The sequence below is a fragment of the Capsicum annuum genome, chromosome 7, assembly GCF_002878395.1.
Source record: "Capsicum annuum cultivar UCD-10X-F1 chromosome 7, UCD10Xv1.1, whole genome shotgun sequence".
Classification (NCBI taxonomy): domain Eukaryota; kingdom Viridiplantae; phylum Streptophyta; class Magnoliopsida; order Solanales; family Solanaceae; genus Capsicum; species Capsicum annuum.
This window is the reverse complement of record NC_061117.1, coordinates 18,866,246-18,938,334: the sequence shown is the minus strand read 5'-3', so window position 1 is coordinate 18,938,334 and position 72,089 is coordinate 18,866,246.

Below are 72,089 nucleotides of genomic sequence, written 5' to 3'. Positions count from 1 at the left end.
GAATTATATTTGTGGTGCATTTTTTTTTCTTTTTTTTCGTTATTTAAAATCTTTCCTTGTTTTAAAGTCAAGTTTTTACAAAATCATTTGTTACATTCTTATTACGTAATTAAGACTTTTAAAATTTTGATACTTCTTAAATTTTTCTTATTATAACGCTTTTATATTTATTTCTAGACTTTTCAAGTCTTCTTAAAATATAGTTTAGTTGATTTAGAATTCTTAAACTAATGAAAAAAGTATTAGTTGACATTTATTCTGATGACTTCGAATAAGAAAAGGTTTTACCAAAAATATATTTAATTAATTTTTAAATCTTAAATATTAGGAAAAATTGTGAAAGGGTGATTTCATCTAAAGCAAAGACTCTTAATGAAGGAAAAAAATTCAAACAACATTTCTAAGGTCTTTTACGCTTCTAATATATTATAGGTATATAATTCAATAAGACTATAAGGACAAATCTTACTTGTTTTGATCCAATAAGAGACAATCTTAATAGTTTTAATCCAATAGAATTTAGACTTAGTTATTTCTTACCCTAATATGAAATAAACATGGAATAAATATGAAATAATTAATAATCTACAAAATTGTTTTTCTAGTCAAATATCTTTTATTATATACATATATAAAGTAAATAATGAATAAATATGAAACAATTAATAATCTACAAAATTGAGTTTTTTTCGTTGTCAAATCTCCTTTATATGAAATACTAGATATCGATTGCCCATGCCAGAAAGGGCCCAATATATATTATTTTTTTATCTCAATTTAAATTATTAAAATAATTTAGGTTTTTAATTATTTTGATTTATAATATATTTTTCGTAAGTTTCAACGTACATGATGCTGGTATAATTTTGAGAGTCAGTCAAATATTTTATATTTTTAAATTTCTTAAGTAGTTAATTATGCAATTTATAATGTCTTTTACATTATTTTTCTATAATATATGAATATTCTCCCTGTCTCAATTTATATGGCACGGTAAAAATTGTCTCAATTTATGTGGCACAGATAAAATTTCTACAGTCAATCAATTATTTTTTACATATATACTTTTATATTAAGTTCTTAATTATTGTGATTTATAATACTTTTTATTTTAATTTCAAATAATATACGTTATTTATGTGTTGCTCTGTCCCATGTCAATATATGTGCACTAGAACAATTTCGATAGTTAATCAAATTTTTTATGTTGACATATCATTTTATGTCTCTCTTACCTTTTTTTTTATGAAATATTATCAATTTTTCAATACTTAGATGATCATCATAATTAATTAAGGGTGATATGGTAAAATCACGCTGAAAGCAATGAAGCACACATGTCTTAAGTGACTTATAATAACTAATTAGAAGCGACATAGCAAAATTACTATAAAAAAAATACTTGTATAATAGTTAGTTAACAACGGCATAGTAAAATTACGATTGAAATAGTCATAAATATTTTTTCATCCGATCAAGCAACTAATGGTCAATCTGGTCAGCACCACCACCACATCCAGCTTTATCCAGAATTTCAAAAGGATAGACACTATTATGAAAATATGTACTTGAGCGCGTATTCGCACATATATATTTAAATATTTTTAGAAAAATATAATACTACTATATATGATCTAGGGAAGGGGAGCATGGGTTCACGTGAACCTGGTGATCCCACCTAGATTTTCTAAATACAGTTGCGAACCAAAATTGGTAAGCAACAAAACAACTCAAGAGAACCAGAGTTTGTTGCTAAATGAATGATAAATGCAAAGGCAATAATATACAACTAGAGTTTAGAACTTTAGATGTACTAAACCTTCTACGCTAATTCTTGAGAACTGATCTGAGGTGGATCTATGCACTCAACATTGTTATCCAAAAGGGTCCCTTATTTGAGGGACTATCTCTTTGAAAATTATCGGCCTGACCACAACCATAGCAACAAGAATCCATATAACCACTTCCCTAGGTGAAATTTCCTATAGGTGCTGCAATGAGGATGCGACCTAATTGGCTTGAGCTACACTACCCTGAGATTGAGGGCCTTGTATCCTTGGGCCATTAATAGACTGAAATCGCTGGTTGCTTAGGGGCTTAGGTGTTGATGCACTAGTTAATGACTGCATATTACCTAAAAATTTTTGCTTGGATAATTTCTTGCCCCATTTTCCACCTTGTTGCTGGCTGACATCCTGATCTGCCGACATAACCCTCTTAGTCTACCTCTCTTCTATCTCTACCTTCTTCTTATTCTCTGCCTCTACTTGCTGCATATATACTACCAACCTAGATATATCCATATCACTATTAAATATTATCCCCTTATATTCTAGCACCATATCATCAGAAAAATTGAACACAAACTTTCTTATACGAGATCCAATATTAGACATCAACTCTAGGTCATAACGAGACAATTAGGTGAACTTTTGTGCATACTCTTTATAATACCCTGTATTTCTCTAGCTCAGTTTAAATCTCAATACATGAGTATTTTGATATAAAAATTTCTAAATACTTAGAATTTTCTAGTTTAAGACCTGTCATTGCATAGGAAATTCAGTCAGCTTTCCAACGATATTAAATTCGCCAAAATCCAAACCCGGGTGAAGAGTTAGCAGTTTTTGTACAACAGTGTACCAACTGGCACATCACCGTGTCGCGCTAAGGGTCCAAATGACATTTGTCATTTTCTATTGGTCTATTGCGATAACAACGCGTTGGACCGAGGACCATTTTTAGAATTGTCATTTTCCAGTGATGCTCCACAATTTCATCGCATCGCGCCAAGGACCAAATTTGCATTCAGTGAGGAACCGTGATGGCACCGCGTTGCGCCATCAGTCCAGTTCCCAATTTTCCATTTTCCAGTAAGCCGGTGTGATTGTACCACGTCCCGCTGCAGTAAAAAGAATCGGGATTTTCAATTTTCGTGATTTTATTTCATGGACCACTTGGTCAATTTTCGAAACCTCTAATCAGTCTAAACACGAGATTTATTAAATAAACTAATTAGTCATTATTTTATTAAAGTTTCCACAAAATCAAGAGCTTTCTCTAAAAATACAAAACCCTAGCTTCAAGAAATCAAGAACAATTCTCAAGAACCCCTTCAAGGACCTTCAAGAATTAATCTTCTCAGGTATGTTAGATGTTCATTCATGGGTTCCTTTCACCCATGGAGTTCAAGAACCTCTTTTTAAATTACAAGTTTTAGATTCATGATTTCAATGCTTGAAATTTGATTATACACATGTTCATAATGTTATTTGGGTTTAAATCCATGATTTATTATAAGTTTCATGAAATTAAAATAGTATGTATGATGAGTTATATGATTTGCATGTTAAACCCTTGTATTTACAATTGATTATTGTATCCATGATGTTCATGTGTTTACTAATGTTATGTGAAATAATGTAGCTGCCCAAGTGTTTGATAAGATGCTTATGTGAATTGAATAGGGGAATCATGACATATCATTATGTGGTTATAGTCATGTACAAGTTCATGCATATCAAGTGTTTGACAAAATGCCTAGGTGAATGTATCGTTAACAAATATCTATTGTTATGCTTTTCGAGACCATGCCATGCTTTACTTTCCATGCTATCGAGTCCTGGGGGTATTCAATACCCAAAAATATAGCTGTTTAACTAGAGCCACAGTAGTTACAGGATAGTCTCAGTAATGTCATAATCAATTGTACTCAGTCTATTACAGAACAAAACTCAGTAAAACTCAGTATCAATCCTATTCAACTCAGTATAGTAATCAGTGTCTTCAGTTAGGAGTTGGATTCAACACCGAGTGAACCCAAAGATGGGGACTCACCTACCAGTAGAGGGTGTGATCCTTATAAGCAGTCCTTGTATTTCAAAACTACACAGCTAGCATAGGTTGAGATAACAACCTATAAGTTGAGGGTTGATAAGGTGTTTTACCTGCCAGTTGAAGGTACCACCATTCTTAATCATGGAACCTGCCAGATGAGGGTGACTCTTCCATTTGTCTTTACCTGTGGAATGGAACTGACACCTTTATAACTGGGGTTATAGGTTGGACCCCAGTTATCTTGTTTGGGGCATGTCGGTTAGATGATTACCTCCTAAAGTTTTAGTTTCAGTCTCCGAATAGAACTCAGTTAAGTTCTATAGAATCAGGACTGTCATACACAGTCACTCAGATCAGTAATTCAGTTAGTACTAATCTCTGGTATCAGTTACACAGTATCAGAAATCAATACTCAGCTTCAGTAAAAGCTTAGATATAGTATACATGTATATGCATAGTATTGCATACTTAATATTTTACAGTAGTTTCAGTTGTCCATGTATTCTTATTCAGTTACTCTATATCATTAAGTCAGTTACTGTTCATTCATATGAACACCTGCATTCAGCTTTACCTCACCTAGTATACCAGTACATTCCACGTACTGACGCATACTTTTTCTTTGTCCTATGATGTCTTATATCATAGTTTTGGATGCTCAGGTTCCTGACTGTGCATAGTAAGATTCAGTCAGAAGTTGCAAATTTAGTAGTGAGTCCTCATCTATCGAGGATATGCTTTTATTTTAGTATTTTAGTAGCTTCAGTATTTCAGTAGTCGGAGTTAGTTGGGGGTTTTTTCCATCAACTCCACATCCAGATAGTTTAGTTAGAGACTTTTCAGACTAGATTAGTTCAGACAGTATTCAATTTTTCAGATGTTATTATTCAGTTGTTATGTTCATCAGTATTTAGATTATGAACTTTATGGCATTTTAGCCTATTTTTTGCATTATTTTCGTATTATTATTCAGTGCTCACAGCAGGTACCGTTCATGGATTAGCTTGTGGTCCTTTGGGGTTGTAAGTACTGTGTGGCATCCAGGGTGCAGAATCAGGATGTTAAAACTAGTTATCATAGCCTAAGGTTCAATAGAGTCCTAGGGAGTCTAAAGGACGCATCAAGTAGAGTCTTGTGCATGGGGTGTAGCACGCTACACTTATGGATAAGCGGCTACGAGACATTTAGGAAAAGTTTCCTTTCTTTCAGTATTTATGTTGTACGAGTGAGCATGAGCTCAAGTTAAACTCTGAGTCTAATTCTTTTCTTCCTTCTGTTTATGGAACATGTCTCCCAAAAAGACCAACGAAAGAAGAACAGGAACCCTGCCAGTACCTTAGCCCGTTCAGGCAGATCCCCTGGATGAGTATGTCTCTCATGCAGAATTCTGAGCTACATTCACCACTCTAGCCAATTTCATAACAGCTCAGAATGAATGATCAACTGCTGTTCACGCCAATCCAGTGGCCAATATTGCTGCAGTCAGGATTCGAGACTTTACCTAAATGAATCCTCCCCTATTTTTGGGGTTTAAATCTGAAGAAGATCCATAGGAACTCCTCGATTAGGTCACTGATATCATAGGAGTGACATCCTGTGACAGTGCTGAGTTAGCTGTCTATTATCTACAAGATGTATCCCATACTTTTTTAAGAAGTGAAAGGTGGACAGGGGCACAGATGCAGAGCCCATAGAGTGGGAAGAGTTTTCTACTGCTTTCCTAGATAGATTCTAACCCTTAGAGCTGAGAGAAGCCAAGGTGTTAGAGTTCATCAATCTCAGGCCAGGTAACATGAGTGTGAAAGAGTATTCCCTCAAGTTTACTGTAACGACCCAAACTAGGGCCTGTTTGTGACGGACATCCCAAGCCATGAAGGCCCGAAACACCCTTCTCTATCTGGTTTTCATGCACAACATTCATATAATAAAAGAAGATGCGAAAACATAATCTTCTACGGAAATATGGTCAAATTCTAAATTCAACATAATTATGGAAACAGCTATTCAACAATATCTAAATAACATTTGACTCAGTCTGCAAAATATCTGCTACATGAAAATCTGACAACTATTTGAAAATGGGACAAGGCCCTGAGTAGACCAAATTTGAAATAAGTGACATAAGCTAAAAAGACAGGCCTTCTGGAATAGAGAAGGCTCACCACTGCACAATCTGATCAGCTGTTTAAATTATCTATTGCTTATCTAGACCGCTAGACTGTGCCTTAAAATCGGAGAGGTTGGAAGAGGAGTGGGTCAATACAAATATACTGGTACATAGAGCATATCCAAAATAATCAATTATTATCCAACATATATGAGAGCATTTTAAAATAGTTCATAAGTATATCATGTAGTAAGAATTCACATGGGCATTTTAAAGACTCTGTAAAAATCATTTCAGCTTTGAGAAATCTGTGTTACTTCTGCGCTAGGTGGTATACCCTACAACTCTGAAAAATGCCATGGGCTATATAGAAACTGCCATAAACTCAGCAGCGAAGCCCCCAACCCAAGTGTGCCGTAAGGATCAGAGTCTCTAAATCTACTATGCCACATGGCCATCGCCAGCATACAATAATAATTTACCTGTATCGAAAAATTTGGTTTCAGGCTAAGAGTTTCTTAAACTTGCTCCTTCATCAGGTAACCACCTAACCCTCTTTAAGCCCTTTCTTAAAACTCTATCAAAACATGCAGTCTCTGAAAACATACACTAAAAACATGCTCTGAAAACATAATCTATTATGGCATAAATACATATGGTATCGTCATACCACTGACTTGCAAGTCACATCTCTGAGCCATTATTAGTCTATCATAAATCTCTGTATTCAAAACACAAATTTTGAGACCAGCATTTCAATAATTCAATTCAATGAATCTTTTTTTTTTCAAACCTCATGTAAACACATGCAATTCTTTCTCATACACACAAGAACATATTGACATCAAGAAACACCCTCTCAACAATTTCAAATCATGTTCGAATGCCAGGATATTACAAAAACATCTTTCAAATCACAAAACCATAATCTTTAATTCAATACAAGAGAGTGATTTCATAATATATATATATATATGTGTGTGTGTGTGTGTGTGTGTGTGTGTGTGTGAATCAATTTAGGGGAAAAGACCACAAGGCCAAAGCAATAGTAGCATTGAAACTTTCGAAATGCATAATCAATAATATAGTTTTCAAAACACCCATAAAATACATGCATCAAAACCTTTAAATCATGCTTTAACAATTTAAGGCCTATGTAGGTTTTAGGATAAACCCTACATACCTGTATTTCAAAGAATAATGAATGATTCTTGAAGCTTATGGATTAGGGATTCAAAATCTTTAATTATCTTCAAAAACTCACGGTTGAATCTTGAGTTCCGAGGATTTTTAGTTTGAAACCCCAATAGAGTTTCTTGTGAGATTTTGATGAAAATAATCTTACTTTGGTGTTCTTGGGATTTAATCCCGTGTTAGAGATGATAAGGGGTTGGAGAAGTACCATTTTATCCTTAATAAGATGGAGTAGGTTTTAGGATAAAACCTACGTACCTCTATTTCGAAGAATAATGAATGATTCTTGAAGCTTACGGATTGGGGATTGCAAATCTCTAATTATCTTCAAAAACTCACGGCCGAATCTTGAGTTACGAGGATTTTTAGTTTGAAACCCTTATGGAGTTTCTTGAGAGATTTTGATGAAAATAATCTTACTTTGGTGGTCTTGGGATTAAATCCCGTGTTACAAATAATAAGGGGTTGGAGAAGTACCATTTTACCCTTAATGAGATGGAGTAAAAATATAACTGGTGCCCGATTTTATGGGCCACAGCGATGCGCCACTATAACGATGACTCATTGAAAATTGACGAATGCGAAATTAGGATCCTCCGCGATGCGCCACTATCGCGAGGTCGCACTGGAATTTGAAAATTGCTAATTAAACCATCTACGCGATGTGCTAAAAACCAACATGACGATGATTTACTCCTAGCACATAAAATAGCCATAACTTCTTCACCGAGTGTCCGTTTTGGACAAATCATATATCAACGGAAAGCTTATTTAGTCATATACGTAATGAAAAGTTGAAATCTATAGAATTCCACAGGGAAATAAGTTTAAATCATTATAGAAGCCAAATCTTGACACTTTAGGGACAAAATTTAGCTAGGAAAAGTTTGGGGACGTTACAATATCCCCCCCTTGGGAACATTTTGCTACGCCCCAGAAAATGGGTCCCATAGCGTCGCACGGTGCTTGAGGATACGAGTAGCCCCAAGCAAACTCTTAGAGCCATTTTCATTTAGTTCAACACAAATCAACGGGGTTTCTATAAATAACCCTTAAATATCAACAGAGTAATCATCATCCAAGAATAAAAGAATTTCAGAAAGATAACAAAATATGACTTATTAGTCAACTCCCAACATTTATACTTGTCTGACAAGCCTCTAAGAAAATCAATAAAACCATAAAGCCATTGAGACATGCCCCAACTAACTCATACTCAGTTATCAAATGTAAACAATTCCATAAACCAAACATCAAACATCACGTCCTCAGAACATGAGGACTCACCACAACAGAGGATGTAGAACAGCGTGCCCGAAGAATCACTATCGAATCTGGAACTGATCACCTGAACCTACATTCCGAGAAAATGTAGTCCATATTCGAAGATGTGGGTCAGTACCATGGAAAGGAACCGAGTAAATAGAGGTGTATGCAGTTGTATAAACATCATCATCATAAATATTTATAAGAAATATACAGGATGTATGAAAGACTCACATAGCCCGAAGAAAATCATCATAATCATGAGATGATGAAATATGTACAATAACATATGTGAGTCATCATATAATTTGTCAATCACTTTTAATTCATCAAGAATATCAATTCTCATAATGTAAATATCATTTAAATCTTTCGAATGAATAACTTACACAGTTCCACTTTCAAATCACTTCACCATTCACCATAGACACAAGGAAACACACACACACGGGGAGATCCTATAACCAACATAAACCATGTGAGCTACATTGATTCCAACATACAAACCACATTGGGGAGAGCCGTCCTATCCTTGCCATCGGAGTAGGACTATCGATATCAAATCCACACAAACTAGTGATCACTATATAATTCAGACTTAGGCTCACTCCTACGGGGGCACGTAGTTCTAGGGAAGTAAGGTCACTTTATACCTCCCACTCAGTGCTAAAGATTTCTCCCAGACTTATCTCAGATCATTTCAAAGATAATCCACAACAAAATAATTTTAATAATATATAAATATACATCGGTAGCCATCATGCTTCCCATCTATTAAAATCAAACACGTTGTGGATTTCTTTCACACTCGAGTTCAAATCAACTTCATTAAGACCAAAAGGTCAAATCATTCAAAATATCTCAAATATTCAACATCAATGTGCTTATAACACACTCTTTCTAAAAAAAATACAATTTTCAATGGAGATTCACGACCCAAATATCAAAATTATGATAAATATTGTTCAAGATTCATGCTTTATATCTCCACACATGTAAATTCATCTTTCAAAATCATAAACATCAAGATTTCATAATAATCATCATAAGATATGGGTTCATGCTTCAAATTCATAAAAATCATGCCTTTAAAAAGAAAATTACTTTTGGGCACGAGAACGAAAGAGAGTTCTTATTGAAAAACCCCACATACCTTGAATGATAAACTTTAGATCGATACTCATTTTTGAGATGTTAATCGTGCCATTGAATGATGGTTCTTGGAGTTCTTGAACTAGGAACTTGGAATCTTGAATAAATTTGCAGAATTAATGGTGAACTTTGGAGGTTCTTAAAGTTGGATGTAGGAGCTTAGGGTTTTCTTTTTGAGGGAATTTGATGAAACATAACATATAATGCTTCTACTAGGCTTTAATATAGGGTTTGGACGGATTTTGGGTGAGGGTGAATGACCAAAATGCCCCTAAAAATCAAAAAATTCTTGAATCTGTCCTTTGGTGGACTGTTTTGATAGTCTGAAGTAGATCAACCATAACGTTTTACTCCGATATCCAAATTGGATGAAACCAATTTCATTAGAAAGAGGACTCTCGTATCTTTTCATTGACTCACCCAGATCATTGAGTACGAGGAGTTATGATCATTTGAACTTGACTCAAAAATTCACTTTTGATAGGCTGAAACAGATCGACCATAACTTTTTGCTCCAATAGAAAAATTAGATGAAACCAATTTCATTAGAAAGAGGACTCTTAGAGATTTCCGTTTATATATAGTAGATCACCGAGATCATTATGTACAAGGAGTTATGATTGTTTAAATTTGGAGCAAAAATATGCCAGGTCTCAGTACTTTTTCTTGCATGTTTTACTGTTCACTACTATTCATGATTCGATCGGAATGTTCATAACTCGTCGCTCGGGTGACCGTTTTGGATGATCCACATATCGTTGGAAAGATTATTCGCCACTCTACGCAATGGTGGGTAATAATCTAAGATATTCCACACAAAAAATTTATAATTTATTCTGGAAGATAGAACCTAACACATTTACGCACAAAATTTCAACAAAACATTTCCTGGGGTATTACATCATCCCCCCTTGGAAATATTCATCTTCGAATGACGCTAGATATGTCAAGATTAGATAGGGAATAGAACATACAGCTGAAACCATTCGTTAGACTCATCACCACATCGTTTCTCACTCCAAATGCAACATAGAATGCATAAATTCAAGAAACTACAGCTGAACACATAATAAATGATAGTTGAACTGCTGCAACTTTTATCAAAAGTGCATGATTTAGGAAAGAATGGTACCTTTGGCTTGATCGGAGTTCGCAAAAAATAGGTACGGGTACTTGGATCGCATATCCGCCTCAGCTTCCCAAGTTGCACCCTCAACAGATTGGTTTCGCCACAACACCTTGACCAAGGAAACTTCTTTGTTCCTTAGTCTTCGGACACTGAAATCAAGAATCTCAACAGAAATCTCATCAAAAGAAAGATTTTCTTGATTGTCAGCACTTACAGAGGAATCCACTACCACAGCACCGCTAATTGCTTTCTAAGCATGGAGACATGGAATATTGGATGAATAGAGGACAACTCGGGAGGCAACTCGACCTCATAAGCTACCTTACCAACATGGCTAAGAATTTTGTAACGACCTACATAACGGGGACTAATCTTCCCCTTCTTTCCGAAACTCTTCACCCCCCTCATGGGTGAAATTTTCAGAAACACTAGGTCACTAACTTCAAATTCAAAGTCTCTCTTTCTAACATCCGCATATGACTTCTGACGACTCTGCGCAGTTTTCAATCTTTCCTTAATCAACTTAAACTTTTTCCATAGCCTCAAATACCGAATCAGGACCACTCACAGCCGCTTCACCCACCTCGAACCAACCTATGGGTGATCTGCACTTCCTCCCATATAAGGCTTCAAATGGACCTATGCCAATACTAAAGTGGAAACTGTCAAACTCTATCAACGGTAAGTGATCATCCCAACTTCCCTTAAAGTTAAGTGCACAAGCTCTCAACATATCCTCTAAGGTCTGGATGGTCCGCTCAGCCTTACCATCGGTCTGCGCATGAAAAGCAGAACTTAAAAGCACTTGGGTACCAAGACCCTTCTGAAAAGCTTTCCGAAATTGTGAAGTGAACTGAGTACCACTATCCAAAATGATAGACAAGGGAACTCCATGCAGTTTGACTAGCTCTCGGATATACAATCTAGCGTAATCCTCAGTAGTAAATGAAGTATGAACAGGCAAGAAATAAGCAGACTTAGTCAACCTATCAACCACAACCCAAATGGAATCATGATGCCATTGGGAAGGAGGTAAACTAATCACGAAGTCCATATTTATCTCTTCCCACTTCCACGTGGGAATACTAAACTCTTGCATCATACCACCAGGTCTTTGGTGTTCAACCTTAACCTGTTGGCATGTTGCACACTTAGCTATAAATGCTGCTGTATATTTCTTCATGCCACTCCACCAATAAATTTCCTGCAAGTCTCGGTACATCTTAGTGGCACCAGGATGAATAGAATATCGCACCCTATGCACTTCAGCCATAATCCTCTATCTCAGATCATCGGACATACAATCTACTCTGTAATCTCAACACACCATCTCCCCCTTGGGTGAAAACCTCTACTTTTTGGTCCTTGACTGACTCCTTCAGTCTGACCAAACTAGAATCTAAGTATTGCTATTCCTTCACTTTCGAAGCCAAGGAGGATTTGGAACTACTCTGAACCCCTATACTACCTTCAGCAGAGTCAAACAATCCAACACCCAATCTAGCCAAATAATGTACATCACGAGCCAACTCTTTCTTACCTTCTGCTACATGCGAAACACTACCCATGGACACTCTACTTAGGGAATCCGCCACAATATTGGCCTTACCCAGATGGTACAATACACTCCTATCATAGTCCTTTAACAATTCTAACCATCGTCTCTGCCTAAGATTCAATTCCCTCTGGGTAAACACATACTGTAGAATCTTATGATCAGTGAAAACATCAACATAGACACCATACAAATAGTGTCTCTAGATTTTCAAAGCAAACACAACAGCAGCCAACTCAAGGTCATGGGTGGGGTAATTTTTCTCATGGGGTTTCAACTATCTAGAAGCATAAGTTATCACCTTACCCTTCTGCATCAATACGCAACCCAACCTAACCCAACTCTCAAAGCATCACAGTACACCACAAAACCATCAACACCATTAGCCAAAGTCAAAACATAGGCTGAAGTGAGTCGAGTTTTCAACTCCTAAAAACTCTTCTCACGAGATTCGGACCATAAGAACTTCACTTTATTTTGGGTTAACCGATTCATAGGAGATGCTATAGAGGAGAAACCCTCAACAAAACAGCGGTAATAGATAGCTTAACCTAAGAAACTTTAGATATCAGTCGGAGAAATAGGTCTAGGCTAATTTCTAACAGCTTCGGTCTTTTAGGGATCAACTCTAATACCCTCAGAAGAAATGATATGACCCTAAAAAGCAACTAACCTTAGCAAAAACTCACACTTACTGAACTTGGCAAACAACTTGTGATCTCTAAGGGTTTGCAAGATAGTTCGGAGATGATTCGAATATTCATCCTTGCTATGGGAGTACACCAATATATCATCGATAAACACTATGACAAACATATCCAAATATGGTATGAATACTTGCAGTAACAGCTTGGGCAAGTGCCTAAGACGCCGCCCAAAATTCAATATGAGACACATTTTCATTCAATGGGTCAGCGGGTTAAGGTTGCTGACCATCATTATTTCTTCTCGCTCGACGTGGAGGCATATTTCTGAAAGAAGAGAGCACGAATCAATAGCAGAGAGAGACACTTTAAGCATGATAGACTTCTGAAAGAAAGAATCACACTTTTTCCTAAAAAGTCTTGTAGCCACTTGCTCATAGATGTGGTGCGCTAAACACCGATGATCAAGACTCTACTTAACGTGGCTTGTCAGACTCCCTATGACAGCTTAAAACCTTAGGCTCTGATAACAAGTTTGTAACACCCCGAAAAATGGGTCCCGGAGCATCACACGGTGCTTGAGGCTACGAGTAGCCCCAAGCTAACCCTTTGAGCCATTTTCATTCATTTCAACACAAATCAACGGGGTTTCCATAAATAACACTCAAATATCAACAGAGTAATCATCATCCAAGAATAAAAGAATTTCTGAAAGATAACAAAATACGACTTATTAGTCAACTCCCAACATCTATACTAGTCTGACAAGCCTTTAAGAAAATCAATAAAACCAGTGAGCCATTGATGCATTCCCCAACTAACTCATACTTAGTTATCAAATGTAAACAATACCGTGAAACCAACATCAGATATCACGTCCTCAAAACATGAGGACTCAACACAATAGAGGATTTAGAACAGCGTGCCCGAAGAAGTATTGTCGAACCTAGAACCGAGCACCTGAACCTACATTTCAAGAAAATACAGCCCACATCCGAAGATGTGGGTCAGTACCATGGAAAGGAACCGAGTATATAGGAGTGTATGCAGTTGTATAAATATTATCATCATAAATATTTATAAGAAATATGCAGGATGTATGAAAGACTCACATAGCCCGAAGAAAATCATCATAATCCTGAGAGGATGAAATAAGTACAATAATACATGTGAGTCATCATATAATTTGTCAATCACTTTCAGTTCATCAAGAATATCAATTCTCATAATGTAAATATCATTTAAATCTTTCGAAAGAATAACTTTCACAATTCCACTTTCAAATCACTTCACCATTCACCATAGATATAAGGAAACACACACACATCGAGATCCTGTAATCGACATTAACCATGTGAGCTACATGGAGTCCAACGTACAACCCACGTTGGGGAGAGCCGTCCTATCCTTGCCATCGAAGTAGGACTATCGATATCAAATCTACACAAACTAGTGATCACTATATAAATCAGCCTTAGGCTCACTCTTATAGGGGCACATAGTTTTAGGGAAGTAAGGTCTCTTTATACCTCTCACTTGGTGCTAAAGATTTCTCCCAGACGTAGCTCAGATCATTTCAAAGACAATCAACAACAAAATAATTTCAATAATATATAAATATACATTGAGAGCCATCATGCTTCCCATCTATCAAAATCAAACACGTTGTGAATTTTTTTCACACTCGAGTTCAAATTAACTCCATTAAGACCAAAAGGTCAAATCATTCAAAATATCTCAAATATTCAACATCAATGTGCTTATAACACATACTTTCTAAAAAATACAATTTTCAATGGAGATTCACGACCCAAATATCAAAATTATGATAAATATTGTTCAAGATTCATGCTTTATATCTCCACACATGTAAATTCATCTTTCAAAATCATAAACATTAAGATTTCATAATAATCATCATAAGATATGGGTTCATGCTTCAAATTCATAAAAATCAAATAAAAATCATGCCCTTAAAAAGAAAATTACTTTTGGGCACAAGAACGAAAGAGAGTTCTTGTTGAAAAACCCCACATACCTTGAATGATAAACTTTAGATCGATACTCATTTTTGAGATGTTAATCGTGCCATTAAATGATGGTTCTTGGATTTCTTGAACTAGGAACTTGGAATCTTGAATAAATTTGTAGAATTAATGGTGAACTTTGGAGGTTCTTAAAGTTGGATGTAGGAGCTTAGGGTTTTCTTTTTGAGGGAATTTGATGAAACATAACATATAATGCTTCTACTAGGCTTTAATATAGGGTTTGGATGGATATTGGGTGAGGGTGAATGACCAAAACGCCCTTACAAATCAAAAAAAATTCTTGAATCTGTCCTTTGGGGGACTGTTTTGATAGTCTGAAGTAGATCAACCATAACGTTTTACTCCGATATCAAAATTGGATGAAACCAATTTTATTAGAAAGAGGACTCTCGTATATTTTCGTTGATATATAGTATCTCACCCAGATCATTGTGTACAAGGAGTTATGATTGTTTGAAGTTGACCCAAAAATACGCTAGGCCTTAGTACTTTTTCCTGCATGTTTTAATATTCACTACTATTCACAGTTCGATCGGAATGTTCATAACTCGCCGCTCAGGTGTCCATTTTGGATGATCCACATATTGTTGGAAATCTTATTCGATACTCTACGCAATTATGGGTCATAATCTAAGACATTCCGCATGGAAAATTTATAATTCATTCTAGAAGATAAAACATAGCACGTTTACGCGCAAAATTTGAACAAAAAATTTCCCGGAGTATTATACATTCATCCTCAATTATTGATGTGGGACGTAGAAAAGCATAATTTCAAGCATAATAAGGCATAGAAATAATAAAGCAAAGGTTGTACCTTCTATTTTGTCATCTATTGGATTAAAAAGGTTTGGGTATTTAGCTCTCATGTCAACTTCTGATTCCCAAGTCGCTCCTTTAAATTTTTGGTTTCTCCACCATACTTTAACCGATGCTATCTCTTTGTTCCTCAATCTTCTAACTTGGCAATCTAAAATTTCTACTGGCTCTTCTTCATTGGATAAGGAGTCTATCACTTTGATTTCTTCGACAGGCAACACTAAAGAATGGTCTCCAATACACTTCTTCAACATAGATATATATAGCACCAGATGTACAAAACCCAAACTAGCTAGCAATACCAACTAAAATGCAGCTTCACCTATCCTTTTCACAATTTGATATGGTCCTATATTATGAGGACTCAGCTTACCTTTCTTTTAGAATCGCATGACTTCCTTTATGGGATAAACGCTGAGAAACACCCAGTCTCTAACCTCAAACTCTATATCTCTTCTCCTAATATCAGCGTAGGACTTCTGGCGACTCTGAGCTATCTTATGCCGTTCTCTAATAACTTTCAATCTTCTATTGCCTGATGAACACGATTAGGCCCAAACATCTGCATCTCGCCTACTTCATACCATCCTATTGGAGATCTATATCTTCTCCCATATAGGGCCTCAAACAAAGCCATCTTAATACTAGAATGATAGCTATTATTATATTCAAACTCTATTAATGGAAATTACTCTACCAAACTACCTTTAAAATCAATCACGCAGGCCCTCAACATATCCTCAAAGGTCTGGATAGTGTGCTCAGCTTGCTCATTTGTGTGAGGGTGGAAAGTCGTGCTCAAATTCACTTGGGTACCTAAACCCTTTTGAAACGATCTCTTAAACTATTAAGAAAACTGTGTACCTCGGTCAGATATGATGGACAAAGGTGGCCCATGCAAATGAACTAGTTTTGCAATGAACAGCTTGGCATAATACTCTCCTGAATAATTAGTCCTGACAGGTAGAAAGTGAGCTGACTTGGTCAACCAATCTACAATTACCCAAATGGAATCATACTAGTTTCGGGACCTTGGAAATCCTGTAATGAAGTCCATATTAATCATCTCCCACTTCCACAAGGGCAAAGCTATCTCTTGAGAAGAACCACCTGGCCTTAAATGTTCCATTTTAACTTGTTGACAATTCAAACACTTGGAAACATAATTAGCCACATCACACTTCATATTATTCCACCAATAAATATTTTTCACATCCTGATACATCTTATTAGAGCCAGGGTGAACAATATATGATACGAGAATTCCTAGCTCAAGACCTTTCACACGAAGCCAAGCGCGTGAGTTGCAATGACTCTAAGCCTTGTTCACATCCTTGGCCTTGTGTGAGGCCCTTGTGAGCCCATCCAAGGGCCTATACTTATTAAAATGTGAAGAGGCCAAACAAAACACCCTAAACCCACCCACTTAATGCCAAGGGTATTTTGGTCTTTTATCCCTCCTTTGTAATTAACTATATAAGTCATTTGTTAGGGATAGTCCTGTGGTAGTTCATTCATGATATTTTTAGAACACAAGACTTGTAATATTTTGAACTTTTCTCTTCCATTGGATAAGCTCAAAACCAAAATTCCCAATTGGAGTGACACTTGGGTTGAATCTTGGCTAGAAACTAGGATCTTGAGGTCATTGAGTTCCTCCTGGTCCAAGTATGAGCTTGGTGATAATATTCTTTAATCTTAGGGTCCTTTTATGTTGTTAGGGTTCTTAGATTCTTGAATATTGTATGTCAAGTTACCATCTTTAATTTTCTAATCTTGTTGTTTGTGTGGTAACATAGTAAAGCCGTGTGGGGCTATTTTCAATTCACTATAGTTGATGCCACTTTGTTGCTCTTGTTGTTGTTATTGTAATATTTATCATCTTGTCATTTTTGTAAACCTTGAAGTCTAGTGAAGCCGTGTGTGGCCAATTTCGATTCAGTAGCATTGTTGTTGTTCATCTTGTTATTCTTGTGTTCTTGTGTTGGCTTGACTCTCTTGATACACACTTTTATATCAATATACCTCGACGTGTGAGCTTCGTCAAGGATCCTCTTCCTCAGACCATCTATATCTAGCACACACAACTTACCCTGGTATCTCAAAATACCATCACCACCAATATCAAATGACATCACTTTCTGTTGACCCATATCTTTCTTGATTTGCATCAAGATAGGATCCTCAACCAGCTTTTCTTTAAATTTTGTACAAAGGGAAGATTTATTTATCCCATGAACAACCTCTCCTCCATCCTCAAAATTCAAAAGTTGCACTTCTAGAATTGCAACTCGGTGAACATCCTTCACCATCTCCCTCTTTTCTTTTCCCACATGAGAAAGAATGCCCATAGATAACCTACTGAGGGCGTCGCCTACCACATTCGCCTTGCCCGGATGATAGTGCAGGATCATGTCATAGTCTTTTAAAAGCTTCAACCACCGCCTCTGCCTTAGATTCAATTCTTTCTCTGAGAAAACATACTATAAACTCTTGTGGTCAGTAAATATATCAACGTGTACCACATACAAATAGTGCCGCCAAATCTTAAGTGCAAAAACCACAGCCTCTAACTCCAAGTCATAAGTAGGGTAGTTCCGCTCATGCACCTTCAACTTCCTAGATACATAAGCCATTACCTTACCATGATGCATAAGAACACACCTAAGTCCCACTTGCGACGCATCACAGTATACAACAAAACCGTTTGTGCCCTACGGAAGAGTCAGAACAGGAGCAGTAGTCAACTTGTCTTTCAACTTCTCAAAGCTATTCTCACAAGAGTCAGACCATAAAAACTTCACCTTTTTTTGAGTCAACTTAGTAAATGGTGCATCTATGGAAGAGAAACTCTCGATGAATCTTCTGTAATAACCCGCCAAACCCAAGAAGCTTCGAATGTCAATTGGAGTCGTGGGTCTGGGCCATTTTCTCACTGCCTCAATCTTTTGGGGATCAACCTTGATCCCCTCAATGGACACAATATGCCCCAAGAACGAAATAGCAGTCATCCAAAATTCACACTTGGATAATTTTGCATACAAGTTATGATCTTTAAGAGTCTGAAGGATGATTCAGAAGTGATTGGCATAGTCTTCCTCACTCTTATAATATACCAAAATGTCATCAATGAAGACAATGAAAAACATATCTAGAAACTGATGAAAAACTATATTCATTTAAATCTATGAAAGCTGTAGGGACGTTGTCAACCCGAAGGACATGACTAAGAATTCATAATGGCCGTATCTGCTTCGGAAAGCTATTTTGGGAATATCTGACTCTCTAACTTTCAACTGGTGATTTCCCAAATGAAGGTCTATCTTAGAAAAACATTTAACACCCTGAAGTTGGTCAAAAAGATCATCAATCCTACAAATGGGATATTTATTTTTAATCGTAACCTTATTCAACTGGCGGTAATCTATGCACAGACACAGGGAACCATCTTTATTTCACACAAAAGTACAGGTGCACCCTAGGGAGACACACTGGGATGGATAAAACCTTTATCTATAAGGTCTGCTAGCTGTTCTATAAACTCTTTTAGCTCTGCAGGAGACATCCTATATGACGAAATAGAAATTGGATGGGTGTCTGGCAATAAATCAATATCAAAATCTATCTCCCTATCAGGTGGTATTCCTGGGAGATCATCTGGAAAGACTTCTAGGAATTCATTCACTATGGGGACAGACAAAAGAAGAAGAATTTTGGCACTAGAATCTTTAACTCGAATAAAATGATACAAGCAACCTTTGGAAATAAGTTTACGGGCCCTGAGATAAGATATAAAATGCCCTCTAGGTGCTAGAGAATGTCCCTCCCATTCTATCACTAAATCATTTGTAAAAGAAAAGGTGACTCTTCAGATCCTACAATTAAGGGTGGCATAGCATGAATGGAGCCAGTCCATCCCTAAGATGGCATCAAAATCAACCATATCAAGTTCTGTGAGATCTGCCTTGGTATCCCAGCTGAAAATAGACACAACACAATTTCTATACACCTTTCTAGCCACTACAAAATCTCCCACTCGAGTGGAAACCAAAAAAGGTTCACCAATCACCTCAGGCTCAAACCCAAAACCAGCAGCCATATATGGGGTCACAAAAGACAAGGTAGACCCGGGATCAAGTAATACATACACATCATGAGAAAAGATTTGCAACGTACCGGTGACTACATCTGGTGAGGCATCTGCCTCCTGGAAGTTAGTCAAAGCATACAACCGATTCCGACTATTTCCGGAGGATGAAGTGGCACCCTTCTGATATGGTGGTGAAGATGAATTCGCTTGCGACTTGGCTCCTCTAATATTACTCTTTGCTGCCGGACATTCTCTCTGGATATGGTCTGGCTGGCTGCATGAATAACACACCAAAGCACCAAACTGACATCTCCCTGAATGATTTCTCCCGCATCTCCCATAGCGTGGATAGGACTGAGAGGTCTGGGATATACTTCTCTGTCACTGCGTACCCTAGATCCTCAACCCCTGACTAGACTAAAAATTTTGGGTACGCTACTCAGCTGTGGTTCTAGACACTAGAGCACTAGCTGCTGACTGAGCATTACCCCAATTCTTTTTCTTTTGCTACTTGCCACCCCAATTGCCACTCTGCTTCTGACTATGACTCTGGTCTGTCGCTTTGGCTCTCTTTTCCTGCTTGTAGTTTTCCCTAGATTCGGCTATCTTCTTCTTCTTCTCCATAACTTGCTACAGGTGGACTGTCAGTCTAGCAAAGTCCCTATCCCTATTTATCATAGCTCCCTGACACTCAAGCACCAGATAGCCTGAAAGGTTGGAAGAAAACTTTCTCATTCAGGCCCTCTTACTCTCGTCATCTCAGGGGCATAACGGGCCAGCTGATTAAACTTTAAAGTATACTCCTGAACACTTATCTTACCCTGCTTAAGGTTTATGAACTCCTCTACTTTAGTTTCCCTTATCTCCAGAGGAAAGAATCGGTCAAAAACGCTTCTATAAACTCATCCCAAATAGTGGGCTCAGCATTGTCACCCTTCGCTTCTTTCCACTCGTTGTACCATTGGTTCACTACATCCTTTAGCTAGTATGCTGCTAGATCAAAACTTTTCACCTGATCAATATGCATTACTTTGAAAATATTTTTCATTTCGTCTACGAAATACTGCGGGTCCTCTTCTACCTTAGCGCCAGAGAACTTGGGCAGGTTCATTCTCATGAACTGGCCCACTCTAGTAACTTCAGAAGTAATGACACCGACCCCATATTCTCTGACCTCTGAGTCTGTGCGGTTACCAGCTATGCAAGCATATGAATAGACTATCTAAATTAAGCATTAGACACCTCTCCTTCACGAGGCTAAGTGCGATTGGCCCCCGTTCGAGGAGCTCTGGGAGGACTAGTCGGTACAGGAGGTACTTTTGAATTATGAATAGGTTCTGGGTATGATCTCTGTTATGGGTCCGCTTTCCATGGGTAGGATGAACTTCATCATCTAGATCATTAATATTGGTGCGACAGGGAGGCATAGTTGACTTTCTGAAAAGCAAGAGATCATTGATTGGGGGACAGATTACACTCTGAAGCACAAACTAGATCACAAGGAAAGGAACATTTCGAAATGCCAGTAGCTTTCTACTTATAAGTGTGGCACGCTACACACCCATAAACAAGACTCCACCCGACGTAATTTCGCAGACACCCTGAGACCATGAACTATGCTCGGATACCAATTTTTTCACGACCCAAACTAGGGCCTGGCCATGAGGATATCCCAAACCATGAAGGCCGGAACATCCTTCTCTATCTGGTAATCATGCACAATATTCATATAATAAAAGAAGATGTGGAAACATAATATACTATGGAAATATGGTCAAATTCTAAATTTAACATAATTATGGAAACTGCATTTCAACAACATCTAAATAACATCTGACTCAGTCTGTAAAATCTCTACTACATGAAAATCGAACAACTGTCTGAAATTGGGACAAGGCCCCAAGTAGACCAAATCTGAAATAAGTGACATAATATAAAAAGACAAGCCTTCTAGAATAGAGAAGGCTCACCACTGCACAATCTGATCAGCTTTCTGAATTATCTACTGCTTATCTAAACCCCTAGACTGTGCCTCAAAACCTGAGATATTGGAGGGGGAGGAGGTCAATACAGATGTACTGGTACGCAGAGCATATCCAAAATAATCATTTATTATCCAACATATATGAGAACAATTTAAAATAGTTCATAAGCATATCATGTAGTAAGAATTCATATGGGCATTTTAAAGACTTTGTAAAAATCATCTCAGCTCTGATAAATCTGTGTTACTTCAGCGCTAGGTTGTATACTCTAAAACTCTAAAAAATTCCATAGCCTATATGGTAACTACCATTAAATCACCAGCGAAGCCCCCAACCCAAGTGTGTCGCAAGGGTCGGAGTCTCTGAATCTACTACGCCACACGGCCATCGCCAGCGTACAATAATAATATACCTGTATCGGCAAATACGATTTCAGGCTAAGAGTTTCTTGAACTCGTGCATTCTTTGGGTAACCACCTAACCCTCTTTAAGCCCCTTTTTAAAACTCTATCAAAACATACCATCTCTAAAAACATACTCTTAAAACATGCTCTAAAAACATAATGTGTTATGGAATAAATACATATGGTATCGTCATACCATTGACTTGCAAGTGACATCTCTGAGCCATTATTAATCCATCATAAATCTCTGTATTCAAAACACAAGTTTTGAGACCAGTATTTCAATAATTCAATTCAATGAATCTTTCTTTTTTTTCAAACCTCATGTAAACACATGCAATTCTTTATCATACACACAAGAACATATTAACATCAAAAAATACCCTTACAACAATTCCAAATCATGTTTAAATGCTAGGATATAGCAAAAACATCTTTTAAATCACAAAACCATAATCTTTAATTTAATACAAGAGAGGGAGTTCATAATTTATGCTCTCAACAATCTTAAATCTCAAATTCATACATATACATATATATGTAAATCAATTTAGGGGAAAAGACCACAAGGCCAAAGAAATAGTAGCATTCAAACTTTTGAAATGTACAATGAATAATATAGTTTTCAAAACTCCCATAAAATACATGCATCAAAACCTTTAAATCATGCTTTAACAATTTCAAGCCCATGTAGGTTTAAGGATAAACCCCACGTACCTATATTTTGAAGAATAATGAATGATTCTTGAAGCTTACAGATTGGAGATTTCAAATCTCTAATTATCTTCAAAAACTCACAGTTGAATCTTGAGTTATGAGAATTTTTAGTTTGAAACCCTAATGAAGTTTCTTGAGATATTTTCACAAAAATAATCTTACTTTGGTGTTCTTGGGATTAAATCCCGTGTTAGAGATGATAAAGGGTTGGAAAAGTACCATTTTACCCTTACTGAGATGGAGTAAAAATATAATGGGTGCCCAATTTTATGGGCCACCGCGATGTGCCACTATCGCGATGGCTCACTAAAAATTGACGAATGCAAAATTATGATCCTCCGCGATGCACCACTATCATGAGGTCCCATGGGAATTTGACAATTTCTAATTAAACCATCTCCGCGACACGCTAAACACCAAAATGATGATTTTTTACGCCTAGCACATAAAATAGCCATAACTTCTTCACCGACTATCCATTTTGGACGAATCTTATATCAATGGAAAGCTTATTCAGTCATCTACTTAATAAAAAGTTGAAATATATGGAATTCCATAGTAAAATAAGTGTAAATCATTCTAGAATCCTAATATTGACACTTTAAGGACTAAATTTAGCTAGGAAAAGTTAGGGGGAATTACATTTACTCAGTTAGCCAGGTATGCTCCCGATGTAGTAGTAGATAATAGGTTCAGAATTAGCAAGTTTATGTCTGGGGTGTCTGATAGTGTGGTTAAGGAGTGTAGAACTATGATGTTAATTAAGGAGATGGACATATTCAGGCTCATAGTCTATGTTCATTAGATAGATGAGGCTAAGAATAAGGAGAGAGAGAAATAAAACAAGAGGGCTAAAATTGGTAGCTTTAATTTCACCTAGCCTAAGTCAGAAGGTGGTAACCATTCCCAGTTTTGTCTAAAATATTCAGTTCTAACTTCGTCCTCAGCCAGTTCTCCAGTCCCTAAGTTTAAAAATGGTATAAAGATAGGGTGCCCGGCTCTAAATCACTGGGTAGTGTCAGCAGTGCACGAACAAATCCCCTTTGTTAATAATGTGGAAGAAACCATCAGGGTATCTGCAGGGCTAGTAGTGATGTTTGTTTTTGGTATGGCAAGCTAGGCCATAAGATCAGAGATTGTCCTCAGTCAGGTTTCCAGGGTCAGTACAGTCGCCCTTCAGCTCAGTCCGGTAGCCTTAATCATCAAGGTGCCGCTTCTAGTGCCACTAGTGGGAAACACCTAAACAAGATCTATGCACTTCAGTCTTGAAAATATTAGGAAAGTTCTCATGATGTGGCCACTAGTACGTTACAGATCTTCCATTTAAATGTTTATGCCTTATTAGATCCATGAGCTTCTCTGTCTTTTGTTACTCCTTATATAACAGTCAACTTTAAGGTCAAAATAGAAGTCTTAATAGAACCCTTCTCAGTCTCTACCCCAGTGGGTCAGTCTATTATAGCCCAGCGGGTATATATGAACTGTTTGGTTATGATATAGTAAGTCACTTCAGCAGACTTAGTAGAGTTAGAGATGATGGATTTTGACTTCATTCTCGACATAGATTTGACCTATTCATGCTATGCCTTAGTTGATTGTAGACATAGAATTGTTCATTTATAGTTTCCAAACTAACCAGACCTTGAATGGAGGGGTAGTACTACAACACTTAAGGGTAAGTTAATTTCATACCTTAGGGCGAGAAGAATGATATCTAAGGGATGTGTCTATCATCTCATGTTAGTCAAAGACTCTAGTTTATAAACTCCTAGTCTTGATTCAGTTCCATCAGTAAATTAATTTCAGATGTGTTTCCCGAATATCTTCTAGAGTTCCTCCCGAAAGGAAAATTGACGTCGAAAGAGACTTTCTTCGAGATACTCAGCCTATTTCTATTCTTCCATACAGAATGGCTCCAGTCAAACTCAGAGAGTTGAAAGAACAATTAAAGGACCTTTTATACAAGGGTTTCATCAAACCCATCATTTTCTCTTAGGGCACACCAGTTTTATTCATGCGGAAGAAAGACGGTTCTCTTAGAATGTGTATAAACTACCGTTAGTTGAACAAAGTCACAGTCAAGTATAAATACCCACTTTATAGAATTAATGACTCATTTTACCAACTTCAGGGAGCCATTTACTTTTCTAAGATAGACCTCAGATCAGGCTATCATCAGCTCATAGCTAAAGAATATGACATTCCGAAATAGCTTTTCGAACCTGATATGGTCACTTTGAGTTTTTAGTCATGTCCTATGGTCTCACTAATGCCCCAATATCCTCCATGGACTTAATGAATAGTGTGTTTAAGCAGTACTTGGACATGTTCGTTATAGTCTTCATCAGTTACATTTTTATCAACTCCCTAATAAGTATAATCATACAGATTACCTTAGAATCATACTTCAAACTCGCAGAGCCCATCAGTTGTTTCCCAAATTTAGTAAGTGCAAATTTTTGCTAAGGTTAGTAGCATTTCTTGGTCACATTATTTCCGGTGATAGCATTAGAGTTAATCCTCAAAAGACCGAAGCAATGAGAAACTGTCCTAGACCTAATTCTTCATTAAATATCAGGATTTTCTGGGGTTTAGTTGGTTATTACCATTGGTTTGTTGAAGGTTTTTTATCTATCGCATCCCCCAAGTCCAGATTGACTCAGAAGAATGTTAAGATTCAATGGTTAGATTCTTACGAGAAGAGTTTTTAGGAAATGAAAACTCGACTCACTATAACCTAAGTTTTGACTCTATGGTTTAGATGGGTTTGTTGTGTACTATGATGCATCCAGAGTAGGTTTGGGTTGTGTCCTCATGCTGAGAGGAAAGGTCGTAGCCTATGCCTCTAGACAGCTTAATCCCCATGAGAAGAATTATCCTACTCATAATCTTGAATTAGCAGTCGTAGTGTTTGGCTAAAAAATTTGGAGGCACTATTTGTATGGGGTGCATGTTGATGTGTTCACAGATCAAAAAAGCTTGCAGTATGTTTTCTCTCAAAAATATTAGGATTTTTATCAGAGAAGGTGGTTAGAATTGTTGAAAACTTATGATATGAGTGTCATGTATCATCCGGGCAAGGCCAATATAGTGGTTGATGCTCTCAATAGGTTGTCTCTGGGTAGTGTTGCTCATGTTGAGAATGGTAAGAAGAAGTTAGTTCAAGAAGTTCATCATCTTGGCCGACTAGGTGTCAACTTAGTCAATTCAGAAGGAGGTAGTGTGTGGGTGAAGAATAGTTTAGAATCATCTTTAGTTTCTGAAGTGAAGGAAAAGCAAGATAGAGATCCCTACCTTGTTAAGTTAAAAGAGTCAGTCAAAGATCGAAAAATAGAGGTTTTCTCCTAAGGGAGAAATGGTGTATTGCTTTGCCAGGGTCGGTTATGCATGCCAGGTATAGCTGACTTGAGGCAACAAATTCTTGCAAAAGCGCATGGTGCACATTAATCAATTCATCCAGGGGCCACTAAGATGTACCACGATTTATGGGAGATCTATTGGTGGAGTGGGATGAAGAGAGATATCGTAGAGTTTGTAGCTAAGTACTCTATCGTTCAGCAGATTAAGATTGAGGACTAAAAGCCTAGTGGGTCCATGCAGGAGTTTTATATTCCCACATGGAAATAGAAAGAAGTGAACATAGACTTTGTGACGGGTTTGCCTCGTATCCGTCATCAGCATAATTCTATTTGGGTCATTGTTAACAGGATGACCAAATCAGCCCATTTCTTTCCGGTCCATACTTCCTATTAGGCCAAGGACTATGCCAAATTCTATATCTGAGAGTTGGTCAAGTTATATGGACTCCCAGTATCCATCATTTCAGATAAAGGTACCCAGTTTACCCTTATTTTTTGAAAGCATTCCAGAAGGGTCTTGGTACTAAGTTCATCTCAGTACAGCTTTTCACCCTCAGACAGATAGTCAAGTAGAAAGGACCATTCAGACTCTAGAAGATATGCTAAGATCCTGTGTTGTTGATTTTAAAGGTAGTTGGGATGACCACTTGCCTTTGATTGAATTCGCATATAATAACAGCTATTATTCTAGTATTCAGATGGATCCATTTAAGGCTCTTTATGGTACGAGATATAGATCTCTAATTGGTTGGTTCGAGGTAGGTGAGGTCATGGTACTAGGGCCTGATTTAGTGTTTGATGCCTTAGAGAAGGTTTAGTTGATCAGATAAAGGCTTAGGGTAGCCCAAAGCCGACAAAAATTGTATGCAGATATAAGATAAAAGGACCTCGAGTTTGAGATTAGTGATTTTGTGTTCTTGAAAATCTCTCCCATGAAGGGAGTAAAAAGGTTCAGCAAGAAGGGGAAACTCAGTCCCTGATAAGTCGGTCCTTATAAAATTCTTAGCCATTTTGGAAAGGTAGCTTATGAGCTTGAGTTACCTTCAGATCTAGCTTCAATGCACCCAGTATTCCACATCTCATTTCTAAATAAGGCATTGGTGACCCAGCACTCATAGTTCCCTTAGAGGGAGTATATATTTAGAATGATCTCTCATTCGAAGAGGTCCCAGTCCAAATACTCAATCATCATATTCACAGACTGAGGAAAAAAAGTTCCCTTGGTCAAAGTTGTTTGGTAGAATCAGTCTGTTGAGGGATATACTTGGGAAGCAGAAGTAGATATGCAGACAAAGTATCCTCACCTCTTCTTCACAAATTTAGACTCAACATAAGGTAACAATCTTCTTTAGATTTACTCGGTTCTATGTTCAGTTATAGTAACAAACTTGGTATTAATTACCATTGCTATCATCTTTATGATAGTCATACATTCATGAATCAGTTCAGCCATGTAATCATGTATCATATATGTATGTTTAGTAAGAAAACTCAGCTTATCAGTAGTTTCATTCATGTGTTCCATGATTCAGTTGTGCGTATACAGTGTGTAAACTCAGTCTATCAGTATTTTTCAGCTTAACCAGTCTTATTCGAGGATGAATGTTCCCAAGGGGGAGATATTGTCATACCTCGTATTTCTCTAGCTCAGTTTAACTCTCATTATATGCGTATTATTATATAAAATTTATAAAATACTTAGAATTTTCCAGTTTAAGACCTGCCATTGCGTAAGAAATTCAGTCAGCTTTTCAACGACATAAAATTTACCCAAATTTAATACCCGAGTGAAGAGTTATAGAGCTTTTGTAAAATAGTGTACCAACTAGCAAATCACTGCGCCACGCTAAGGATCCAAATGGCAATTTTCATTTTCCAGTGGTCCATCACGATAACGGCTCATCGCTCCAAGGGCCATTATCGCATCATGCCGAGGACCAAATTTGTATTTAGTGAGGGACCGCGATGGTATCACGTTGCATAATTAGTCTAGTTCCCAATTTTCTATTTTTCAGTAAGCCAGTGTTATTGTACCGCATTGCGCCGGAGTGAAAAAATCATGATTTTCAGCTTTCATGATTTTACTTCAGGTACCATCCTATCAGTTTCCAAAACTCCTAATCATCCTAAACACGAGATTTATGTCTTAAATAACCTAATTAGTCATTATTTTATTAAACTTTCCCCAAAATCATGAGCTTTTCTCAAAATACAAAACCCTAGCTTTAAGAAATCAAGAACAATTCTCAAGAACTCCTTCAAGGACCTTCAAGAATTAATCTTCTCAAGTATGTTAGGTGTTCATTTATGGGTTCCTTTCACCCATGGATTTCAAGAACCTCTTTTTAAATTACAAGTTATAGATTCCTGATTTCAATTCCTAAAATTTGATTATACTCATGTTCAAAATGTTATTTGGGTTTCAATCCATGATTTATTATAAGTTTCACGAAATTAAAATAGTATGTATGATGAATTATATGTTTTTTATGTTAAACCCTTGAATTTACAATTGATTATTGTATCCATGATGTTCATGTGTTCAATAATGTTATGTGAAATAATCATGCTCTCCAAGTGTTTGATAAGATGCTTATGTGAATTGAATAGGAGAATCATGACATGTCATCATATGCTCCTATTCATGTACTGTAACGCCCCAATTTTTTCTTAGCTAAATTTTGTCCCAAAAATATCAGGCATTGGCTTCTAGAATGATTTATACTTATTTTTCTGTGGAATCCCATAGATTTTAAATTTTCATTACGTAGATGGCTGAATATCCATTGATATAAGATTCGTCAAAAATAGACACTCGGTTAAGAAGCTATGGCTATTTTATGTGCTAGTCGTAAAACATCATCATTTTGGTGTTTAGCGCATTGCGGAGAGGGTTTAATTAGCAATTTTCAAATTCCAGTGAGACCTCACGATAGTGGCACATCACGGAGGATCCCAATTTCCCATTCGTCAATTTCCAGTGAGCCACCACAATAATAGCGCATCGCGGTGGCCCATAAAATTAGGTTCCCAGTTTAATTTTTCCATCTTCATTCAGAAGTTAACAAGGGTAATTTGGACTTTTTTCAAGCCTCTTAAAATGTCCAAATAGTATATTAAGACCGTTACAAGCGAAATATATGACATTCTCAAGATTTTCCTCAAAACAAAAACCCTAGTTCATATACTTCTCCACCAAAAAACTCAAGATTCAACCGTGGGTTTTCAAAACTGACTAAAAATTTGGAATAATCAAACCGTAGGTATCAAGGATCATCCCTTATTCTTTGTAATCAAGGTACGTGAAGTTTATCCCTAAAAAAAACTACATGGGCTTAAAATCATTAGAGCATGATTTTAGATTTTTATGCATGAATTTGAAAGGGGTTTTAGAATATATGTTCTAAATTACGTACTCTGAATGTTTTAATGTTACTATTGTTTGGACCTTGTGGTCCTATCCCCTAAATTGATTTACATGTTTACGTATATTTATGGAATTTGAGATTTAAGATAGTTGAGAACATAAATTATGAACTTCCTCTCATGTATTGAATTAAATATTATGGTTTTGTGATTTGAAAGATGTTTTTGCAATATTATAGCATTTGAGCATGATTTGAAATTGTAGAGAGGATGTTTCTTGATATAAATGTGTTCTTGTGTTTAAGAGAAATAATTGCATGTGAATTGAGAAATTTGACATGACCACTTTGTATTATTGAAATCCTTGACAAAGATGAGTTCTTTGCATGTGTTTACATGAGATTTGAGAAAGAGTTTCTTTGAATTGAATTATCGAAATGGTGGTCCCAAAACTTGTGTTTTGAAAACATAGATTTATGATAGACTAATAATGGCTCAGAGATGTGACTTTCAAGACAATGGTATGACGATACCATATGTATTTATTCCATAACAGAGTATGTTTTCAAAGTATATTTTCAGAGTATATTCTTAGAGCATGTTTTCAGAGTATGTTTTCAGAGACTGCATGTTTTGATAGAGTTTTAAAAAGGGGCTTAAAGAGGGTTAGGTGGTTACCCGAAGAAGACGCGAGTTCAAGCAACTCTTAGCCTGAAACCACATTTGCCGATATGGGTAGATTATTATTGTATACTGGTGACAGCCGTGTGGCGTAGTAGATTCAGAGACTCTGACCCTTACGGCACACTTGGGTTGGGGACTTCGCTACCGAGTTAATGGCAGTTTGCATATAGCCCATGGAATTTTTTAGAGTTTTATGGTCTACCACCAAGCGTAGAAGTAACACAAATTTCTCAAAGTTGAGATAGTTTTTACAGAGTCTTTAAAATGCCAATGTGAACTCTTACTATATGATATACTTATGAACTATTTTAAATTGCTCTGATATATGTTAATTTATAAATGATTATTTTGGATATGCTCTGCGTACCAGTACATCTGTATTGACCCCCCTCCCCCAATCTCTCAGTTTGTTAGACTCAATCTAGGGGTCTAGGTAAGCAGTAGATAATTTAGATAGCTGATCAGATTATGCAGTGATGAGCCTTCACTTTTCCAGAAGGCTTGTCTTTTCAGATTATGTCACTTAATTTAGTTTTGGTCTATTGGGGGCCTTGTCCCAGTTTCAAATAGTTGTCCAATTTTCATGTAGTAGAGATTTTTTAGACCAAGCCAGACGCTATTTAGATGTAGTTGATTTACAGTTTTCATACTTATGTTAAATTCAAAATTGACCATGTTTCCATAGCAGATTATATTTCCGCATCTTCTTTTATTATATGAATATTGTGCATGATTACTAGATAGAGAAGGGCGTTCCGAGCTTTCATGATTTGGGATGTCCGTCAAGGCCAGGCCATAGTTCAGGTCGTGACAAACTTGGTATCAAAGCACGGTTCATGGTCCTAGGGCGTCTTCAAAATTACGTCGGGTAGAGTCTTGTTTATGGGTGTGTAGCGTGCCACACTAATAAGCAGGAGGCTACTAGGCTTTTAAGAATGTTCCTCTTCTTTTTTATTTAGTTCGTGCTTCAGAGTCTAATCTGTCCCCTAATCAATGACCTCTTTCTTATTAGAAAACCAGCGATGCCTCCCCATCGCACCAACGCTAATGCTCAAGATGATGAAGTCTATCCTACCCATGGGATACGGACCCTTAATAGAGCTCATACCCTAGAACATGTTCCTACTCTAGGAGTACCTCCTGTACTGATCAGTCCTCCCAGAGCTCCCTAGATGGGGGCCAATCGCACTCAGCCTCATGAAGGAGAGGTTTCTAATAATGAATTCAGATAATCTATTCGCATGCTTGCACAACTAGTAGCCATACAGACTCAGAGATTGAAGGATACTGGGTCTGCATCTATTCATTTTGAAGTTACTAAAGTGGGCCAGTTCATGAGAATGAACCCACCCAAGTTCTCTAACACTAAGGTAGAAGAGGACCCGCGGGAGTTTGTGGAGGAAATGGAGAAGATTTTAAAAGTGATGCATGTTGATCAGGTGGAGGGTATTGAACTAGCAGTATACCAGCGAAAGGATGTAGCAAACCAATGGTACAACGAGTGGAAAGATATGAAGGGTGACAGTGCTGAGCCCACAGTTTGGGATGAGTTCGTGGATGCTTTTCTTGATCGACTCGTTTCTCTGGAGCTGAGGAAAGCTAAAGCAGAAGAGTTCATGAACCTTAAGTAGGGTAAGATGAGTGTTCAGGAGTATACTTTAAAGTTTAACCAGTTGGCCTGTTATGCCCCTCAGATGACGAGTAGAATGAGGGCCCGAATGAGGAAGTTTACTTTTGGCCTTTCAGATGATCTAGTGCTTGAGAGTCAGGGAGCTATGTTGAATAGGGATATGGACTTTGCTAGACTATCAGTCCACATGCAATAAGTTGAGGAGAAGATGAAGAAGAAGAAGATAGCCAATTCTAGCAAAAAGGACAGGTAGGAAATGAGAGCCAGAGCAACAGACTAGAGTCATAGTCAGCAGCAGAGAGGTAATTGGGGCAGAAAATGGAAAAAGAAAAATAATTGGGGTAATGCACAGTCGGCAACTAGTGCTCCAGTGTCAAGACCCACAGTTGAGAAGCACACCCAGAATTTTCAGTCTAGTCAAGGGTCGAGGATGAATGGTACGCAGTCGCAGGGAAGTATAGCCCAAACCGCTCGATCCTATCCGTGTTGTGGGAGATACGGGAGGAATTATCCAAGGAGATATTAGTTTGGTGCTTTACTGTGTTATTCATGAGGCCATTCAGTCCATATCCAGAGAGATTGTCCAACAGCAAAGAGTAATATTGGAGGAGCCAAGTCGGAATCGGTTGTATGCTTTGACCAACCGCCAGGAGGTAGAGGCCTCACCAGATGCAGTAACCGGTATGTTGTAAATCTTTTCTCGTGATGTGTATGTATTACTTGATCCCGAGTCTACCTTGTCTTATGTGACCCCATACGTGGCTGTGTGTTTTGGGTTTGACCCTGATGTGATTGTTGAACCTTTTTCAATTTCCACCCCAGTAGGAGGTTCTTTTGTGGCTAGGAGGGTGTATAGAAATTATGTTGTATCTATTTTTAGCCGGGATACAGAGACAGATCTCATAGAACTTTATATGGCTGATTTTGATGCCATATTAGGAATGGACTGGCTCCATTCGTGCTATGCCACCTTAAATTGTAGGACCCAAAGAGTCACCTTTTTTTTCAAATGAGTCGGTGATAGAATAGGAGGGACATTCTCTAGCACCTAGTGGGCATTTCATATCTTATGTCAGAGCTCGTAAACTTATTTACAAAGGTTACTTGTATCATCTTATTCGGGTTAAAGATTCCAGTGCCAAAATTCTTCCTCTTTAGTCTAGCCCCATTGTGAATAAATTCCCAAAAGTCTTTCTAGATGATCTCCCAGGAATACCCCCTGATAGGGAGATAGATTTCGGTAGTGATTTATTGCCAGATACACGTCCTATTTCTATTCCGCAATATAGGATGGCTCCTGCAGAGCTAAAAGAGTTGAAAGAACAACTAGTAGATCTTCTAGATAAAGGTTTTATCTACCCCAGTGTATCTCCCTAGGGTAAACCTATACTTTTCATGTGAAAGAAAGATGGTTCCCTTCGTATGTGCATAGATTACCGCCAATTAAATAAGGTCATAATTAAAAATAAATATCCCCTTCCTAGGAGTGATGATCTTTTTTATTAACTTCAGGGTGCGAAATGTTTTTCAAAGATAGACCTTCATTTGGGATATTACCAGTTGAAAGTTAGAGAGTCAAATATTCCCAAAACAGCTTTCCAAACCAGATATGGCCATTATGAATTCTTAATCATGTCCTTCGGGTTGACTAACGCCCCTGCAGCTTTCATGGATCTAATGAATAGGGTTTTTTGTCAGTTCCTGGATCTGTTAGTCATTGTATTCATTGATGACATTTTGGTATATTCTAAGAGCGAGGAGGACCATGTCAATCACCTCCAAATCATTCTTTAGACCCTTAAAGATCATAAATTGTATGCAAACTTTTCAGAGTGTGAATTTTGGTTGAATGCTATTGCGCTCTTAGGGCATATTGTGTCTAGTGGGGGGATTAAGGTTGATCCCCAAAAGATTGAGGCAGTGAGAAAATGGCCCAGACCCATGACTCCAACCGACATTTGAAGCTTCTTGGGTTTGGAGGGTTATTACAGAATATTCATCAAGAGTTTTTCTACCATAGCTGCACCACTTACTAAGTTGACTCAGAAAAAGGTGAAGTTTTTGTGGTGTTACTCTTGTGAGAATAGTTTTGAGAAGTTGAAAGACAAGTTGACTACTGCTCCTGTTCTGACATATCTGGAGGGTACAGAAGGTTTTGTCGTATACTGTGATGCGTCCCGAGTGGGACATGGGTGTGTCCTTATGCAGCATGGGAAGATAGTGGCTTATTCATCTAGAAAGTTGAAGGTGCATGAGCGGAACTACCCTACTCATGACTTGGAGTTAGCGGCTGTGGTTTTTTCACTTAAGATCTGGCGACACTATTTGTATGGGGTACACGTTGATATATTTACTGACCATAAGAGTTTATAGTATGTTTTCTCATAGAGAGAATTGAATCTCAGGCAGAGGCGGTGGTTGGAACTTTTAAAAGACTATGACATGAACCTGCACTATCATCCGAGCATGGAGAATGTGGTAACTAACGCCCTAAGTAGATTATCTATGGGCAGCCTTTCTCATATGGGGAAAGAAAAGAGGGAGATGGTGAAGGATATTCACCGACTTACAAATTTAGGAGTGCGACTTTTGGATTCCGAGGATGGAGAAGTGGTTTTTCATGAGATAGCTGAATCTTCCTTTTGTGCAGAAGTCAAAGAGAACCATGTTGAAGATCCCATCTTGATACAGATCAAGAAAGATATGGGTCAATAAAAGGTACTGTCTTTTGAAATTGGTGGTGATGGTGTTTTAAGATACCAGGGTAGATTGTGTGTGATAGATGTAGATCATTTGAGGAAGAGAACCCTTGATGAAGCTCACACATCGAGTTATGTTGTTCACCTTGTCTCTACTAAGATGTATCAGGATTTGAAAATCATTTATTGGTGAAATAATATGAAATGTGATGTGGCTAATTATGTTGCCAAGAGTTTGAATTGTCAACAAATTAAAATGGAACATTTAAGGCCAGGTGGCTCTTCTCAAGAGATAGCTTTGCCTTTTTGAAAGTGGGAGATGATTAATATGGACTTCATTACAGGACTTCTAAGGTCCCAAAACCAGTATGATTCCATTTGGGTGATTGTAGATAGGTTGACCAAGTTAGCTCACTTTCTACCTGTCAGGAATAATTATTCAAGAGAGGATTATGCCAAGCTGTTCATTGCAGAAATAGTTCATTTGCATGGGGCACCTGTTTCCATCATATCTGATAGAGGTACACAGTTTTGGAGATCATTTCAAAAGGGTTTAGGTACCCAAGTAAATTTGAGCATGGCTTTTCACCCTCAGATAGATGCGCAAGCTGAGCGCACCATCCAAACCCTTGAGGATATGTTGAGGGTTTGCGTAATTGATTTTAAAGGTAGTTGGGTAGAGCACTTGCCATTGATAGAGTTCTCATATAATAATAGTTTCCATTCTAGTAAAGATGGCATCATTTGAGGCATTGTATGGGAGAAGATGTAGGTCACCAATAGGGTGGTATGAAGTAGGTGAGACGCAGATATTTGGGCCTGATCTTGTTTATCGGGCAATAGAGGATGTAAAAGTCATTAGAGAATGACTTAAGATAGCTCAGAGTCATCATAAGTCCTATGCTGAAGTTTGGAAAATAGATCTAGAGTTTGAGGTTAGAGATTGGGTATTTCTCAAGGTTTCTCCCATGAAGGGAGTCATGCAATTCGGGAAGAAAGGTAAGTTGAGTCCTCTCTATATAGGACCTTATCAGATAGTGAGAAGGATAGGTTGAGTTATGTATGAGTTAGAATTACAAGTTAGTTTGGGTTTGGTTCAACCGGTATTTCATATATCTATGTTGAAGAAGTGTATTGGAGACCATTCTTTAGTATTTCCTGTCGAAGAGATCAAAGTGACAGACTCTTTACCCTATGAAGAAGATCCTGTAGAGATTTTGGATCACCAAGTTAGAAGATTGAGGAACAAAGAGATAGCCTCAGTTAAAGTGTTGTCGAGGAACCAAAAAATTGAAGAAGTGACTTGGGAATCAAAAGTTGACATGAGAGCTAGATATCCAAATCTTTTTTATCCAATATATGAAGAAATGGAAGGTACAATCCTTGCCTTATTATTTCTATGCCTTAGTATGCTTGACATTATACTTGTCTGTATGCCGCGTCAATATTCAGGGATGAATGTTCCCAAGGAGGGATAATGTAACGCCCCGAAGTTTTTCTTAGCTAATTTTGTCCCTAAAATATCAAGCATTGGCTTCTAGAATAATTTATAGTTATTTCTCTTTGGAATCCCTGTTTAATTAGCAATTGTTAAATTCCAGTGAGACCTCACAATAGTGGCATGTCGCAGAGGATCCCAATTTCCCATTCGTCAATTTCCAGTGAGCCACCACACAGTGGCGCATTGCGGTGGCCCGTAAAATTGGGTTCCCAGTTTAATTTTTCTAGCTTCGTTCAGAAGTTAACAAGGGTAATTTAAACTTTTTTCAAGCCTCGTAAAACATCCAAATAGTAGATTAAGACCTCTACAAGTAGAATATATGACATTCTCAAGATTTTCCTCAAAACAAAAACCCTAGTTCATATACTTCTCCTCCAAGAAACTCAAGATTCAACCGTGGATTTTCAAAATTGATTGAAGATTTTGAATCCACAAATCGTAGGATTCAAGTATGATCCCTCATTCTTCGTAATCGAGGTACGTGGGGTTTATCCTAAAAAAAATTACATGGGCTTAAAACCATTAGAGCATGATTTTTAGACTTTTATGCATGAATTTCAAAGGGGTTTTGGAATCTATGTTCTAAATTACGTACTCCAAATGTTTTAATGTTATTATTGTTTTGATCTTGTGGTCCTATCTCCTAAATTGATTTACATGTATACGTATATGTATGAAATTTAAGATTTAAGATAGTTGAGAGCATAAATTATGAACTCCCTCTCATGTATTGAATTAAAGATTATGGTTTTGTTATTTGAAAGATGTTTTCGTAATATTATAGCATTTGAGCATAATTTGAAATTTTAGAGAGGGTGTTTCTTGATATAAATATATTCTTGTGTTTAACAGAAATAATTGCATCTGAATTGAGAACTTTGACATGACCACCTTGTATTATTAAAATGCTTGACAAAGATGAGTTCCTTGCATGTGTTTACATGAGGTTTGAGAAAGAGTTTCTTTGAATTGAATTATCAAAATAGTGGTCCCAAAACTTGTGTTTTGAAAATAGAGATATATGATAGACTAATAATGGCTCAGAGATGCAACTTGCAAGTCAATAGTACGACGATACCATATGTATTTATGCCATAACAGATTATATTTTCAGAGTATATTTTCAGAGCATATTTTCAGAGTACGTTTACAGAGACTGAACATTTTGATAGAGTTTTACAAAGGGGCTTAAAGAGGGTTAAGTGGTTACCCAAAGAAGGTCCGAGTTCAAGCAACTCTTAGCCTGAAACCGTATTTGCCGATATGGGTAGATTATTATTGTACGCTAGCGATGTTCATGTGGTGTAGTAGATTCAGAGTCTCTGACCCTTGCGAGACACTGAGGTTGGGGGATTTGCTTCCGAGTTAATGGAAGTTTCCATATAGCCTATGGAATTTTTTAGAGTTGTAGGGTATATCACCTAGCACAGAAGTAACACAGATTTCTCAGAGTTGTGATAGTTTTTACAGAGTCTTTAAACTGCCCATGTGAATTCTTACTATATGATATATTTATGAACTATTTTAAATTTCTCTCATATATATTGATTTATAAATGATTATTTTGGATATGCGCTGCGTACCAGTACATCTGTATTTACCCCATCCCCCTTCCTCTCAGGTTCTGAAACTCAATCTAGGGGTCTAGATAAGCAGTAGATAATTCAGACAACTGATCAGATTATGTAGTGGCGAATCTTCTCTATTCCAGTAGGCCTGTCTTTTCAGATTATGTCACTTAATTTAGTTTTGGTCTACTAGGGGCCTTGTCCCAGTTTTAGACAATTGTCAGATTTATATAGTAGAGATTTTGCAGACTGAGTCAGACATTATTTAGATGTAGTTTATTTATAGTTTCCATATTCATGTTGAATTCAGAATTAACCATGTTTCCATAGCAGATTTTCTTCCATAGTTTCTTTTATTATATGAATGTTGTGCATGATTACCAAATAGAGAAGGGCATCTCGGGCCTTCATAGTTTGGGATGTCCGTCACGGTCAAGCCCTAGTTCAGGTCGTGACATGTACAAGTTCAGGTATCTCAAGTGTTTGACAAAATGCCTAGGTGACTGTATTGTTAACAAGTATATATTGTTATGATTTTCAAGATCATGCCATGCTTTACTTTCCATGCTATCGAGTCCTAGGGGCATTCAATACCTGAAAATCTAGCTATTAACCTTAATACCCCGTATATTTCTAAGTAAGAAAATAAACCATTGTTCCTATGTATGAAACCTCCAATCCTGTGATTCATATTTAAGTACATGACTTACAATGAATATCCTAGTGAAAAGAGAGTTTATGATGTGTTAAGTAAGTTCATAAGAGTCACTTAGATTAAGGCAGCTAAGAGCTTTTGAATTCATCAAGTTTTAGTTCTGGATTTCGAAAGAGTCAACTTTGAACAAGTATAACGTGATGTATATGTGGTTTTTTGATAGATTTAGACCCACCAAATTTTAGAGAATCAAATTACCTTACCAACGATACCAATTTTTAAAAAATCCGACACACAATCAAGAAGTTATGTCTTTGCAAAGTGGAGTGTGTCGCCTAACAAATCTCCTAAGGCTACTGGAATGGTTATGCCATAATTTGTGTGATGCACAACCTAACTTATGCCATAAGTTGTGCGACGCACAACCTAACTTATGTCATAAGTTGTGCGACGCACAACCTAGCTTATGTGATAAGTTGTGTGCCGCATATTTTATGGCCCAAGTGATGTAAACACCCCATTTTTTAGTTATTTTAAGGGAAAAATGGGTATTTCCCACCCTTATATAAGCCTATAACATAGGATTTAGTCCCAATTCATCAAAAATATAGTCACTTCTCTCAAAATTCTCTCAAAAACAAGTTAGGGTTCACAATTGGGGATTCAAATTCAAGAATATTCCTCTATAAATCTTCGTAGAATCACATACTAAGGTATGCATAGTGTTCATTCATGGATTCCTTTCGTCCATGAAGCCCAAGAATCAAATTTTAAACTATGGATTATGATATTCATGCTATAGGTTGATTATGTTCATGTGGTTGTTATTGTATGATTCCCAAGTTGGAATCTTTATGTATTTTTATAAAAATATGTTAGCATGTGAGTTTAAAACCATGAATTTTAGTTAGTTGTGATATGTTAATTTGATGATTATGCCATGCCTTAAGTCATGCAACCTAAGTGTTTGATAAAATGTCTACGAGACTAGAAATTAGGTAATATAGCTCAATTATGACTTATGAGATGGATTCATATTTTACCCTTATGTTCAAATGACTCCCATGCTATTAATGTGCAGTGTAGATGTTTGTTGGAATGCTCATGATGTTAGAGTATGAAATTATGACATTGAGTATATATTTCTTCTATGTACAAGATTATGATAACCATGTACTTCATGAAATCCCCCAACTTATTGTATTATGGATTGTTGATGTTGGTCATGTATTCAAGAATGTCATGCCTTTTCAGTTTTCTTCTATTGAGTCCTAGTGTTACTTGTACCCAAAAATATAGTTGTGTACCTAGAGCGAATGTCATGTTTTTACGATATCCTCAGTCAAGCCATGTTCAGTAGAATTCAGTCAGTCATGTGACTCAGGAAAACTCAGTAAACTCATTAATCCCAGTAATCTCAGAAAGTTCAGTAATTCAGTAATATCAGTAGTATTTTGTTAGTCAACATAACCCAATGAACTCAGTCCAGTTCAGTTCAGTTAATCATGTTCAGTGTCTATTCAGATGGGGTTAGGATTTAGTACCAAGTGAACCCAAGGATGAGGATACATAGTAACAGTTGAGGGTGTGATCCTTAGAAGCAATCCTTTTATTCCAGAACTATTAGCCATCATAGGTTGAGACATCAATACTGAAAAATGAGGGATGATGAGGTGGATAAACAATGTCAGATGAGGGTCCCACCATTCTCTTTTAGGGACACTGCCGGTGAGGGTAACCCACAGATTGTCTTTACCAGTGGAGCAGTGTTGACACCCTTCTAATTGGGGTTACAGATTGGACCCTAAGTCTACTATAATGTGTTAATTGGGGCATGTCAGTTAGATGACTAATTCCTACAGTCTCAGTATTAGTAAAAGAACTCGAATAGTTATTCAGATTTCAAGAGTGTCAGATACAGTCAACTCAGCACAGTACAGAACTCAGCTAGTTCCATCAGACCCTAGACTGTCAGATACAGTCACTCAGTATCAGTTATATTAGTTATTAGTAACTCATGTTATTAGTAATCAGACTCAGTAGTCAATACCATCAGGAATTCAGTTACAGTCACTTATTCATGCATGTATTTTCACGTTTATGTCATACAATCAGTTAGCATTGTTTATGCATTTGAACCCTTTACATTGTTTATGCATTTTATTTTATACCATAAGTTCAGAAGCACGAGCTCCAGAGCATGAGTAGCATTCCAATTTCAACAGTCAGAGTAAGCAGTGAGTCCTCATTCTTTGAGGACATGATAATTACTTTATTTCTTCATTACTTAGTTTATTTCAGTAGTTGGGGTTAGTTGGGGACATGTCCCATCAACTCCTTATTCAGATAGTTCAGTTTTAGGGGATTTTCAGACTACAGTATGTTCAAACAATTTTATTTTAGTTTGTTTTGGAATTGATATTTTGTACTTTTAGATGTTATTTTTTATTATTTTTGAACCTTATGGCCTTTCAGCCTTTATTTCCATATTTATACAATATATTATGCAGTGTTTAGGTGTAGATGTCAGTCATGGGTTAGCTTGTGGTCCCTCAGGGTCATGAGAATCGTGTAGCATTTCGAGTACCAGATTTGGGGCATTACAAACTCGGTATTAGAGCCTAAGGTTCAATAGTGTCCTAGGAAGTCTGAAAGTCATACCTAGAAGAGTCTCGTACATGGGTGTGTTGAGCGCCACATTTATGTGCAGGAGGATATAAGATGTTTTAGGAACAGTTTCCCTTTATTCAATATTCATGTTGTACCAGTGATCATAATCTCAAGTTAATATCTTAATCTAATCCTTTTCTCTTCTGTTTTACAGAACATGCCTCCCAAGAAAAGAACTGGAAATCAGTTAGCCCCTCAGCCCAAAGATCCTTTAGGAGAATATGTCTCTCATGTAGAGTTCAGAGCTTCATTCACTACTTTTACTCAGTTAGTTGATGCTCAGAATGAACGACCAGTTGTCATTTTGGCCAACCTAGTGGCCAATTTAGCTGCAGCCAGGATTCAGGACTTCACTCGAATGAATCCTCCATCTTTTTTCAGGTCTAAGGCAGATGAGGACCCTCAGGAATTTCTTGATCAAGTTCAGAAGGTTACGGACATCATAGGTTTACTTTTAGTGAGAGTGCTGAGCTAACTGTATATCAGTTGCAGAATGTTGCTCATACTTGGTTCAAGCAGTGGAAGTCAAAGAGATTAGTTGATGCAGGATTCATAGAGTGGAAGGAGTTTTTCACCGTATTCTTAGATAAATTCTTCCCCAGGAGATGAGAGATGCTAAGGTGTTAGAATTTATCAACCTCAAGCAGGGAAAACTAATGGTGAAAGAGTATTCTCTTAAGTTTACTCAATTAGCCAGATATGCTCCCCATGTAGTGGCAGACAGCAGACCCAAGATTAGTACGTTTGTTTCTAGGATGAATGATACTGTGGTCAATGAGTGCAGCTCTACAATGTTGAATAGTGACATAAACATAGCCATGCTTATGACCCATGCTCAGCAGATAGAAGAGCAAAAGATTAAGATGAGGGAGAAGCAAAGAGCAAGGACAAGTAGTTTCAACTTTGCTTAGCCTAAATCAAAAGGAGGGAATAATTCTCAATTATGTCCTAAGTCATCCATTCCAGTTCCTTCTTCAACTAGTGCTCCAGTGCCGAAATTCAGAGACAGCAATAGATATAGGGTGCCAGGGTCTAAGTCTCAGGGCAGTGTCAGCAATGCCCGAACTAATTCCCTTTGTCAGGATTGTGGTAAAAACCACAAGGGTGTTTACAGAGCTGGCAGCGATGTCTATTTTGGATATGGTAAGCCAGGCCACAGAGTCAGGGATTGTCCCCAATCAAGTTATCAGGGCCAGCAGAACCGTTTCTCAGCCTAGTTCGATCGTCCAAATTAGCAGCGTGCCACTTCCAGTACTACTAGTGGGCAACTCCCAAATAGACTTTATGCTCTCTAGTCCTAGAAAGATTAGGAAAATTTTCCTGATGTGGTTACTAGTACGTTACAGATCTTTTACTTGCATGTTTATGCTTTGCTAGATCTAGGAGCTTTCTTATCTTTCGTTACTCCTTACATAGCAGTTGATTTCGTAGTAAGTCTCAAAATTCTAGCAGAGCCCTTTTCAGTCTCTACCTCAGTCAGAAAAACTATCATAGCTCGATGGGTTTACAGGAACTGTTCGGTTATGATATTTCAGAAAGTCACCTCAGCAGACTTAGTCGAATTAGAGATGACTGATTTTGATATCATTCTCGACATGGATTGGCTTTATTCCTGCTATGCCACAGTCGACTGTAGAAACAAAGTTGTCTAGTTCCATTTTCTGAATGAACCAATCCTAGAATGAAGGGGTAGTACTTCAGCTTTCAGAGGTCAGCTTGTTTCCTACCTGCAGGAAAGGAAAATGATATCTAAAAGATGTATTTATCATCTTATTCACGTTAAGGACTCTATCTTTAAGACTCCCAGTCGTGAATGAATATTCAGATGTCTTTCCTAAAGATCTTCCAGGAATTCCTACCGAAAGGGAAATAGACTTCGGCATTGATCTTCTTCCAGACACTCAGCTTATATCTATTCTGCCATACAGAATGGCACAAGCAGAACTTAGAGAATTGAAAGATCAATTGAAGGATCTCTTAGATAAGGGATTCATTAGAGCCAGGGTATCCCCGTGGGGTGCACCAGTCTTATTCATGCGTAAGAAAGATGGTTCTCTCAGAATATGCATTGATTACTGTCAGCTCAATAAAGTTACGATCAAGAACAAGTATCGACTTCCCTAAATTGATTACTTGTTTGACCAACTTCAGGGTGCCAGTTATTTCTCAAAAATAGACCTTAAATCAAGCTATCATCAGCTCAGAGTCAGAGAATGTGACATTCCAAAAATAGCCTTCCATACTCGATATGGTCACTTTAAATTCCTAGTCATATCCTTTGGTATTACCAATGCCCCAGTAGCTTTCATAAACTTGATGAACTGTGTGTTCAAACAGTACTTGGACATGTTCATCATAGTCTTCATAGATGATATTCTAGTCTATTCCCACAGTGAGCGTGATCATGCAGACCATATTAGAATTATGCTTCTGACCCTCAGAGATCATATGCTATTCGTCAAATTCAATAAGTGCGAGTTTTAGCTAAGGTCAAGAGCATTCCTTTGTTATATCATTTTCGGTGATGGAATTAGGGTTGATCCTTAAAAGACTGAAGCAGTAAGAAACTGGCCCAGACCTGTCTCTCTATTAGATATTAAGAGTTTCTTAGGTTTGGCTAGCTATTACAGATGGTTTGTTGAGGGATTTCCTTCTATTGCATCCCTTATGTCCAGATTGACTCAGAAGAAAGTCAAGTTTCAGTGGTCAGAACCTTGCGAGAAGAGTTTTCAGGTGTTGAAGACTCGACTCACCTCAGCTCCAGTTTTGGCCCTTCCAGATGGTTTAGATGGGTTTGTAGTGTATTATGATACATCCAGAGTTGGTTTGGGTTGTGTCCTCGTGCAGCATGGTAAGGTCATAGCCTATGCCTCCAGACATCTTAAACCCCATGAAAATAATAATTTGACTTATGATCTTGAGTTAGTAGCCGTAGTATTTGCCTTAAAGATTTGGAGGCATTATCTATATGAATTTCATGTTGATGTGTTCAAAGATCATAAGATCTTTTAGTATGTCTTTTCCCAGAAAGATCTTAATCTTTGTCAGAGGAGGTGGTTAGATCTCTTGAAAAATTATGAAATGAGTGTCATTTACCATTCGAGCAAGGCCAACGTAGTGGCCGACGCTCTTAGTAGACTGTCTATGGGTAGTGTTGCTTATATTGAGGATAGTAAGAAGAAGTTAGCTCAGGATGTCCATCAGTTTGCCAGACTAGGTGTTCTCTAGTCGATACAAAAGATGGTGATATATGGGTTCAGAGTAGTTCAGAACATCTCTAGTTTCTGAGGTAAAAGAAAATTAGGATAGAGATCCCATCCTTGTTAAGTTGAAAGAGTCAGTCAAGGACCAGAAAGTAGAGGTTTTCTCACAAGGGGGGAGATGGTGTTTTTCATTGTCAGGGTTGTCTTTGCATTCCAGGTGTAGATGACTTGAGGCAATGAATTCTTGCAGAAGCGTTTGGTGCACACTACTCTATTTATCCAGGGGCCACTAAGATGTACCATAATTTGCGGGAGATCTATTGGTAGAGTGGGATAAAGAGAGATGTCGCAGAGTTTGTGACTAAGTGTTCGACATATCAGTAGGTTAAGATAGAGCATCAGAAGCCTAGTGGGTCCATGTAGGAGTTCACTATCCTACTTAGAAGTGGGAAGAAGTGAACAAGGACTTTGTGACGGGTTTACCTCGTACTAGTCATTAGCATGATTTAGTTTGGGTCATTGTAGATAGGATGACCAAATCAGCTAATTTCCTTCCAGTCCATACCTCTTATCCAGATGAGGATTATGCCAAACTCTACATCGGAGAGTTGGTCAGATTGCACAGTGTCCCCCTATCTATTATCTCAGACAGAGATACCCAATTCATTTCTTATTTCTTGAAAGCGTTCCAAAAGGGTCTTGGTACCTTGGTTCATGTTAGTACATCCTTTCATCCTCAGCTAGATGTTCAAGAGAAAAGGACCATTCAAACTTTAGAAGATATACTAAGGGCGTGTGCAATTGATTTCAAGGGTAGTTGGGATGACCACTTGCCTTTGATTGAGTTTGCATACAACAACAGCTCTCATTCCAGTATTTGGATGGCTCCATTCGAAGCTCTCTATGATTGGAGATGTAGATCTCTAGTCGGTTGGTTTGAAGTTAGTGAGGCCTCAGTTATAGTATCGGACTTAGTATTCGATACCTTAGAAAAAGTCCAGTTGATCAGAGAATGACTCTGGCCTGCTCAGAGCCACCAAAATTCTTATGAAGATGTACACAGAAAGGATCTCGAGTTCAAGATTGGTGATTATGTCTATATAAACATATCTCATATAAGGGAGTGAAGTGGTCTAACAAGAAGGGAAAGTTTAGTCCCCGATATGTCATTCCCTTCAAAATTCTCAGTCATTTTGGCAAGGTAGCCTATGAGCTCGGGTTGTATTCAAATCTAGCCTCAATTGCTCGAGAAGTGCATAGGTGACCCAGCAGTTGTAGTCCCTATTCAGTGCATAGATGTTCAGAACATTCTCTCTTTTGAAGAGATTCCAGTTAAAATCTTTGACTATCAGACTTGCAGATTGAGGAACAAAGAAGTCCCTCTAGTTAAAGTTCTTTGGCAGAATCATTCCATTGAGGGAGATACCTGGGAAGAAGAAGCAGATATATGAACCAAGTATCCTTACCTCTTCTCCTCTAACTCAGACTCAACTCAAGGTAATAGTTCTCCTTAAACTTTTCAATTTCATGTTCAGATTTCAGTTACAAGCTTGGTATTCAGTTCATGTTTAGATACCCATTATAAACTTGGTATTAATTACCGTTGCATGTTCAGTCAAGCATTCATGCTTTATACATGCATGTTCAGTAAAGAATCTCAGCTTATTAATAATTTTAGTCATGCTTTCATGAGGAACAACTCAGTTAGATAACTATGCATCAAACATGCATATTTAGTATGAGATTTTAGTATGCCAGTAGTTCCAGTCATATAGTAATGTTTTAGATGTTCATTCCCCTTAAGTAAGTTCAGTCCATCAGTATTCTCAGTCTAGTTAGTCCCATTCGAGGATGAATATTCCCATAGGGGAGATATTGTAATACCCTATATATTTCTAAGCTAGAAAATGAAACATTATTCCTACCTATGAAACATCCTATCTTGTGATTCATATTTGAGTACATGACTTACAACGAGTATCTGAGTGAGAAGAGATCTTATGATGTGTTAAGTGTGTTCATAAGAGTTACTTAGATTAAGGCAAGCTAAGAGCTTTTGAATCCATCAAGTTTTAGTGTTTGATTTCGCAAGAGTCATATTTGAATGAGAATAACTGGATTTATACGTGGTTTTTTGGAAGATTTAGACCCACCAAATTGTAGAGAATCGAATTAGCTTTCCAACAATATCAATTTTATAAAAATCCAACACCCAAGCAAGAAGTTATGGCTTTGTAAATTGGAGCGCGTCGCCTAACAAATCGCCTAAGGCTACTGGAATGGTTATGCCACAAGTAGTGTGATGCACAACCTAAATTATGCCATAAGTTGTGTGATGCACAGCCTAACTTATACCATAATTTGTGCGACACACAACCTAGCTTACACGATAAGTTGTGCACCGCATAGCTTATGGCCCAAGTATCGTAAACACTCCATTTTTGAGTTATTTTAAGGGAAGAATGGAAATTTCCCACCCCTATATGAGCCTATAACACGGTATTTATTCCTAATTCAACAAAAATATAGCCACTTCTCTAAAAATTCTCTCAAAAACAAGTTAGGATTCTCAATTGGGGATTCAAATTCAAGAAAATTCCACCATAAATCTTCGTATAATCAAGTACTAAGGCATGAATAGTGTTCATTCATGGATTCCTTTCATCCATGAATCCTAAGAATCAAGTTTTAAACTATGTATTATGATATTCATACTATGGGATGATTATGTTTATGTGCTTGTTGTTGTATGATTCCCATGTTGGAATCTTTATGTGTTTTTATGAAGATATGTTAGCATGTGACTTGAAAACTATGAATTTTAGTTGGTTATGATATGTTGATTTGATGATTATGCCATGCCTTAAGTCATGCAACCCTAAGTGTTTGATAAAACGCCTAAGAGACTAGAAATTATGTAATATAGCTCAAGTGTGACTTATGAGATGGATTTATATTTTACCCTTATGTTCAAATGACTCTCATGCTATTGATGTGCAATGTAGATGTTTGTTGGAATGCTCATGATGTTAGAGTATGAAATTATGACATTGAGTATATGCATTCCTACTATGTATAAGATTATGATAACCATGTACTTGATGTAATCCCCAACTTATTGTATTATGGATTATTGATATTGGTTATGTATTCAAGAATGTCATGCCTTGTCAGTTTCCTTCTATAGATTCCTGGGGGTACTTGTACCCAAAAATTTAGTTGTCTTCCTAGAGCCAGTGTCATGTTTTCATGATATCCTCAGTCAAGCCATGTTCAGTAGAATTCAGTCAGTCATGTGACAGGAAAACTCAGTAATCCCACTAATATCAGAAAGCTCAGTTATTCAGTAATCTCAGTAGTATTCCGTTAGTCAACATAACTCAATGAACTCAGTCCAGTTTAGTTCAGTTAATCATGTTCAGTGTCCATTCAAATAGGGTTAGGATTTAGCACTGAGTGAACCCAAGGATGAGGACACGCAGTAACAGTTGAGGGTGTGATCCTTAGAAGCAATCCTTGCATTCCAGAACTATGTAGCCATCATAGGTTGAGACATCAACACTAACAAATGAGGGTTGATGAGGTGGATAAACACTATCATATAAGGGCCCCACCGTTCTCTTTTAGGGACACTGCCCGATGAGGGTGACCCACAGCTTGTCTTTACCAGTGGAGTGGTATTGACACCCTTCCAATTGGGATTACAGATTGGACCCTAAGTCTGCTATAATGCATTAATTGGGGCATGTTGGTTAGATGACTACTTCCCATAGTCTCAGTCTCAGTAAAAGAACTCAAATAGTTCTTCAGATTTCAGGACTGTCAGATAAACTCAAATCACCATAATACAGAACTCAGCTAGTTCCATCAAACCCTAGACTGTCAGACACAGTTGCTCAGTATCAGTTGTATTAGTTATTAGTCACTTATGTTACCAGTAATTAGACTCAGTAGTTAGTACCATCACAAATTCAGTAACAGTCACTTATTCATTCATATATTCTCACGTTCATATCATACAGTCAATTAGCATTGTTCATGCATTTGAAACCTTTGTATTTAGCCTACCTCACATGAATACCAGTACATTCAATCATACTGGTGCATCTGTGGAATGGTGTTTTATTCTATACCATAGGTTTAGAAGCACTTAAGTAGTCAGAGTTAGCAGTAAGTCCTCATACTTTGAGGACATGATCATTACTTTATTTCTTCATTACTTAGTTTATTTCAGTAGTTGGAGTTAGTTGGGGACATATCCCTTCAACTCCTTATTCAGACAGTTTAGTTTTAGACGATTTCCATACTACAGTAAGTTCAGACAGTTTTGTTTTAGTTTGTTTTGGTGGTACTTTTAGATGTTATGTTTTATCAGTTTTGAACCTTTTGGCCTTTCAACCTTTATTTTCATATTTATACAATATTCTATGCAGTGTTCAGGTATATATATCAGTCATAGGTTAGCTTATGGTCCCTCGGGGTCATGAGCACTGTGTAGCATTTTGGGTACCTGATTCGGGGCGTTACATTTACCTAGAGCCACAGTAGTTACAGAATAGTCTCAATAATATCACAATCAATAGTATTCAATCAGTTACAAAAGAAAACTCAGTGAAACTCAGTATCAGTCTAGTTCAGCTCAGTATAGTAATCCATGTCTTCATTTAGGAGTGGGATTCAGCACCGAGTGAACCCAAGGATAGGGGCTCACCCGCCAGTTAAGGGTGTGATCCTTAGAAATAGTCCTTACATTCCAGAACTATGTAGTCAACGTAGGTTGAGATATCAAACTGCCAGTTAAGGGTTGATAAGGTGTTTTACCTGCCCGTTGAGGGTACCACCGTTCTCATTAAGTAAGACCTATCAAACAACGACACCTTTTCAAGATTAAATACACAACACAATCCTCATAATACACATTCAAAACTTGAACCAACCACAACAATACCAACAACAATCCACCACACTTTGGATTCACAATAACAATATCAACTTTTAAAGCTCAAATCTAGATCTAGACTTCTTTAGTGTTAGAGGTGAAAAAATAACACTAGAAACAATAAAACAAATAAAATGACTCCTAGATCTAGACTCAAAACAAGAAAAATCTTGGCCAAGACACAAAAATGGACAGATTTGCTTCTTTTTGGAATTTTCAGCTTTCAACACTTTTCTTTTTTGATTTTTTTTGCAAGCAAGCCCAAGATTGATCTTGTGGGAACAAAATCAAGCCATAATTTGATACCAAATGATATAATAAGCACAAGGGAAACACAAAAACACACACCAAAATTAGTCAACAAGCTCAAGAAACCGAGGACCTCTTTGGTGAACAACTCTCGAATTCAACAATACAATACAATAACGAGATGAACAAGGTGTTTAGAACACCAAAACAGCCAACCCAAACTAATATTAGCAACACAATATAATAAACAAGATGATCAACCATTCGGCCAACAACAACTAACACAAACCAAGAGTAGAGGACAAGAACAAACACAATAATGCAAGAAAGAAAAGGATAGATAGTGAGACCAGATTATAACAAAATTAAGAACCAATTGTATTTCAACACCAACCCCTAATGAATATAATAATCAAAAACCACACTCTTATGGTGACCGCTAAGGTAATCGACTCACCTCAAGATCCACCATTTCCAAGTAAAGATCAATACTATCTTTTTCAAGCCCTACACTAAGGTGGTTTTTTCAATCCCTAACTAAGAACTACTCTAAGGTGATATACTCTCAAGAGAGAGGATTTCAATGTGTCATACATTCATTATTCATAACTAATGAGAGAAGACCTAAGAATTTCTACTTATAGTATATTACAAAAGAAGGAAAAAAAGACTACACTACCCTTAATGACTAAGGGTGGCCTTGGTTTATTGGAAAACAATATGAATTGTCCAAAATTCCCTTAAGGATAAGTGACCAAAATTCCTTTAATAAAGGTAGGCTCAAAACGTCCCCTCCAAGTATGATCCCGTGCCCATTATACAACCAAAGCTTAATTCTCCACATAGTGACATTGAATGATGTCATTAAAATCTAAAGCGGCCATTATTCTTGTATTAGTGACTGAGATGTATCATGCCTTGAAATAATACTACGGGTGGGGTGGTATGAGGTGAGATGTATCAAATTTTTTGGCTTGTTACCTATGTTTTCAGTAGGTGAAGGTCGAGCATCTAAGACTTGGTGGTTTGCTTCAGAGGTTACTCATTCCTAAGTAAAAGTGTGACCATATCACAATGGACTTCTTGAATGGGTTGCATCGTATTTCTCATGGTTCTGATACTGTATGGGTCATCTCAATTTACCAATTCATCTTATTTTATTCTAGTTCAGGTCTCATTTAGTACTGAGAGGTTGGCCCATACTTACATCCGTGAGATTGTGAGACTTCATAGTGTGCTAGTGTCCATTATTTTAGTTTGAGATTCTATGTTCACATCTCACTTTTGGAAGACTTTACAGGATTATTTGGGTACTCGACTTGATCTTTGCATGACATTATACCCCCAGAATGAAGGTCAATCAGAGCGGACTATTCAAGTTTTAGAGTATATGCTCCATACGTGTGTGATAGATTTTGGTGGTCAGTGGGAGCATAATTTGGCTTTAGCAAAGTTTGCATATAATAAAAGCTACTATTCTATTATTGATATAACTTCTTTAAGGCATTATATGGTAGGCATTGTCGCTCACCAGTAGGTTGGTTTGATGTTTTTGAGGTTAGGCCTTGAGGTACGGACTTGCTTCGTGAGTCTTTGGACAGAGTTCAGATCATTTAGGATAGACTTAGACCAACTCGAAATAGTCAAAAGTGTTATTCTATTTGTAAACTTTGTGCCTTGAGTTCAGTGTTGGTGATCATATTTTTCTTTGAGTTCCACCCATGAAGGGTGTGATGATGTTTGGGAAGAGGGGAAAGCTTAACCCCAGGTATATTGGCCCATTTGAGATTCTTTGAGTTGTTGGTGATATAGCTTATGAGTTAACTTTTTCCTCTGATCTATATGTTGTTCATCCAGTTTTTCATATTTCTATGCTTCTTCATTACATTTCGTATGATTCTTATATTATTCGTCGGGAGTTAGTTCAGTTAGATTAGCATTTGTCTTTTGTTGAGGAAATGGTCTCCATATTGGCTAGGGATGTTAGGCAGTTGTGCTCCACAGTCATCCCTATGGTTAAGGTTCAGTGGCGACATCAAACTATAGATGAGTCTACTTAGGAGGTCGAGTCTGATATATGTAGTTCTTATTCCCAGCTATTCATTGATTCAGGTATTTCTTTTGCATTTAGTTCGAGACGAACTAGATTCTTAGTGGTGGATGATGTAACGACCAACTTTTTGACGAAATATGTGAAATGTGTCCTTCTGTGTGATTTGACTAATTTACCCCTCCCCATAGTTGCATTATAATATTTCTGGGGTGTGGCTGCGATTGGCATAGTTTTTGATGTATTTTGATACCATTTATGTAATATTGTGATTTTGTTAAGGCTTCGAGAGCCTTATTTTGGACTTATGTGAATACCTTTTGACCCGTACAATAGATAATTGAATGTACTGCACCAGCATCTCTGGAATATCAATTTTAGACTAGGTAGATATTTGGTTCGGGTCTGGAACACCCAACCTCATTTCGACCTATTGGTCGGAAAGTTTAAAAATTGGAAATATGGGTGTAGGACCCTTATTTGGTTGAAACGACCTCGAATGGAAAATCCGATTGTGCCAGCAACTCTGGGATATCGATTCTAGGGTGGTAACATGTTTGGTGTGATTTTACGGATTTTAAATCTCATTTTGATCCTCAGTTTGAAAAATTATAATTTTATATTTTGGGGGTCAACTCTATGAAAACGATAATTTTTAAAAAATTTGACTTCGCCAACGTGTCCAAAATATTGAATTTAGTGTGGGTACATAGTTCATTTATATATATCAAACTTTAAACGAATTTCGATCACCCCATCAAAGTCCATGGATGAAGAGAAATAGTAAGTAAATATTGGCTCACATGGTTATAAAAATATATCGTTGTGGTTGGTTTTGGTAATATATCATGTGGTTGGTTGTGAAGATACTCATTGTGATTGGTTGTGAGCATTACTTCATCATATCATACACATTCATGGAACAAATGGTATCACTGTGGCAACACCTGAGAAACACTAGCAACACCTTTTTATGACAAAAAATGTGATATCTTATAAAAACCTTTTCCGAGGGATGTGTGGGGAAAAAGATATGGATATGGATATATGAATCGTATATGGGTTGATGAACCATCATGGGTCCCACGTCTAGAGGCTTGCCTTCGCGGGGGTATACGGATGTTGTGCAATGACCATGTATATCATCATCGTCATATACATTGCACTTGTTTTATTGTGTTTGTGTTGTGACTTGTATTTTCCATATTAACTTGTATCTATCTAATAGTTCTATCTTCCTTAATTATACTTGATAATCTTGTATATACTTGGTTTTCTGTTGTCCTTCTTATATGCGAGATGGTGTATACTTGTGTCCCTATTTGGTGTGTTGATGTATAATATGTGGATATTGTAGAGCTTTTAGTGTAAACGGAGTAGGCTGCCGTTATGGGACATTTTCTGATTGCAGGTGACGTGCCCTTAGTGTGTATTTTGTATGCTTTATTTTCTACTTTGCTTGATCAGCCTATGATATCTACTGAGTAGAAATGGATCATACTCACTCCTACTTCCCCTTTCAGTGCAAATTCAGGTTTTGGTGTGCCTTAAATTGGTTGATTTTGGGCGCCTTTAGTTTACTCAAGGTAGCGGTTAGACATTCATATCTTCGGAGTTCAAATCTATCATTTTGTACTAGTTATGGCTTTATTAGTATTTGGAGACAGTTATGGTTCCTTGTGGTTATTTTTTGATGTATTTGATTCATGGATTGTATTATTAGTTCTTACACTATTGACACCTGATTTTGGGAATTATGATTTTGGATATTCTTTTTTCGCATTGTTTTAATACTTGTATGGTTCGGCTTCGTTCTAGGAATCTTACCTAGGGTATTTCTCTTTTTTTTGTTTTGGTATTAGTTTAGGCGATAGGCCTTGTCAAGGTACACTGCAAAAAGTCCTATCATGACTCTTGTTTTTGGGTTGTGACAACGGGCCAAATAACACAAGTATATATAATAAAGGAGAATAGTATAGCTTATAATTATGCCAAGCGGCATCATGAGAATTAGCTACTTGACTGACAACAAAAAAATTAATTCTGTAGATTATTGATTATCTCATATTTATTTCATATCTATATATATAATAAAGGAGATTTGACAACATAATTTTTTTTATATAGATTATTAATTATTTCAGATTTATTCCTCCTTTATTTTATAATAAATGAGATTTGATAAGAGAAACAACTTTGTAGATTATTAATTGTTTCATATTTATTCCATATTTATTTCATATAAAGGAGATTTGACAAGAAAAAATTAATTTTATGGATTATTATTTTTTTCATATTTATTCTGTATTTATATATATATAATAAAGGAAATTTGACAAGAAGAACAATTTTGTAGATTATTAATTGTTTCATATTTATTCCATATTTTATTTCATACAGTGGTAAGAAAAAACTAAGTTTAATTTCTATTGGATTAAAACAATTTAGATCGACTCCTATTGGATGAAAATAACTAAAAATGTGTCCTTAATTAGTCTTGTTGAATTATATATCTATAATCTATAATCTATAATATATTAAAAGTTTGAAGGGCCTCAGAAATGTTGTTTGAACTATCTTTTTGCACTTGATTAAGAGTCTTTGTTTTAGATAAAATCATCTTTTCACTATTTTTTATTTCCTAAAATTTAATAGTTGAAAAATAATTAAATATATTTAAAGTAATCTTTTCCTTATTAGAAGTCATCAGAATTAATGACAACTAATACTTTTTCTATTAGTTTGAGAATTCTAAATAAACTAAATTTGATTTTAAAAAGATTTTAAAAATCTAGAATAAATATAAAAGTATTATAATAAGAAAAATTTATGTAGGATTCAATTTTTAAAAGTTTTAAGTATGTAATAAGAATGTAATCAATGATTTTGTAAATATTTGACTTTAAAACAAGTTAATATTTAAATATAAAGTAAAAAAAATAATTATACCACAAATATGGTTCAAATTTATGTGTCTCTGTTAGCCTCTAGCAGGAAGGGAAAGAGGTACTGCATGACAAACGTAAAATTAATGATCCATCAATCACTTGAAACTTCTGGGTAAAATAAATATGTGCTTACACTGAAGTATATGTTTATGTTTTAGTGTGAAGAATCTTTCAAAAGTGATTTAAACTTTTACACTTCATTAAAAATCTCCGCAATAGATAAAATTATTTAATTTTGAATTATAAAACGTTACACGTGCGGTTAAACTAATATTAGAAAAATAATAAAGAAAAAAAGAAACAAATCTATATATAACATACAGGAGAATTTCTAACTTAAAGTATGCCAATGGACATCTTGAGAACTAGCTACTAGATATTTGACAGCAAAAAGGGCAATAAGTAGGTACATCTTCAACATGCATGCTTGTGTTATCTACTTCAGCTGTTTCAATCGTAATTTTACTATATCATCCCTAATTAATTAGTAAAAGTTATTTAAGTATTAAAAAATATATAATATTTAATTAAAAAGGTTAAATAGAAATAAAATAATAAATTAACTCTTGATGTTTTGTGCTACCTTCTTCGCCTACTTCAATCGTAATTTTATTATAACAACCCTAATTAATTAGTATAAGTCATAAAATATTAAAAAAAAACTAATAATATTTAATAAACAAGATAAAATAGAATTAAAATAATAAATTAACTCTTGATGTTTTGTTCTTCTTTCTTCAGCTACTTCAATCATAATTTTACTATATAATCCCTAATTAATTATTATGAGTCATCTAACTATTAGAAAATTAATAATATTTAATAAAAGAGATAAATTGGATATAAAATGATAGATTAACACTTGATGTTTTAAATTAACTTGATGTCTTATATGAAACCCATTTCAATTTTTTTTCACATGTATTTTTTATAGTTATTTTATTATATAGCTTCTAATTAGTTGTTATATGCCATTTAACACATGTCTGCTTTGTTGTTTAAATCGTGATTTTTATTATATCACCCCTAATTAATTTTTGTGGCCATTTAAGCATTAAACAATTAATAATATCTTATAAAAAATATAAAATACACATAAAATGATATGTCAACATAAAATATTTGATTGACTATCAAAATTAAATTAGTGTCACAGAAATTACGATGGGACAGAGGAAAGCATAAAGTGACATAGCTATAAGATATTAAAAGTGTGAAGACCCTTAGAAAAGTGATTATAACTTTTTGCCCTTCATTAAACGACTCTTCTTTAGACAAAATTGTCGTTTCACTATTTTTTAAAAATTTTATTTAATTATTTTTTACTATATTAACTAGACTTCCTAAAATATCTGGGACTCCTAAAATAAATGGTAGGGAAATTAATTAATATTTTCCTTTCTACTTTTCAGTTAGAAAAATACTCCTAAAATAGGACTCTATTAATTAAGGAAATACTTCTATAAATATTGAAATGTACGTTGAATTAGAAAATAAACCAGTTTGTCTATTGGGAGAATATGATTGATGCTCATCTAACTTGATTCGATTGCATGTCTAGATTGGTGGATGCTTGATTTTCTAAACCTCAACTTCTTCACTGTTTTTGTCAGCATAATAGAATTCAACATGTGCGTATATATATATCTTCTTTGTTTTCATTCAAAATCATTCTTTAGGGTTAAAAGTTTTACTCAAACAAGAATTAGTTGGATAAAAATCGAAGCTTTGTGATCACTATTATATTATTTTTTTATAGTTTATAGTTCGTAGATGAATGTTGGTTGGCTTCGAAGAAATTTTTGTGTAAAGGTTAGGTTTAATTGTATTATTTTGATATCTTTATTATCTTATTATTTTATTTTAATTTACAGATGCTAGATGAATATGGGTCAGCTTTGAAAAAAAATTTAGATAAAGGTTAGGTTTAATTGTATTATCATAGTATCTCTATTAGTTTGTTATTTTGTGGTAGTTTACAGTTCGTAGAAAAATTTCGATTGGCTTTGAGAAAGTTTCTTGTGTTGGTCGGATTTGAGAAAAAAAATTAAGTAAAGGTTAAGTTTAGTTGTATTATTTTGATATCTCTATTATTGTATTATTTTGTTATTGCTTACATATTCATAAGATATTAAATTTAATTATTAAATTCTTCTTTATTATTTAAACAAATATCGTAATTAGTATAATGTTTGAACCCATTAAAGTGAGGTAGACGTGCAAAGCACGTACACCTAAACTAGTATTATTTAAAAATGAGAAGACACTTAAACTGGGAAGGATAGAGTATTAATATCTTATTTAAAAATTATGCTAAAAGCATTATAAATTACATAATTAACAACTTAAAAAATATAAGACATATAAAATATTCAATAACTCTCAAAGTTATAGCAGTGTCACTTAAACTAAAATAGGCGAAAAGGTATAATAAATAATAGTAATTAAATTTTTTAATTATTTTAATAATTAATTATCTAAATTATATTTGTGTCCTATAAATTGAAATAAGAAAATAACATATATTGGGCTCGTGCTAGCATGTGCCCTTCGACGTCTAGTGTGTGTGTGTTTGTGTCTATGTATATATATATATAGAGAGAGAGAGAGAGAGTAAAGGACATTTGACAAAAAAATAATTTTGTAAATTATTGATTGTGTCATATTTATTCCATATTTATTTCATATTGTGGGAAAAATTAACTAAGAAAAAGAAACAAATCTGCATATATAATAAAAGAGAATTGTTTAACATATAATTATACCAATGGACATCTTGAGACTAGCTACTTGATATTTCACAACAAAAAAATTAATTTTATAGATTATTAATTATTTTAAATATGTATCTATGTATGTATACATAATATATAAATATATATTTAATGGAGGAGATTTTACAAAAAAATAATTTTGTAGATTATTTAATATTTATTTCATATTGTGGTAAAAATTTACTAAGTCTAACTTCTATTGGATAAAAACTATGAAGATTGACTTCTATTGGATTATAATAACTAAGATTTGTCCTTAAATAGTCTTCTTGAATTATATATATATTTAGAAAATAATAAAAAGAATAAAATCTATCAAAAACTTCTCGAATTATATATATTCAAATTCTGAATTATTTCTGTAAGACCTTGCAAAATTCTAAGCTTAACTCAGTCCTTAGAGCTTGATCAAGGGGTCCCATACTTAGAAAATTTCAGCTAAATGTTTACACATAGAGCTATTTTAGCTTCATAGTTGGCGATCTTATTTCGATACCCTTACGACCATTAAACGTCGATCTTTAAGTTCCTTCAAGATTAGGAATGTCAGTAGGTGTTCTCGGACGAGTTTCAGATTTTTCGAACACCGTTTGAAGTATGTTTGGGAATCCAAAATAGTGTATCAACGCGATCTCGACGTGCCGCGTCGCCCATCGCTTCGATCAATATTTTTCCTTGGCTTCCAGTGTCAAATTCTAGTGAGACGACGTGGACTTAGCGCGATGCATCATCCATCGCGTCAACCCCATCGATGCGGCACGTCGATCTGCGCATCACTAAGTCAGTTTTCAGTTATTAAGATTCCACATCCTTGGGGGTATTTGGATATTTTTCCACGACTATTAAACCCCAAAGCATACAATTCAACCCTCCATAATCAAATCATACTCAATCACTCTCAAATTACTCAAGAACAAGACCTAGGGTTTTTAATTCAAGTTCAAATCCCAAGAATTTCACCATTTATCTTTCAGAATTAAAGTATTCAGGTATGTGAAGTGTTCATCCAAGGATTTCTTTCACCCTTGGAGCCGAAGAAACTCTTTTAAAACTACTAGTAATTTGATTACATGACTTCCATGATTGGATTTAAGTATATTCATGATTTTGAATGATAATTGAGTTTCTAAATCATGGTCTATTACAAGCTTCATGTGGAATTGATTATCATTTGTGTAGTATCATATGAATTCATGTTTAAGCCATTGAATTTGTGAATGTGGTAATTGATGTTATGATGCCTACATATTATTTGTATCATGGGTATAGATTATGTCCCCCAATGTGTTTGACAGATTGCTTATGTGAATTAAATGGGGAAATCACGACATGTTAGTGTATGTTCAAGTTCATACGACTCAAATGTTTGTTAAGATGCTTATGCAAACTGACTCATGAGATCAAGACATGTATTATGTGGTTTTATTCATGCATAAGTTCATTTACATCAAGTGTTTGACAAAATGTCTAAGTGAAAGCATTTTTGACAAGCTACTATTGTTATGCTATTATAATCAGGCCATATTTTACTTTTCATGCTATCGAGTCCTGGGGGTATTTAATACCCGAAAAAGAAAAAGAAAAAAAGAAGTGACATAGAATAGAGAAAATAAAATAGAAAAATAAAATAATAAAAAAATAAAATAAATAAAATAAAATAATAAAAACAATTAAAAAACTAGCAAGAAAAAAATAATAAAGATATAAGAGAGTGATATTTTGAAATTTTGAATATTATAAAAATAATAATCATCATAATTGAGTTTGATTTTAAAAAAATCTATTAATTTAAATAAAAGTAATTTTTGAGTAAGAAAAAAAAATATAAAGAGAATCTAAGATTTTAAACAATAAATGGTAAAGTAAAAATCAACTAAAAAGGATCCTTGATAATTTTTCAAAGGAAGTAAGTAGGATCATACTAAAATAATAATATATTTGTTATATAATATAATTTATTAAAATAATATTATTTTTTATAATTTAAGTCTTAAATATACCACATCTTGTATTTTTTTCTTTTATTTTATCATTATTTTTCCTTATACTCATTCCCACACATAGAATTTAGCACAAGAACACTCCACAAACATTCACACACACAGAGCTCTCACATACGCATCTCTCTCTTTATCCTTCACTACCACCGTCGATGCCGGAGCTCCGGCGAACGGGCAACGGCCATCAACACCTTCCCCGCTTCCCCTTTCTCCTCCTTATCGTCGATCTGCCGCCGCCGGTTTTACCATTGGACGGCCGGCGATCAAACCCATCAGCCAACACCGCACCTCCCTCCGATCTCTCTCTTTCTCCCCTTTCCAGCCGGGATTCGCTGGATCTAGCCGTCGATGATCTTTACAGCCGCCTCGCGCCACCAACCGATGCCGCCGCTGGGTTTATCATCGGACGATCAGCTACCAGTCACGGCTACCACCACCCAACGACCACCGCAATGATCCCACCGGCGCCGCTACTTTTTCCTCTTTTCTCGTCGCTGGACTGCCGCCGCCACCATCACCATGCCACCTCTCTCTTCTTCCCCTTCCCGTCTTCGTTGCTCACTATTGTAGCATGAAAATGAGCCAGATCTGGCTGATTACATGTTTTCCGACGTTGCTCCAATGAAAAATCCGTTGAAGCAGCGTCGCTGCCACTATTACTTCGGCTTTTGTCTCTGTTTTCGACTAGTATAATTGTTATTATTTTTTTATGTTGATCTATTATCTAAGGCAGATTTGGCCGGAGTTAGTCGTATTCCAGTGAAGCTTCATTAAAGCCAACACTGTTTCACTGTTTTTTTCTTCTTCTTAGATTTTGTTGATTGCGTTTATTTATTTTTCTTTGCTAAGTTTTGCTTACTGTTAATATTAAATTGTTGCTACATTTTTGTGTTTTGGCTATCTCCATCATTAATATGTCGTTGTTATACTCTGTTATTTGTTCACTGACTTATTTGTTAATTAGGATTGATTTTAAAATTTACTTTGAAAATACTTCTGCTTTGCTACTGTTAAGCAAATTTTGGATTGTGTTGTCCCTTTATATTTATTATATTGATAATGAACAATATACTACATATTTTGGCCAATGAAATTATTATTTCTCCGTCTGAATATTTCAGGTCATTCTATTACAAAAATAAAATTTACATTTTTAAATTTATTATTTATATCAAAGGCCAACACATGGTCAATGAAATTGTTTCTCCGTCGGGATATTTGAGGTCATCTCATTACAAAAATGGACTTTACATTTTCAAATTTATTATTTATATTAAAGGCCGACACATGGCCAATGAAATATCTCATTTAAATTTAATATTTATATCAAAGGTTGACATATGGCAAATGACATTATCTCTTCATCGGATATTTGAGGTCATTTTATTACAAAAGACAGATTTTATTTTCTCAAATTTATTATTTCATATCAAAAGTCAACACTGGCCAATGACATTATCTTTTTGTCAGATATTTGAGGTCACTCCAATACAAAAGATAGATCTTTACTCTCAAGTTATTTAATTTATATCAAAAATTATATTTTTAAATATGTATATGCACATATATTTTTTTCAATTACTTTAATTATTATTTATTTGTTACTAATATTTTATTATAAATGTTTATACAGGTTATTGAGAATACTTATCGAAAATGACAATTAAAGAAACTTTAAATTGTGTGTTTATATTTTTATATTCTTACACTTGTATAAATGTTAATCATAGTGAAAGCTTTATTTGTGGAATGTTGGGCGAGATATTCTTTGTTTAATCTTCGGCAAATTTAGGCCGTTAATATTTATATAAAAATATTAAATTGACTTAGATTATTTAATCAACTAATTTATACTTTTTACACTAAAATAATATTACGTAGCCTTTTCTTTTAGATCAATTTTTCTTTATTCAATCTTGTTTTTTCTTTACATACATATACTTATATACTTTTGTTTACATATATTTTACAACAGCATATGTATTAATATTATTTTAATACATATTTTATATTTTTATAGATTTGTTTTTCTTTTCTTTTTTTCCTTTTGTTATTTAGGCGAACTTAGATCGTTAACACCACCACCAACAACAACAACAAGCCCATTATATTCCCACACAGTCGGGTTTGGGGAGGGTAAAATGTATGCAGTCCATACCACTACCTTCGGAGAGGTAGCAAGGTTATTTTCGACAGACCCTGACTCAGGACAATCGTTAACACCGATAAAAATAAATTAAAGTAAGTAAATCTATACGTTTACGTCATTATATAGTTTTTCTTTTCAAATAAAATCTTTCTCCCCATAATCTCGATCAAATCCGTAGTATTGTGTATAAAAATACCTTTTCTTTTTATAGTGTATAAAGACACTTTCTTTTCATATATCACAAAATATTTTTTCTTTTTTACATGTAATTTATATATTTTATACATATCTTTTACATTTCTCATAACAATGAATTTTTTTATACACTTAATGTATATATACTTTTACATAGTTTTAAATATTCGTATTTCTCAAAAGAATTAATTTATACTTAATATACATACACCTTTTACATCATTTTAACTATACCTCCTCCCTCTTTGATAAATTTAGTCTATGTAGGTACCACATTTGTGGATCCTGAAGGGTGTCTAACCCCTTCCCTTCGGGATAATTTGAACTCTTATCTAGAATCTCAATTGATTTTTTCGCAAACTAAAACATCAATCATGCTTTTTAATAAATAAATAGGTTTCCTTATTTTCCTTAAAAATTAGGTGGCGACTTTGTACCAATTTTAATTCTTTTAGAGTCCGTAAGTTGTGCTTGTTTTAACCTTGGCAAAAATAGGGCATGACAGATATAACCTTGGGTTCTATGTTATGCACCTTAGTCAAAGGAAAAATTGCCTTTTGGGAGGACCACCTACCTCTAGTCGAATTTGATTATACTCGTGTTATCCATTCAGTTATTGGTACGACTCTCTTTGAAAGTATTTAGGGTTTTAACCCCCTTACATTTTTAGATCTCACTTTTTTTCTAGTGATAGTGTGATAAGCTTAGATGATAACAAGAGACCGGAAGCAATGAAAAAAAATTATGAGAAGGTAAGGATTTGCCTCGAGAAGAAGAATCAAGAAGCGGCCAAAAGAGTAAATAAAGACGGAAGAAACTTATGCTTGAACCAAGTGATTGGGTGTGCGTATACCTCTAAAAAAATAGGTTCCCAACCAAAATAAAAGCTAAATTGATGCCACTAGGTGATGGTCCATTCAAAATACTTGAGAGGATAAACGACAATGCCTACAAAATTGACCTTCCTCCGAAATATCAAGTACATAATACCTTTAATGTGTGTGACCTTTCACTCTTTGACATGATAGAATATGATCACTCTTTGAATTTGAAGTCTAATTTTTCTCAAGAAGGAAAGGATAATGCAACCTGGGTTAGCTCAAGGCCCTTTACTAAAAGCCAAGCACTGGAGCTTCACATGACCCAAGGCTTGTTCGTAAAATGAGAGGTACTTGAAGACGTCTTATTACCATCAAAATGGTATCATTTTATGGTGATTGCACGTGTATTAGATGGAGGGTCATTGGAGGAGTCGAGGGAATGCAAAATGGAGCAAAAAGCCCCTTAGAAGGGATATGCGCCCAAAGTGCACCGGATCTGTATTGGATCTGCTCTAGCGGATCAAGAGTGTGTTAAAACAGTCCCTCATTCACCCAGGGTGCACCTAGGATACACCCAAATTGTCTCAAATCTTCTTCACGCGAATTTAATGGGCCTTGTATTGCTAATGGGTCACGTTTTGGCTCCAAATGTGCAATAAATGACCCAATACTATAAATACTTGGGAACTTAGGTTATTTTCTTAGTTTTTGCTTGATTACTGATGAATGTTTCTCCATTAAGTGAGAGAATTGGTAAACTTTTGTTGATTGTATTAGGTTTAGAGGGCGATCATCTCCCTCTTGGTCACTGTAAGAATTAGGTGTTTGATTAAGCTTATAATTAAGGATATGAGGGTTTAGTATATCCTTTGTTCTTAATTACTTCTTATTCTTGTGTCTAATTTTTATCCTTTATTGATTATCTCTTTACTTTTCTTATTTGATTATAGTTTTCGTAGTTTGATTTATATTGTGTACCCAAGGCCTTCCAAGAAATATGTTATACGAAGTCTCGAAATCGATCACATACATCAATACATTTGATCGCAATTCATCCATATGAATCTCTAGCTTAATGAAACTTATGGCCCTATGACCCCCCCCCCCCCCTATATTAAATCATTGGCTCATCAAGGGACTCTCAATAAGTTCTTCGGTTGTGATGCCAAGTTACTTCATTATGTGAATATGCAGGATGTTTAGTCCATACCTCTTGTCTATCAAGATTTTGTTAATCTTCTTCTCTAGAACATAAACCACTATATATAAGGGACGATTATGTAGCCTTTCACCAAATAGGAGATTATCGTGTATAAATGTGATTTTTGTATCACATATATGTGCTTCTTGGAGAAGAGATTTGGTAGGTTTTTCAAAAGAAGGGGGTTCCACTAATAGGCTTTCACACTTTGCTTTTTCTTTTTCAGTATTGAAGCAAGATGCCTCAATGTTGACTTGAGCAGTCTTAGCGTAGAACTAACTTGGCAAGAATTCCTCCAAGGTGACAGGACATAATATTTTTGGTGGTAGTGCTCCACTAAGTTCACCTTCCTTGGGAGCTCTACTAATTTTTGTTTTCTCAATTTCCTCACCATATTTCTTCTAGGTGGCAGCTCCGATGACTTCTCTAGTAGACTTCTCTTATTGCATCTTCGCTTAGTCACCAAAATCTAACCTTCATCATTACCTTCGCTAATCAAAGACTTGTCATGATTTAATGGCTCTTCATCATGCATTTTAAAGTTGTATATTTGGATCAGATTGAGCGAGCCAAAAGCAATGAAAAACTAACGAGAAATGACAAACTCATCATAAAGCACAATCTTCTTCTCATTAGCTAGTTACATGAAATTACCCTTGAAGATAAAACATTTATCCAGAGGAAAACCCACAAGTCTATGATACCTGCAATAGTTTGGACCGTCTATTTCCCTAGCTTCGTTGGGTCGCTTCATTTTGAGTAGATCAATGAGTTTATGCTTAAGAAGTTCATCAAAAATTTCAGAAACATCAGAATCAAGGAAAGGGTATTTCTTTTTTATATTTCCTTCAAAATCAACTTCTGATTTGGACGTGCTTAAGGAGTCATTTTCATGCTTTGGTTTTTGCTCACCTTTGGGGTGAACTTCAATGGAGACACATTGACATTCATGGATTTTTATATTTATTTTTGGAGATAAACATGCTCCATCTTCCATGCTTTTGCTTGTCCTTTTCCTTTCGAGGGTCGTGAATAGGCGTTACTCTTTTTATAGAAGAGGACATACTTAACTCAATGTCGTGAGCATGGGTAGCCAAATCTAAAAAGGATTTTGGCTTAATTTCTTTTAATATGTAAAAAACCTCCCAGTGCATTCCTTGGATACACATCTCTATTGCAAAATCTTCACTGAACCTATCTTTGTATTTTAGGCCCATATTTCTCCATTGATTGATGAAGTCAATGATTGGCTCATCCTTTATTTGATGAGTATTTGTGAGCTCTACCATGGTTATTGTATGCTTTGTGTTATAAAAACGATTTTGAAATTCATGCTCCGATTACTCTCAGTTATAGATGGAATTAGGCTCAAGGTTTGTGTATCAATTAAAGGTGCTTCCCTTTTAGGAAATGGAAAAATTAGTTAACACGATAGTCACCGTAGGTTTCAGCATTATTACATGTCTCAACAAAGTGTATGACATGTTGCTTTGGATTCCTTTTTCCATTAAATTGTTGAAATTTGAGGGCTTGATAGCCGACAGACATTTTGAAGCTATCAATTCTTGTAGTGTAAAGCTGGGCTTATATCAGAGAAGTCTTGGTGAAAAAATCATACATGTTTTTTAGGGTCCTTGCTATGAACTCTTTTAACTGATCAATCAGGATCATTCTCTCAAAAAAGACTTTTACCTCCTTAGTAAGTGGCGTTTGTTTTATGAGATGTTCTGTCTCGTGCACTTCTGGGGCTTTCTCATATGCATAGCCAGAATCTTCGTCTATTAAGCTGTCCATCCTATCCATCAACTTATCAATTAGAACATATTAATTTTGCATATATTTGGTTAGACCATCAATTGTCTTTGCTAGGTTTGCAAACTATTCTTCGATAGATGAGTCATCGGTTACCATTTCTTGCGTGATTATTAGAGATGTTTGAGAGTAACACGAATTACTGCATAAGTTAATCTTTGAATTCTCAGTTTATGTGGTATAAGTGGAGATGACACATGGGTTTAATGACCATTGTTCTTTTTGTCAGAGTATTTTGAACCAACGTACTCAACTAGAGCTAGAGTCATCTTAATTGTCTCTGCTATATTGCTTCCTTCTTCTGAAGCACTTACATGGGACCTCGCTCCTTTTGGGGTTGAAGATCTAAAAATTAGAGTTGGTGTAGATGATACTTAATGTGTTTGTTGTCCTAACATTCTATCCTTGCTCCTTTTGACAACTCCAACGCTTCTGAAAGAGACACTAAAAGTGTTTTTTACTTCAATGGAGAATTTGGAACTAGTAACCTTAGAGGCAGTTGATTGAGAATTAACCTTCTTGGAAGTCATCTCTGTATTCTTGAACTTCGATGTTGAAAAATTTGAGATGAGAGATAGAAATTATCCCACTGGGGTGCCAGAATTTGTTAGACAGTAAACTTTGAGTCGAAAAAATAGTAATTGGGACAAGAAAAATAATGCAACAATCATTTTATTGATTTCAATATATGAGTGTTACAATCTCTATAAATTCTTCGATTTTCCTTTTCAAATATAAATTCAAAAGCCTCAAACTTGATCTTAAATTTTGTGGTCTTTATCTTGAATCTTGATGAACTGGATCTTGAATGCTTGAATTTGTAGATTATAGATAAATCTGATGCATTTGATCCATGAGTTTTCTCTTGCTTTTTGTAAGAATTATTCTCTTCTTCTGAATTATGAGACTTATAGTTATAGGAAGGAAAGTGTAATACCCCACAAGCTCCTAGATAAGTTTTCAACTATTCATCATATGTGTAAAGGCCCCAAAGAGATTATTTCAAACCATAAATAAATTTCATGGCCATTCACCTTGTGGGTAAAGTGTTTTTAAGGCAATTATGGTCATAGGAAGTACTTAAAGCAAAGTTGAGTTGAAAGAATTCGAATCAGTTGAGTTTTAGTATTGGATCCTACAAGGATAAATTTTAAATGATTGTAAATTCTAGAATATATAGAGTTTTGGAGCTTAAGACCCATAAATTGAAAGATTTTTTAGTCATCTTTCCAACCCATATGATTTTACCTTAATTCATTATAGGAGTAGAAAGTTATGCTCATTTTACCTAGGAGTGTCTGTCTGCCCAAAGGATACGACTAAGTTGATGAGTTGTCAACTAGGTGACGACTAAGTTGACGAGCCGTCAGCTAGGTGACTAGCTGTCAACTCAAGTCATCAATCTTAACTAGTAAATGGCAAAATCTAGCTAAAAAATTAACGACTAGGTTGGCGAGTTGTCAACAAACTGATGAGTTGTTAACTAAGAAATTCCTGCAATCTTGTCCTATTTCTTTAGGGGTATTTTAGTCTTTTTCTCATCTCAAACCCTACCCCCACAACTTAAATAACCCTATAAATGTTATGTACTCATCAGCTATCAGCTTTTTAACTTTCATTTTCCTCTCCACTCTCAAAAGAAAGAAGCTAGGGTTTCTTCCTAAAGTTCAACTTCCAATGATCCAAATTTAATTTTTTCTTTCAGAGATCAAGAAATTTAGGTATGTGAGGTTTGAACAAGGATACTCTTTCGTCCTTGTGCCCAAAAGTTTGATTTTTAATTGATTTTAAAGAAACTAACTTACTAGGATCTATACCAACTTTCCGTATGCTTTGAGATTTTGATACTTCCTCATGAATCGAACATTGTTTTGTATATGATTTAATATTTACTTATGTTTTTATCCCTGAAAGTGATCTTAAGAATTGAGTTTGATATTTTGATATGAAGTTTCTATGAGATGATGAATGATTTCAAGTTTAAGCATAAGTTTTTAAGTTTACAAGAAGTTCAAGCTTATAAGTTCAAGATAAAAGTTTTACAGCATGATTAAAGTTTAGTTTTGATCTTATGATCTCAGATAAGACATGAAATCCACAAGTTTTATCATGAATATAATTTAAGAAAGAGAAGCATAGTTGGTTTTCAGTTTATAAACCCATATGTTATGTTAAGATGGATTTCATAAGTATGAGTATATAAGTATATGTTTTGGGAGTAGTATTTAGCACTGAGAAAGAAATGTGGGTTTAGCGTATCCTATTCTTCAGAAACTACATGCCACCATAAGTTTAGGGCCTTGCCAAAGAATGTCCTCTCATTTTTCCAATATGGGCTAAGTTTAATGATCACTCTAAGTTAAGGTTCTATTTTGATGGTAAGGGTAGAACAACACTCTTCAACGTGGGTAAGATGTTGGACTCCATGATAGCTCACATAGTTTATATTGGTTATAAAAATCTCCCATACAAGTAAAGGTCTTCTAAACAAAGGGTAATGACTCACTAAGATTATCATATTATGCTTTATTATTCATGCTTTATGATATTTCAACTTTCAGTTTTATTCATGATCAAAGTGAGTACTCCTTTTACATTTAGCATGCATGATTTGAAAGTATGTTCGGCTTCAGTTTTACTTATTGTATTCACCCTCACATACTCAGTACGTTTCATACGTACTGACCATATATACGTCTGTGTGGCTACATTGTTTCATAATGTAGGTATCAATTATAGCCCACACATCATAATCAGATAGTTCGCAGCTTCCGGCCAACAGGTGATAGTTCTTTTGATTCGGGAAACTCGAGCCAACTATTTCCAATATCATTTTTATTCAGTTGTATTGATTAAGGATAGCTAAGAGTCATGTCCCGGCTACCTATAGTCAGTATTAGTAGAGGTTTCATGGACAGTCGGTTAGAGCTGAGTATTTAATTTCAATTTTGTTTTGTATAACCAAGGTGTAAATGTTTTAAACAGTTTTGTATTTAACATGTTCAGCTAAAAACATTTGTTCCACTTATTAATTCTAGTTTTATGTATTTTATTCAGTAGCTTACGAGTAACGCCAGTATCATGGGTTAGCTTAGAATAATTTGTGGTTCTAAGCACCGTGTGACGTCCAGGGGTAGTCTCGGGGCATTACAAAAGTGTCATGGTGAAAATAGAATATTTTTGGCTAATCAGATTTAAGTAACGTGGTGATATTTGATTGGACCTTTAATTTCACTAGGCATGCTGCATCATTTTAACATCTGACATGGTCTTATTGGCTCTTTCACTTGACTTTGCCATGCCATGTTATTCGACATGTGGCATGAAATTGGATCTCTAGTTTAAGATGATTTCTTAGGCTTAGCAAAGTGGGTCCATCGTTTGTAACCCAAATTAATGGGCTGACCCAATAAAAATTGGATTCTAATTATATCCATACATGTTTCGACTTAAATAATTAATTCAATTATAGTAATCCATGATATTTATTTGAGACTAATATCTATATCTATATCTATGATATATTAAAAGTGTGAAGACCTTTAGAAAAGTGATTTAAACTTTTTACCCTTCATTAAAGTCTCTGCAATAGATAAAATCATCTTTTCACCCTTTTATTTTAAATTATTATTTATATTATTTAAATTTTAAGAGTCCTAAGAATATGATAAAATAAAAATATAGGGTAAAAAATATTAGAAGAATTATTCATAATGAAATTCTAACATATATATAGTAGGAGATTAATATATGTTAAGAGTGTTTATCTACATTTTTCTTATATTGTTGGATACGTTTTTCTTTTGTAAGTAGAATCACTGTTGAAGTAATAAATGAAGTATTTAATTTAGTTTTTTGTAATAGAAAGTCAATTAGGGCTTGTTGTCCTCATTAGCCACTATATTATTCCTTATATAAACAGATCACAAAATATAGATCCAAGAAATAGGTTTTTTTAAAAAAAAATTTTGTTTGGTTCTTTGAGTGTCGTCAGAGTTATGAAGAAAGGTGTCATATCTAAAATCAAAACAGAAGATAATTTCATATATGCAATTAATGTCCATGGAGAAAAGTTGGGCTCCTTAATCTGGTAATTTTTCTTCTGTTTTTGGTTAATGTAATTATTTGTTTCAGAATCTATCGAGAACAATCTTTCTACCTAACAAAAGTAGGCTCTTCTGTTTCATAAAGGTAAGGATAAGGTATGTTACCATACTGAGTATGTTATTGTTTTATAATTATTTCTTGTGAGTCGAGAATCTATGGGAATAAGATTTTTGTATAAATTTAGTATATATATATATATATATATATATATATATATTTAAATAGTTTATGTTGTTGCATTATAATTATTTGTAAAGAGAAAAATAAATTAGGAGATTTTTTATCAATTGATTGTGGGCAGAAAAATTATGCAAGACCGAAAAAACAGAATCCTTGCAATTTGTGACAGTTTCCACTAAGTTCTAGGGTATTTATGAGATAAAAGCATCTGAATTACCTATGACTTGAGTGATAGGTATTGTATTCACTTTTTAAAAAATGATTCTTTTAGCAATTCATATTTGTGGCTTCATGAGATCTTCATATTTGAAGTTTTCGTATAATAACTATACTATTATCGTATTATTTTGTTGTAATTTACTGGTGGAATGTCATTCGGTTTTGAGAAAGTTCTTGTGCAAAGATTATGATTAAGGTATTGTATTGATATCTATATTATCCCGTCCAATAAAAAAAAGATATCTCTATTATCATATTGTTTTTGTTGTAATTTATAGGTCGTAGATGATGAATGTCGATCGACTTTGTAAAAATTTTTATGCAAAGGTTAAGTTTAATTGTATTATTTTGATTTCTCTATTATCATATTGTTTTATTATTTTTTACAAGTGGTAGATAAATATCAATGGACTTTGAAATTTTTTTTATATAAAAGTTGATATCTCAATTACGTGTTGTTTGGTTGTAGTTTATGATAAATTAGTATTTATTATTTTTATTATTATTTTTTTTCTCCTTTTCATTGCTTCTGTTTTTTTAATCTTTTTTTTTCTTTTACTTTTTGTTGCTTCTGTTTTATTAATCTTTTTTTTTTCTTTTACTTTTTGTTGCTTCTGTTTTTTTAATGTGTTCACTCAAAAGCATTTATCCGCTAGCATCGTTTGTTTTTTAATACGTTCGTTATTATCTATATTTTAATATGAAATTACTTCTATTGCTATTTATGTAGTGAAAGTATTTATCCACTAAAAATGATAATAATTCGATAATACTATCAATTAATATATTCTTTAAATTATCATTTAATTATTTATAACATTGAATCTAGATTTTCATATATATGGTAAAAAAAACTTCTTAAATTAGAAGTACTAAAATATATGTAAAATTTATTTTTTATTTTAAAATTTGTCTAGGTTTTATTTGTTCACATCCAAAATATTAGTTATCTGTCCTAATAGATAATCCTCTTCAACGCACATCTTGCTCCAGATCACCCCTATAATTGTGTGCTAGGAACTGAAAAGCTCAAAGTGCAAACAGATATTTCAATAAATGTATTAAAGCCAATGCAATATCATATCAGTCATTCTATTATTTTTCACCAAAAATACATCAAGCAAGCAATTAAGAAGGAATTAAAAGTTTCAAAGTTTGACTTATTTTTTGACATCAAAAATGTGTTTGACTCTTGAAAAGGACTTGAATGTTTCTAAGTTTGATTTATTTTTAAACACCGGATGTGTGTTCAAATCTTTCATTTACCTGTTTATTTTGTTTTAAGGTTTAATTTTGTAAGAGAGTCTATGATCACACGAGGTGATTAAAAAGTCTACTATATTGACATAGTTCTCATAACATATATAAGTTATTGTTTGAGTCTTGTTCATATAAAATGTAGGATTTATTTTTTAAAAATTAGAATATATATCGTTCCTTATTTCTTTTTCGATAGTTTTACAATTTTCTTTTAGTGAAGGAGTAATTTGCGCTAACACAATATTTAATTTATACTTTTGACAAAATTTACTTTTATTCGATTTCTAATAAATAATGTTTGACGCAATATATACGTGCAATGCACGTACACGTGACTAATATTTTAAAGTTAATATAATCTGAATTTCGTACGAATTTAAATTTACTAAAATTTTATTGCACACAATGCTTTCTAATTAGTGAGCCTAATTTGTTGTAACTTTTCCCTATCAATAATAGAGGTCGCATCTCAATGCATAATGAAGTTAGTCTATCTGTATTTAAACCCAAGATTGACCCAATTAGTTGTTCAACATGACTTGTATTGGATTCTTTCGATCATGGATAAATATTTTATTTTATGCCTGATACAATAAAAGGTAAAAACTTCAGGAGATACCTTATTTAGAAACTGCTAGGTAACTTGTACCTAATTTCACGAGGTTGTCCGTTGATACCATCGATTTTTTGACCTTTTTGTAGGAGTTTAACTTACACTAACAATTATGCTACCTAAGGGATAGCTAATGTGGATGTTGACTATTCTAGAATAAATACACCATTACTCTTCGTTATTATGATATTAACTCTCACACCTTTATAATCTTCTCCGTTGGTTTTTCCTCATAACCTCTATATCATTGATGTTATGTTACGACTATATTTAGTATGCCTAATTTATTA